Source organism: Quercus robur, chromosome 4, assembly GCF_932294415.1.
Source record: "Quercus robur chromosome 4, dhQueRobu3.1, whole genome shotgun sequence".
In the NCBI taxonomy this organism is placed as follows: domain Eukaryota; kingdom Viridiplantae; phylum Streptophyta; class Magnoliopsida; order Fagales; family Fagaceae; genus Quercus; species Quercus robur.
Window position 1 is genome coordinate 51,059,391 of NC_065537.1, and position 72,089 is coordinate 51,131,479.

Here is a 72,089-nt window from a genome sequence, read left to right on the forward strand (position 1 = left end):
TGATTTTGGCTGAAAGGAAGGCGAGACAAATCTTGAGTCTCCGCCATCCTTGCCCTGACCGAGCCATTTCGAGCCTCGTTAGAACATGGTGTTTCTGGGAGGGGAATGGCTTTTTCATTGTTTATCACTATGGTGAGTGTATTTCAGGTTAAGGTATAACCATAGAGTAAAAGTAAACTCCGGAAGGAATCTAAGGGTTTCAAATTTCGAGGGGATTAAAGGGATTCATCTGTGGGAGAAACAACTCTTGTTTCTTCTCTTTATATAGGGGACAAAGAGGAGGGTACATAATGTGTTCAGATCTCCAAGGAAATCTGCAAACAAGAATATGCCCGTTCCGCTCCCCCACACCATCAGTAACCGTTGAATCTGAGATGTCTCGTGAAGAGAAACTATTAAAGACACGCTTCGGATAACCAAACAGCATGAACGTATCGTGAACAGATCAAGAAGAACATCTCGTAGACCGGTACATCTCTTGGGCAGGTGGAGAATTGCCAACGTCAGTGAGAGGATGAATTAAATGAGCCATAATAAAGGTTCGGTGTTATCAAAACCCCCCTCTCCAACCAGGAAGTCGGACAGCAGGGTTTTGAGGGGCTATTGTGGAGCCCAATAATTTATGGGTCAGGTCCACTTACTCGTGGGGAGTCCAAAGGCCCAAGCCAAAGAAGGCTACGGCCCAAGCTCAATAACATAAAGCCCAAATGGCCCGGAGATGTTGCTGAGGACAGTTCAGTCCTCGGCAGACCCAAAATTCCACCGAGAAGAGGGGCAAAAACGGTATAGGACCAAACTTGAAAGAAGATTTAAAATATCTCTGGAAAGCTGCCCTTATTACCCTTTCCAGATAAGACTTTGCACCCAAGAGAGTCGGATTCTTCGGCTTTATCAACCACCCCCAACGATTCTGGGATTAGACTGACAGGACAAATATCAGTCTTGGAAAAGTTGACCCTACACGTGGACGAAGGACAGCGAGCGTCGGCTAGTATAAAAGAAAAAGTAAGTAATCTGGATAGAGGGGGGGGGGGAAAAGGGACAAAAACCAAGGCCTCCCATCCCACCTCCAGGGGAAAGACTCCATGGGTGAAAACACCTTAACAATGTATGCACACCACAGAAAAAAAACCCACCGCCAGGTAACCGGGGGAAGACCTTAATGCTCCTCGGACCAAGTCCGAGGAGTCCAACCCCTCAGAATGCGACGCTATAGGGCTTAAATGTTCAAACTCAACCCCTTTTTCTACATGAATTCATCTAAAAACAGGACCGGACCATCGCCCCATGATCAAAGGCAAGCCTTTTAAGCCCACTCTCTACAAATCATATTGTGAGGGATCTTTCATGTGCGAGCCCAACATCATTATTGGGCCGTTAAATAATCGCGTCCCTACACGAACCATCTGTACATCTAACGTACACAATTTTCCGTTGAATTTTCTTGATATCATACATTTAATGAATTCATATTTTTCAACGTATTCGGACTATCTATCCATCTAATGTACTCAATTTTCCTTTGAATTTTGACGATTTCAAACATTCAACGAATTTAGTTGTTCTCACGAATTTGAACTTTTTGCACATCTAATGTATAGAGTTTTCCATTGAATTTTCACGATATCGTACACTCAACGAATTCGGATTTTTCCTCAAATTTGGACTTTCTGTACATCTATATTTTCCATTGAATTTTCTCGAAGTTGTATGCCCAACAAATTCGAATTTTTCCACAATTCGGACTTTTTGTACACCGATTGTACATAAATTTCCATTGAATTTTGACGATATCGTACATTCATCGAATTCAAATTTTTCCATGTATTCAAACTATTTTTCCATTTGATGTACTCAATTTTCCATTGAATTTTGATGATTTCGTATATTCCAAGAATTCGATTTTTTTTCCCGAATTCAGACTTCCTGTACATCTAATGTACACATTTTTCCACTAAATTTTCACGATATAGTACATTTAATGAATTCAAATTTTTTCACTATTCGACCCATATGTACATCTAATGTACACAATTTTCCGTTAAATATTCATGATATCGTACATTTAATGAATTTGAATTTTTCCATGAAATCGAACTTTTTGTACATCTAATCTACACAATTTTCCATTGAATTTTCATGAAATAGTACATTTTGTAAATTTGAATTTTTCTACAAATCCAAACCATTTGTACATCTAACGTACACAATTTTCCATTAAATTTTGACGAATTTATACATTCAACAAATTCAAATTTTTCCACGAATCCTGACACTCTATGCATCTAATGTACACAATCTTCCATTGAATTTTAATGATATAGTACATTCAATGAATTCAATTTTTTCACTAATCCGGACTTTCCGTACATGTAATGTACAAAGTTTTCCATTTAATTTTCACAATATCATACATTCAACAAATTTGAATTTTTCTTTGAATTCGAACTTTTTGTACATCTAATGTACACATCTTTCCATTGATATTTTATGATACCATACATTCAACAAATTTGATTTTTTTTGCGGTTGATAGAATTAATAAGTTTTAAACCCAAGTTGTTAATTAGATATATTATAAATAAATCTTGTTAAAACAAACAAACATCAATATCATGTCAATATCATACACAACAGAAAAGTAAATAAGACAAAATATGATGACCTAGGAAAACCAATTAAACAAACTAGTTTCACAGTAAAAAACCTGGGGAGAAACCTTCCTGAAAAGCAATCTACTATAATAAAGAGAAGTTTCAGATCTTGTACAAAACATTTGTCCGTAGACTCTACAATTCCCGTAGATGAACTTACAGTATAAACCTTCTACCGCTTCAAAACCTCTAAACTTTTCAATATACGAACGCCACCCTTTTGCACGGATCCTAATACATGACTAACAAATGATGCACGACTTCCAATACGTGACTAACTCACCAACTTGAAGAAGATTGTTGGTTGCAAAGTTCTTTACTTCATCAACAATGAAGATCAAGAAGCACTTGGTTACAAAACTCTAAGGCGCAAAGACGCAGTAACTTCTTTTAGAGAGAATAAGGCACTCGGTCACCTTTTGTATGTGTTCTCCTTGTATTCTCCTATGTGGCAGTCTTTAAAATAAGTCTAATATATGTCTAGAGTTGTGAGAAAAGAAATCCTACACATATATGTCAGTATGGGCCAAAAATCAGGTCTGGAAATCTAATTTTATTAATTAATTAAATAATATTTTTTTTAAAAAAAATTATAAAAATACTCCATTTAGGTAAATTAATAAATTATAATAATAAAAAATATTCCATTTAAAGTTTTAGTTTGACAAATTTTAACTCTTGTAGAAGTTTAGAAGTTCTTCCACTTTTTTATTTTTTTTAAGTTCATCACTTTATCATTAGTAGGTCTCTTCTATGGTTTTTTCACTATCACTTTATCTCTTTCCATCTCATTGCTATCTCTTCAGTCTTCACTCTCAACTCTCATCAAATGGACTAATAACTCTTTTGCAATACAACTCTTACTTTATTTCTTTAGTCTTTATCACTTTATGTATTTATTAGTTTATTTTTTCAATCTTCAATAGTTCAGTTCAAACTTCAAAGTTCAGTGATTTTAGTTCAATTTTCTTTCACAATTTCACATGGTATTTTTTCTTTTATCCACAGGTCAAGAAGATTAACTCATGTAATTCGTCGATTTACATGGTTTGAGATTGGATCATTGCACATCCAGTATTTTACACTAAGCCATTTTGGATAATACTTTGGTTCATGGGTTTAACTATTTAACCAATGGTTTGGTATGAATTTAATAATACTTATTATAGTTTTCGAAGGGTACGAGGATCAATACCTTGCATTTCCATAATTTTTTTAAATATTAAATTGCTCAAATTATAAATTTTGATCGCTATGATATCAATTTATGTATGTAGGTTTTTATGCTTTTATTAGTAAAAGGAATGTAGCTCAAATGCTAGAGTAATCTTAAAGCTTTAGAAGGGCACGAGGATCGATATTTAGCATCTCTGTAATATTTTTAAATATTAAATTGCTCAAATTATTAATTTTATCACTATGATATCAATTTTTATATATAGGGTTTAATACTTTTACTACTAAAGGGGATGTAGCTCAAATGGTAAAGTGTTCTTATAGCTTTAGAAGGGTACGAGCATCGAGCATCTATACCTCGTATCTCCATAAATTTGTTATGAGTAATTATTAGTACTCCTAGAGTATTGATACCTTGCATCTCTATTTTTTTTTCACAAGCAATTATTAGGTATTCTCGGAGTACATTAACTTAGGGCATGTTTGGTAGACTGTAATAGACGCTGTAAGGTAATAGTTATTCCTATGGTTTAGTTATTCTTTAGTTTGGTTATGTTTTTATTACAAGGAATAATCATTCCTTATGAATAGCTATTCTTCAAAATGAGGAATAACTATTCCTCTTTAAAAGGTTGTATTAGCTATTCCTTGGTAAATGCAATAATTTCAAAACTTAATACATTTCCAAATAAAAAAATTTTCCAAATACATCTAACAATTATAAAAATAAAAAAATCATAAAAAATAACACATATCTCTCTTAAATTTAAAAATAACAATTTTTAAGGAGATATAATTGTATGAGTAAGAAATTTCCTAAAATAAATGTTAAGTTTCATTCTAATATTATAACTCACAACCAAACTCATGAATAGGTTTAGTTATTACATTACAATACATTTTATTCCTAGTAATAAAGATTACAATTCCTGTCGTAATCTCCATTCAGTGTACCAAACGTACCCTCCTCTACCATGAATGTGAGAGTATCTATTAATTTTCTTTTTCCATTTACTAAAAGAAAAAAAATTGTGCCTAGAATTCTCCCTAAAATTAGGGGTGTGCATGTTTTAGGTTAGATTTTTTCAACTCTTTAGCCCAAGTTCCAACACATGAGTAGAAACCAACCTAACACAATGTGGGTTGGGTCAGGATGTTGAATTGTTTTGTTTTATGCTTTTAAAAAAAAAAAAAAAAGATTTTCATTGATTATTCAAATAATTTTTGATAAATTATTACAATTTGAATAATTTACCAAAATTATATTCTAAATTTATAATGTAGGGACATGATTTTCAGCCCAGGCCCAAAATATATGGGATATTGGCCCAGTGAACCAGTACAATAAATTTGTAGAGAATGGGTAGAAGAACTAGACTTTAGTGAATGAGATAACAGTTATAATGAGTTTCCAAGACAATCAAACAAAAACGAACCAAGTTTGTACAAGAAAGTTTGTCCTCGGCACACTCTGAAGAGCTCTGTTCTAGTATATATTGGATGATAATGGTTACAGGAGTTGTTGAGATTGCTACAGTGCTTTCTCTTCTCTTTTTTTTCTTCTTGATCTCTGGGGTCTCTACGCTTATTTATACTACATATCTTCCTTTATCTCCACTCTACACGTGGATAGTTGATGATTTATGCTGATACTTGTCCCATCAGCCCCCTCTAGAAGTCTTCTGGGGTGGTTGTAAGGCTGCAATAATACTGTGCAGAGGTCACTTCCTCATTAATGTGGTGATAGCAGCTTTTCCCAAGATATTTTGGGATTCTTCTTTGTCTTTTGTTCCTGCAATGCTTATCCATATTTCCAGAACTTCATGGATCGCACCTCTAGATGGCAGACATCCTTTACGGACCTCGGCCTTGGCTAGCCGAGGACAAATTCATCCTCGGCACAAACTCCTAGGCCATTATGTTCAATATTGTCTTCCTTATCCACTAGCATGGGTTTCCTTGGCTATACTTACCCATCCTCGGACGGCCCTTTATCCTCAGCATGGGCCTTAAGCCCAAAACCCAATTGTACGATTTTCAGCCCATGACCCCACATATAAATTCATCAAAACAAATTCTAAATATACCAAAATAAATCAAACTAAAATAAGGTTAATAAAATAAACTTATATATCTGGACAGTTGGATGGGTTCAAAAAGCAATCAGTCCAATTGAAAACTCAAAACAAAATTATAACCCAACCTAACCCATCAATCCACGAAAACCAACCAGATGAGAGAAATTGCCATATCTTTTTATAAGTAATTAGGGTTTAGAATCATACTAAAATAATTAAAATAAGGTTAATAAAATAAACTTATATAATTGGACAGTTGGGTGAATTCAAAAAGCAATCAGTCCAATTGAAAACTCAAAATAAAATTATAACCCAACCTAACCCATCAATCCACAAAAACCAACCGAATGAGTTAGATTGCTATATCTTTTTATAAGTAATTATTAGCTACTTCTGAAATACGGTGACTTAGTGCACCCCACCTCTATCATGAATGTAAGAATATCTAATAATTTTTCTTTTTTCAAATACCAAGAAAAAAAAAAAAAGTTGTGATCTAAGGGTGTGCATGTGTAGGGTTGTTGGGTTTTTTCAACCCAACAAAAAATAACATTAGTATATTTGTTATATTGTATTTTTCTATTAGGGATTCATTTATACATGAATAATTTTTTAATTAAAAATTCTATTTACAATTCTCATAAAAGATGTAGTTGGAAAACTCAAGTACAACTCATATGAATATGATATTGTAATATTTTAAAAACGAAATTGTGAACTTACATACGCTTGAAAATTCAAAGTTTAACATGAAAACAATATTGAGCTTAAGAATTTATTATATAATTATCTTTACATTTTATTGATTACACAAATTTTATTAGTGAAGAATGAATTACTACATTAGAAATTTGTGATTCTTTTATCATTTTTATCAGGCAATAATAATATTATTTTCAATCTTTTCGATTAAAACTTGTGTTTCTTAATAGTTCTTTTATTTTATCTTTTTATATATATATATATATATATATTAAGCTTTACATTGATATATTATTAATGATTTTATTTTTATTCCATATTTAATGAAATATCCACAAAGAAAAAAAAAGCAATAGTCCAATGATTATTTTATAAATGAAAAAGAAATAGGTAAAGCAAATCCATGCATGAAACAGAACAAGAAAATAAATGGATATAAAAATTAAGATGGGCCAACCATATGGAGGGGAGGAAACAAATTGATAGAAGGACATGTAAAGTTGTTATTTACAACTATTTTGTGTTGGCTTTAATTTCGTGCCAAATTTGATTGTAATTATGTTCAATCATATTTACCTTGTATTTTATGTGGAATTTTATTGTAAGGGTTGTGTGTGAGAGAGTGTGAAGACTCAAGATCTCATTGAAGACTCAAGATCTCATTGAAGACCAAGTGGATTTCGCAAGAAGATTCGCAAGAAGCTATCCCGCAAAGTAAGCCACATGCAGAGCACATGATTAGAATGCAAAGAGTCATGACAGCTGGTTTTCATGAGTAATTCGCGGGTAAGGCCTTCCCGCGAAATACCCACAAAACATTCTATTTTGTTGTTTTGGTATATTTGCTCCACCATGTCTTTACCCACACTATTTATACCCTCATTACCCACATATTGTAAGAAGTGTTTTTCAGATAGAAAACCCTAGAAATTATCCTTGAGAGTTAGAGATTGTCACACCTACAATCATCTACACAATCCTTTGTGGTTTTCCTCTACTCCTACCTCTCCATATCTATATCCTTGAGAGGTTGATAGCCCAAACACTTACCACACCCAATCTCAGTGTAAAGTGAGGTTTTGGTGCTGCTTGGAAGCATTGGAAGAAGCCAATGTTTGGCGGATGCAACCGGGCTGAATTGCGTGATCCAGAAAGCTAGAGAAGACAAGGTTTTGTCAAGTCAGTTGGTAGCAGGAGCTTGGAGGGCTCAAGTACATGGGGTAGACTAGGCTTGGAGGGTCTTTTATTATTCGTGTACTCCAACTTATTCTCTAGTGGATCGATTTACCGCTTGGAGAGCGGCGGAGAGGTTTTTCGCTAAGTTCTTCGGTTTCCTCTTCAATAACACGTCTCGGTGTTATCTTGTGTTTGCATCTTTCTTCCCTACTCTTTTAGCTCTCATTTTATTGTTGTTATTTGATGAATATGGCTTAGAGTAGTTTTATCATTTGTTCACTCGCATTTACTTTTATTCCGCACTTAGTTTAAGTTAGAGTAAAAACAACCGAGCCGTAACTTTTAATTGGGGGTCTAAACAAACTCTTGTGTTTTCACACAAATTCGAGCTTCCAAGACAAAAACCTTGAAACTCACACAATAGTAATTATGCTTGAGCTCTATTTACTCATATTCCTGTTATTTAGTGTAGAGTGTAGACATATGATTGGAGGTAGCAAACTCATGACATATAAGTAAATCTCTTTAAAAATTTTGGGCGTGCTAGGGGGGGCAATTGCCCCCCTGGCTCCGTCCCTACTTAGTGCTCCCTCCTTTACCATGAATGTAAGAGTATCTAATCATTTTTGGTAGAAATACCTTTTTTGTCTGTACATTTTGACCATATTTCTATTTTGGTCCCTACTTTTTTATTTTACCACTTTTAGTCCCCAAAATGAAAAAGGCGTTCTATTTCGGTCCTTATCATCATCTCACTAATGAAATATCCTACGTGACAAACGGAATGCACTGTTAGTACACTAGATACTGACGTGACCGTAAAAAATTATTAAAAAATGACATATTAGCATTCACATTAGCATCTAACTTAAAAAAAAAAAATTATCAATTTTAAAAAGAATAAAACATAATTAAAAACAAAAAATGGTGGAATTTAGATCTGTGTGTGTTTATTTGTTTGTACTTGTTTCTTTTTCTTCCCCAGATCTCTCTCTCAGTTTCTCTGCCTTTCATTCTTTCTTTCTTTCTTCTTTCTTCTTTCTTCCGCTTTTTTTTTTTTCCTTCTTTTTCCTTCTTCTTTCTCTTCCCAAGTCTTTGTTTCTCCACCCTCCTCTTATTTCTTTTTCTTCTTTCTTTTATGCTATACTCTCTTTCTCTCTTGGTAGAACCCCATGGTTTCTTTCTTTCTTCCAAATCATCGATGTGGCATGGGTCTGTGGCTAGCGATGGAGCAATGTGGGATCGACGGTGTTTGTAGGTGGTGGGTCAGTTTTTTGGCTGTGTAAAGTTGTGTGAGTTTCTAGGTAGATCTGAAGCCCATCTAGGATTAAACGTGAATCCTCTCCTTCCTTACTTTCTCATCTCACTCTCTCTCTATCTTAGGCTTGAATCTACAGCCGCTCTTGGGTTTGCTGTATTTGTTTTTGATTTTTGACAAATTTGAGAAGGGATATTCTGGGTTTGTGAAAGGAAATTTTTTGGGGTTGTGATATAGAATTTGTTGGGTTTGTGAAAAATGTTTAGATCTTGGGATTGACATAAAAATTTTGGTTGGTTGTTGATTTGATTTTTTTTTTTTTTTTTTTGAAACTGAAAAATTTGTTTGGTTGCCAAGAAAATGGATAATAAAATGTTATTTCCTTTTAACTGTCAATGAGTTTTGATGTGTTTAGTTATAAAGAAAGTACAAGAAAGATAAAGAAAATAAAGAAAATAAGGATTAATTTACTAAGAATATGAAGAACATGAACATGATTAGTTATGTTCTAGGTAAGAACACAAAGTAGATGAACATGTTCTTCCAAAAAAAAAAAAAAAAAAAAAAAAAGAAAGGAATAAAAAAATTAATTTTATTTTAAAAAAATTGAAATTCACAATTTTATTTCAATTTTTTAATCTGATGTGGCTTTTTTTAAAATTAAATTGCTAACGTGGTATTTTAAAATGCTAATTAATTTTTTTAAATATTATTTGAATGATCATGTTAGCATTTACTGTACCAATAGTGTATTCCGTTTGTTATGTAGACAATTTCCTTTAGTAAGATGACAAGAAGGACCAAAACAAGATCATTTTTTGATTTTAGGGACTAAATATAGTAAAATTAAAAAGTAAGGACTAAAATAGGAATAGGGTGAAAATGTAGGGATGAAAAAGGTATTTTTGCCTAATTTTTCTTTTTTCAAATACCCAAAAAAAAGGTGTGACCTTGGGGTGCGCGTGTGAATGGTTGTTGGGTTGAAAAATCCTTTTTTTTTTCTTGTTCATGATTGATTTCGCTTGTGTATTCACCATGTTGTCAATTTTCATGAGTAATTCAGTGACACTTAATGTTATTATACAAGTGACATGTCTTAATCGATAACACTACTCACTTACAAGTTAGATTACTAATAAAAATGTTCGTATATAGGTGCCAAGTATATAGGTGACAAGTTGTAATGGATGATATTAAACGCTATTTAACATACTAGATTACTAACAGAAATAGACAATATGGTCAATATAAAAACGTAATCAAACATAAAATTTATAAATGAAAATTTTGTAACTTAACAGGTAAAAATGAGAACAACCCCTAAAATTAAAGTGTAAAACATATGCTCTCTTCTTCTTTTTTTCTTTTTTTTATGTATGAAAAAATTTGGAGATATGAGGTATTGATCCTCATTCCTTAACAATGCTTTGGTTATGCTCTACCATTTGAGATACCCAAAAAAAAAAAAAAAACCACTGATATTATCATGATTTTCGAGTAAATTACATATTTCTTTCTCATACTCATTATAATATCACTCAATGCATTATCCTCACTTCTATACAAAAAAGTAACACATATGATTATTCTGACACAAGTTCATAGTAATAGCGAAGGAACATCATCAAAGAAAGACATGTTCTTCTGCTGTAGCTCTTGATAATCCTCCTATCTAGCATTCTTTGGATCAAAAGGCTCACAATCAGGAAGAACTAAACCTTGTTTTATGCAAACCATTTTCCTAGCATGCAGAACTTGCTTTGAAACGACTGGAAGCTGAATGGATTGATACTCTCTTAGAGCTGATTGTATATTTTCTGCTCCACTCTTTCCAAGACATCTGCCTAAAACTACTGCATCCAAAACTGACATGTTTGTGCTTCATACAGCGTGAGGTGTTGTGGGGTGACCACATCTCCAATTAATACCACATTGTCCCAAAAGATTCGTTCCAAGGGATCACTAACATATATGAAATTTAAAAAGGGATCCTTTGTTTCTTTCATCACTCTCACCAACTCAAAAACACAAACCTTCTCTGCTTCTTGATGCATCTTCTAGACCATTTCACAACTTATTTTCATGGTTACTGAGTTTCTCTAGATTTATTAAGTTAAAGTATCAGCTCTAGTAGGCAGAACCAAAGCAAAAGCAATTTTCCATTGAGATTTCATAGATCTATGCTGGGTTATTTTTTGGATGGTTCAATTTTCCATTGATTTCGCTTGTGTATTCACCATGTTTTAATGGCAAAAGTTATCAAGCCACTATGTTACAGGGTGAATGCTATGTCAAGAAGTTTTTAAAACATGTGTCCTAAATGAATTCTTGCCCTTTTCCATTTGGGGAATAGTTAGGTACTCGAAGAGTTCTACACCCACATTATCAATATAAATAAATAGACTTTGCTTTAATTTTTGGATTAGATGCCTCTATTCTAATGAAGCCACAAAACCATTCAATGTATCTTCTATCACTATTCACCAAAGAAGATTTGCAATTGTCTAGAAGGGGATGAGAGCAGGCAATGGTCTCCATTTCTATTGTCAATCTTTCTTTGCAGCCTGCAGGCCTCTGTGAACCAGACTAGACTGGAGATCCAACTGATTGCCATCCCCCCACCAGCAACTATTTCTTCCTTGATACCTCACACATTTTTTGGTGTAGCAAAAAATATTTGTTGTAACCTATTCCAGTACTAGTGCCAAGACTAATGAGCCCTTGTGAGGCTATGTTTGAGCTTCTATGTATCGATGGCTCTTAGCAAATAAGAGTTCTCCCTAGATCAAAAGTACCACTATCCACTTTAACAATTGAGTGCTATCCATATTTCCTATAATGATATCCCCCATTAGCACACTAAGCACATTGAGATCAACTATCACTTAATCCGACATCATCTCCAAGACTCCAACAGGGTAGTATTCACTTGCACTCAGTTTCATCTAAAGACCAACTTGCTAATGTGTTCACTAAGTATCATCTGTCAGGTTGCCTCTGTTATTTCCTCTTCAAACTCAAGTTGGCTTCCTCCATGATGACTCAAGTTTGAGTAGAATGTTAGTATAACACATTTGGCACATGTCATATGTTGCATATCATGGTTAGTCCTTAATATTGAAGAGGACCTCATAACATAACCCTCGAATCTATCTATAGAGACCATCACAATAAAAACTAAAACCAATTTTTTTTTACTGGGCATTAACTTGGAGCCACGTGCATCTATAGCACTTTTTACTAAGATCAATGTAGTTATAAATCTAGAAAATACAAAGAATATAAAGAGATTCTACCACAAAATCATGTCATTACTAATGCATTATCAAGAAAGAAACCCTGTTTATTCCACCATAATCATATCAACTACTTAGGCCATTTCATACGGTTCACCACCATTATTCATTAATTTGCAGGATAACAATCAATTGGTGCCTAATCATGCAAACCATAAGATTTTGTTGACCAACAAGCCGATGAAGCATTAACATGGAGACTTTAGCGACTACTGATAGTAGTGGAGAAATTTATTCAATTGCAATGCAAAGCAGAAAAAACTGATTGTGTGTTCTTCAAAATCAGGGATTTTTTTTTTTCGCTCAATAGATAGTATCATACTATACAAACAAGGCAATTCTAGCCAAAACCTAGATCTGATGTAACTATAGCTACTGTGAAATGATGAGCAAAGAATTACAAGGATAGTAACCCTATGCCATTTTCAGTTGCAGAGATATGCTATTAATTCCAAGTAAATAAAGGACATCATATTAATAGTAAAGGAACATCATCAAAGAAAGGCATGTTCTTCTGCTGTACCTCTTGATAATCCTCTGATCTAGAATTCTTTGGATCAAAAGCCTCACGGTCAGGAAGAACTAAACCTTGTTTTATGCGACCCATTCTCCTAGCATGCAGAACTTGCTTGGAAACAACTGGAAGCCGAGTGGTCTGATATTCTCTTAGCGCTGCTTGTAAATTTTCTGCTCCATTCTTTGCAAGGCATTTACCTAAAACTGCTGCATCCAACACTGACATGTTTGTGCTTCTTAAACCGTGAGGAGTTGTGGGGTGAGCTGCATCTCCAACTAATACCACATTGTCCCAAAAGATTTGTTCTAAAGGATTGGTATCATATATGAAATTCAAAAAGGGATCCTTTGTTTCTTGAATGACTCTCACGAACTCAGGAACCCAAACCTTCTCTGCTTCTAGATGCATCTTCTGGATCATCTCACTGCTTACTTTCATGGTTACTGAGTTTCTCTAAATATATTTTAATTAATATATCAGCTCTAGTTGATAGCACCAAAAAGTCTCAAAGCCAAAGAAATTTAACATTGTGTTTTCATAGATCTATCTTGGTTTTTTCTTTTAATTTTTGAATGGTTTAAGACCAAAATTTATGAAGCTGCTATGTCATGGGATGAACAGCATGTTAACAACTATTTAACCATGTGTCCTATATGTGCCTAAATGAATGCCTGCCCTTACCCATAAATATTAGCCTTGCTTTTTCAGCTTCTATGCCTCTATTCTTATAAAGCCACTAAACCATACAATGAATATTCTATCACTAAACACCAAAGAAAATTTGCAGTTTATATAGAATTGGATGTAACAAATGGGATGAAACTGAGCAATCACCTTGAGTTCAGGCTCGGGTTGGTTGACATACCAAATCCAATTAAGCCTTTTGTTCGGAAGCTCATAAAACACACTGTGAGTCTCAGAACCTAAGTCGAAGTACAAACATTTTCCCAATTCAGGATATGAATTACGGATGCCCACAACAGTTTCTGAATTTTCATTTCCTGAAAAATCAAAAACCCCTCTCCATGCACAATAACCCGAATACCTTCAAAGAAAATTTCAATGACAAACTTCAAATTCATAAGCAAGATATAAGGAAAAAAAAGAAAGGAGCAAATTTTCATTTGTTTTTAATTAGAAACCTCAATTTAAGGCCAGGAAGAAAACTCTGACGGATAGAAGAGAGGCTCCCATCTGCTGCAACAAGTAAATTACCCACTATTTCGATTTCCTCATCAGTTTCTAGAACCTTAGCCTTAATCTTGACAGATGTCTTGTCCTCAGAAATGCAGAAAGAGAGAAAAAGGTAACCCCATAAAAGTATGTTTGGGGGCAATGCATTGTAAAGAAGGCCATGGAGATCAGCCCAATGAGCTGCTCTGAAATTGAAGTTGTCATCTCTTGTCAATGTCCAGCTGACCTCCTTCTCACCATCTCTTGCTTGGTTCTGTTTGCAAACAAATTCATAAGCAAGAGAAAGTTAGTTGTCTGTAATTTTTCAAGTGAGAACATTCTTATATCAAACCTTATTACATGGTATATTCTAAAGCGAAGCGAAAGAATCGAAAGGTGGCAGGAGAATTAACTGTTTGTGATCATGGTAGTTCAAAAAACAATAACGAAAGTAATAAGATTTTTTTTTTTTTTTGTTGACGGAAAAAATTATCAGAATATTGCCTCAAGTCAAAATGGATGCAACTGCAGAAATAAAAAAGAAAACCTGAGATTGCCTCAAAGTCAGAATCAAACTATTGTTCCAAGGGAAATTTTATTATTAATTAATCAAAGTTTGTACTTAGTAACGTTGATTCATATAAATGAAATTCTGCGAGTTATCTGAAACAAGAATAGGAATCATGTATTGATTTTTCTTTTCCTTTGTTTATAGCATGTCAAGTTAACTATAGTCTATAGATAGCAAAGTAGGAGGGGTAAAACGAAAATAGACTTGAGTACCATGTCAATAGTGAGTGGCAAAGTGGAAGAGTAGAGAAGCTCTGGATCATCAAGCCAAGACTGAATGAGCCTCTGGGACAGAGGGTCGAGCCCGAGTCCAGCTCCGGTGGGACTTCCCTTAATGGGTTCGCAAGTTTTCTCAAGCACAACAACATCCCACCCAGCTAAGATTAGTGTGTGTGCACATGACACTCCTGCTATGCTTCCTCCCACCACTACTGCTTTAGGCTTCATATCTCTCTCTCTCTCTTTCTTTCTCTCTACTCCTATAATTATTTGGAGGAAGTGAATATATGATTCTATGAATGGCTTGGTGAACTGGAAAGGGTATATGAATATATGAATAGCTAATTTGTGGACACAGAGAAGGGTCAGGGAGTTCAATTTCAATGTCAAAAGACAACAAGTTAAATGTTTGTTGTTACCTTTTTGGTGCTATCCTACATGTTTGGACTAGAGTAGGGGAACTAGATACTCAAACCATTCTTAAAATAAATAAATAAATACTCAGACCAAATTTTTTATTTTTTAAATTAAGAAAATTTGCAGGGGAAGGGTTTCCACTTTCCACAAATGTCAAAAATTTTGGAAATTGAAGTCCTGCTTCCTTTCAATCATTTGAACTATATCTCCTTTGGTTATATAATCATATTCATAAATTAAAAAAAAAAAAAAAGTAGGAGATTTAAGGTACCGATCCATCTTAGTTATATTTCCTTATTATTGTGGAATATAATATATTATTTTTATAATAATATATTATTTTCAATAATATGAATTTAAGAAAAACAAAAACAAAATTGTTTTATGGCATTTATTGTCACAACTAGAAATAATAAAATATTATTAAGATAAATTTAAAATAATAATAAAACTCTATTTTAGTTTCATTAGTTTTTTTATAATTGAGGTTTAATGGATCTAGTATTTTCAATGTTTAGAAACTTTGATAATTTAATTTTACTTCTTTTTTGTTATGTGTGTGGATAATTTGATATTTACAATAAAGGAGGGTAGATTTGAAATCTAAATGTTTCTGTTAAAATTAGGGATGGACCCAAGTGGTGGCTCAGGCTCTCCTGACCCTAATCGACTATAAAGCCTGGGCCTTGGGCCTTGGTGAAGTACACTATGGATTGGGCTTTGTATTCTTCCAAAGCCTGGTTTTTTTTTTTTTCATTTTCTCTTTATGTCAAGTTTTGAATTGTATTTCAAATTCAAAGCCAAACAAAAAAACACAAAGAAAAGAAAATTCTCCGAGAGCGAAAAACAGAAACCCAGCAAATGCTATTCAGGACCGTCAGTTTAGAGAGGAGGAGATCAAGACATTTGGGCTGGGCCAATCCCAGCCTGTCCTCTTTAGAAACTTTAGGCCCTGCCTCAAAATAAACATAAATTCTCTCAAGCTAAAGCCCAAAAAGCAATAAAATACCTAACCCAAAATAAAAAGAAACAAATTAATATGCTTAGCTTTTTTTCTTCTTTTTTTGAATAAATTGTTGACATGTTGATGCATTTTGCATATGCTTACATACTCATGTATTTGCCATGTCATTTGCTAGTATAGATTTATGTGTTTTATAATCACATGGTCATCCATTTTTCCATGTCATTCTCTAGGGTAGGTTGTACTAATGGTGAATGATATAAAATTTTAATAAAAAATAAAAGTGAATGATTAAATTAATAAACTTAATATAGACTTCTAATAAAAGATTAGCTTTATAATTAAAAAGTCTAGTTCGTTTGAAAATAAACAAGTATGCAGGGACATTTGCAAACTAAGAAGCTTATCAACTTTATTAAAATAATTTTTTTTTAAGATTAATAAAATTGTCAAATGACATTTTTTTTCACATTTTATAGAATTTAAACCCTTGAGTTTCTTTTTGTTTATGTGTCTTTTTGCATGAGAAAATTGCTTGGAGAGGGCTTACTATACTATGCAATGCTATGGAGTGAGGTAGGGTGCAATGCTATGGAGTAAGGTAAGCCTCATTAAATTTGTCATGCAATTTGCTTTCCTAGTAAATGCAATTCGATCATATGCTTAGCAGTGGTGGAGCCAGGAATTTATCTTTGGGGGGGCCATATGTAATTTTTTTTTTTTTTTTTTTGTGTAGATGAAATGTAAAATAGTAATATGCAATACTTCATAACTCAATTTTTTCCCTTTTATTTGTTGAGATAATTGTTAAAATACCTATATGTTCATTTTAAAGATAATGAATGTTTAATTATTGTAATTTGTTTACACATATATTTATAGATATTATTTTTTTAAATGAAAATTATATTTACTTTTAAACTTTCTTAAATATGTATGTATATTATTAGGTATAGGGGACAAAATAATAAGGTTATTTAAAAATTATCAAATTATTTAAGATATTTTCAAAAAAATTAATTAATTTTTTCAAAAATTTTGGGGGGCCTAGGCCCCCCTTGGTCATCAAGTGGCTCCGCCACTGATGCTTAGCTATACTTTTTAGTCTTGTTTTTTAGAATATATTGTTCACATGTCTATTCAATTTGCACATGCCTGCATGTTCATGCTTAGCTATGGAGTGAGGTAGGTTGCAATTGCCTCATTAAATTTGTCATGCAATTTGCTTTCCTAGTAAATGCAATGCGATCATATGCGTAGCTATGCTTTTTAGAATAAATTGTTCACATGTTTATTCATTTTGCACATGCATGCATGTTCATGCATTTGACTTATAAATCTTAGGATAGTTTTATGAGTTTATAAAATCACATGCTCATGCATTTTCCCAAGTCATTCACGTGGGTAGGTTGTACAAGTTCACATGCTCAGCAATGAACCAAATGCCAATATTTTTAGTTATCCTATAAATCTTGAACCTTGGAATTAATTTCAAAATAATGTGTTATCTCTTAAGATAGGTGTTGTAGGGTACCTAACTAAGATTTTGAATTAGTACGGTGAATGATTAAATTTTTAATAAAAAAAAAGTGAATGGTCAAAATTAATGAGTTTAATATAGACTTTTAATAAAATTCGAAATAAAATGACAAAACCTTATTATTTAAAAAATTAAAGTCTAGTTCTTTTGTAAATAAAATATGTAGTGACATTTGCAAATTAGGGAGCTTACTTTTTGACTCAATTTTCCATTGAATTTACACAATTCTGTACATTTAACGTATCCAATGTATTCAATTTTTCTACAAATTCAGAGAATTCATACATCTAATGTACACAATTTTCTTTTGAATTTTAAAATTTCTATACATTCAATGTATTCACTGTATTTAAAATTTTCTTCAAATCCAAACAATTTGTACATCTAATGTACACAATTTTTCCTTAAATTTTAAAAAATCATGTACATTCAACATATCCAAAGTATTTAACTCTTTTTTCAAATATAGACAATCTGTATATCTAATGTACACAATTGTCCTTCAAATTTAACAATTTTGTACAATCAACATATATAATGTATCTAAATTTTTCCTTATATCCAGACAATCTATAAGTCTAATGTATACAATTTCCGTTGAATTTTTATAGTTTTGTGCATTCAATGTATTAGACGTATCCAAATTTTTCTACAAATCCAGACAATTTGTAATCTAATATACACAATTTTTTGTTGAATTAGCAATTTTGTACATTCAATGTATCCAATGTATTTTTCTTCAAATCTAGACAATCTGTACATCTAATGTACACAATTTTCCATTGAATTTTCATGATTTAGTACATTCGATGTATTAAACGTATTCAAAATTTTCTACAAATTTAGGCAATTTGTACATCTAGTGAGTGTTTGCGCTCGGCGTCTGCGTCCACGTTTTGGTGAGTTTACGTTTTCTCTTTTTTTTTTTTTTTTTTTTGGCCCGCTTTTGTTGACTTTGGGGGGACAAATTTCACTATTATGAACAGTAAATGCACTGTTCATACACTGTGCTGACACTGTTCATATATTAAAAAATATTAAAAATGGGTCCCACGGTACTATTTACACATTTAAAAATTATTTTGCTACAGTGTTTTCAGTTTTCAGTTTCAGCAACAATAAGCTGTATCCAAACGGACCCCTAATGAACATAATTTTCCATTGAATTTAATAATTCTATACATTCAACATATCAAATGTATTTAAGTTTTTCTTCAAATCCAGACAATTTGTACATTTAATGTACACAATTTCCGTACACAATTTTTCGTTGAATTTAACAATTCTATATATTCAACGTATCCAATGTATTTAAATTTTTTTTTCAAAATCTAGACAATCTGTACATCTATTGTACACAATTTTCCGTTGAATTTAACAATTCTATACATTCAACTTGTCCAACGTATTTAAATATTTTTCAAAATTTAGACAATCTGTACCTTTAACGAATCCAACATATTTAATTTTTTTTTTCAAATCTAGACAATTTGTACATTTAATGTACAAATTTTTTTGTTGAATTTAACAATTCTGTACATTCAACCTATCCAATGTATTTTAAATATTTATCCAAATCCAAACAATTTTTACATCTAATGAACAAAATTTTCCATTGAATTTTCATGATTTTATACATTCAACGTATTAAACGTATCCAAAATTTTCTACAAATCTAGATAATCTATACATCTAATGTGCACAATTTTTCATTGAATTTAACAACTTTGTACATTCAACGTATCCAAAGCATTTAAATTTTTCTTCAAATCTAGATAATCTTTACATCTAATATACATAATTTTCTGTTGAATTTGAAAAATTCTTATAATTAATGTATCCAAAGTATTTAAATTTTTCTTCAAATCTAGACAATCTGTACATATAACGTACATAATTTTTCATTGAATTTAACAATTCTATACATTCAATGTATCTAATGTATTTAAAATTTTCTTCAAATCCAAACAATTTGTACATCTAATGTACAAACTTTTACATTGAATTAGATCAAAGTAAGTTTTTCATGCACTACAAATCATATAATCTGAGAAACAATTTTATTCAATGTACAACCTGCATCATGGTGATGAACTTAAAAAAGCCTAAAAGCCCTAGTCATTTTGAATTTGCAAGTGCCCAAACCTTTGGAAACGAAAAAAATAAAATAAAATAAAAAATAAAGTGAGTTTTCAACAATCATTTGACACTCAGAGGAAAAAAAAAAAAAAAGTAAAATAAACCCCATCCAAAAAGGTACTAGAATCTCATCCATTTTGCTATACAAATTTAGTTTTTCGTGAAGCAGACATAAAATGGTGTTATGTCCAGTAAAATCACACATCATTCTTTATCAAGTTTTTTTTTAAAAAAAAAAAAAAAAAAAAATAGAAGACACTATAGATTCATGAAAAATTAAATCTTCACTACAATGAATTGAAAACAAAGGACCAATTAAAAGCAAAATAACTCTCTTATAATACAACGGACCAAGTTTAGAAAAAAAAAAGGTCCTTTATCAATTTTTCCTTCAGTTCAAAACTCAATATGGCCAAATAGTTTATCTCTACTATAATGCCAACACCTGTTTAGGCTTGTAAACTAACATAGGTGCAAAAATGCCAAGTAACACAAGTTGCTCTAAGGCCTTTTGTCAAACACCTAGCAAATACAACCAAGAAAGAGAACTTGGTTACTCTATAGGTGCTATATTATAAGGACGCATAATTTCCAGTAACTAAAAAATATTTAGAATATTGGAATCTACAAATTAGAAACATATTGATTCCTCCTATTTGCTATTGGCCCTTCATGGTGCTACCTCAGTACACAAGAAAGATATGAAAATTCCATTGATCTGAATCAAAAAAGAAAAAGAAAAAAGAAAAAAAAGAAACAGAGATAGTTGAGGACCATTATTTCATTTAATTATGGCTTCAAAAAGACTTATATGGTTATATAACATTGGTTGTGAGCAACAGGAAAATCTAACTAATATAATACTGTCTTCTTATGCTTTGTTTCTGCTTCTCTATTTCATCAATAGACTTAATCTCTATTTCAAGTAATTCAACAAAATAGATAAGAGGGAAAACAAAACCTGAAAATTAAAGTGACATGATTAAGTTTAAAAGATCACGAACCATTAAAACTCAAGTAGAATTTCATCTTGTAGTGTTTTCCCTCATGTCAACAAATAGAGTGGAAAAAGGTTATGAACTGAAATTCCTAAAGTGACTGCAACCCATAATTGAAGAGAATGTTAGAAAAAGAAATTAATACCTTTGCTTTGATGAAATTAAAGTCTCTACATTGTGAAAAATTCTACTTCACCTCTTGCAGAGAAATTGAATGATTTAATCCAAAAGAGACGAATTCAAAAAAAAAAAAAAAATTTTGTTCTTTTGAATCAAAGTAGTGTAAGTCTCATTCAAAACTCTAATATGAGTCTAATTGATAACTATAATCAAATACATTCAAGGCAATTTATCAAATGACAAAACACCCAACTCTTAACTTTTTAATTAGCACACATTGTTGCTTTCAACAATATAAATACAAATCTTAATCAAGAGCCAAGCTAGTTAGTGAAATTAAATCCTCAAATTGCTTCAAAAACAAATCATGAACTTATGGAAATTATTCTATATAAAAAGAATGCAAATTAAAAATTTTCAAAACTGTGGTGCTTACTGGCTTCTCTTCAAACTTGTTTGGGCCAAAAATCTTCAGTTGGGCTTCAGCATTTTCTGATGAAAGTACACTTCGTTCTTCAAAAATTTCTTCTAATGAAATGTGCTCCTATCAAACCTAAGTATTTCAAAGATGTTAATAGTACTATAAGAAGTGAAATAGATTAAATACCCAAATCAATAATGCCCAAATTTTAAAAATTAAAAACAAAACTTTATAGGTAACAATTTCAACAATCTGACCATGTGTGAAGACTCTGATTTTTCTTTCTCTTCTTTATAGTCTCAAATCTCTATATTATTACTTTAAAAGCCCCAATTTTTTCTTGTTTGATACTGAAATGGTTTTTATCATCAACTGCAGTTCTACCTTTCAACAACATCTACCAACAAACAAAAAATTAAAAAAAAAAAAAAAGAAGGAAGAAAAGAAAAGCCAAATAGAATTCAGAGAATGAATATGAAATTAGAATAAGAAGAAAGAATAGAATAATAGCATTAGCCAAAAAAAAAAAAAAAAAGGAATATACAAATCTGAAAAATAAGAATAAGAACTGATTTTTTTTGTTAGAACTTTGTGAAAAATTCTAAGAGAACTTGTCACAAATGGTCAAAATTTAGTTACAAAATTAGTTGTTACCTAAAACTACAACCTTACTCAATATTTTCTTATTGTGGTGAATTTTGGAAAGTCCACCATTGGATTATATCTTCTTATTATATTTTTTATGCTTGTAAAATTTCTGGAAAATTAAAGATCAATAGTTATGTTATCAATAAATTGTTTAAATTGCAAGTTTTTGTAGTTGAAAATTATGCATAAAATATAAACTTATAGATCATATAGCAAATAATATCTGATTGACACAAAATTTTACGTGTGAATTAAGAGTGTAAAGAACATTCAATTCAACGATTAGATTTTCAAAATATGTAATAATGTCTATTTTATTGAGTAAGATTGTAGTCTTAGGTTATAACCAATTTTGTAACTAAATTTTGTCCTTTATGAACACTTTGCATACTCTTTTGACACTAAACCCATGTCAAACTACACACATAAACCACATAAGGGGTTCAAATACCCACATCCAAACTACACACACAATCCATATATAAGCATATTAAGCAACAAATACAAGAAATTTTCCAGTTTTAACCATGTGTGAAACCATGGCAATTCCTACCAAAAACAAAAACCGATAAGGGGGGGGGGGGGGGGGACAAAAAAAATCACATACTGGTAACTAATGCCAACGTCTAAGAGCATTTACATCAAAGATGTGAAAAGTGCTAAAATGCTATTTTATAGCTCAAAACACTAAAACATGCTCTACATCAAACGTGCCAAATCTAAGAAGTTTTAGCAACTTGCTATAGTAAGGTGCTACAATTACACTTACTGTAGCAAGTGGCTATATATATATATATATATATATATATTCTCTTTCTTTCTCACTCTCTCTCTCCAGGTCTCTTTTTCTTTTTCTCTTGCTTCCTCTCTGTCTCTCTCTGTCTCCCTCTTTCTCTGTACTCTTCGTCTCCCTCTTTCTCACTAAGGTTAGTGATGGTCTGCCTTGCCGGAGCCATCATGGTTGCAATTCCAATTCCTTCACAACCCCATTTCTCAAATCTCTTTCTTTTCTTCTTTTTTACGCTGCATTTTGTTGTTGTTCTTCCTCTCAACTTAGGCAATCCTCTCAAGTGAAACTACGGCTCACAAGACTTCACTAGAATGTGGTATGCGATTTTTAGTTTTTTTTTTTTTTTTTTTTTAAATTGAGATTATAAAGCAAATAGTTTTTATATTTTGCTTGCCCTTTCTACTTTTTGAACAAACTTTTGTTTTTATTTGAGATTTTTACTTTGTCAAATTTCCAATTTTGTTTAATCTATTTTCTGTCGGTGACCCTTGCAAGTTTTCCATTTCTAGATTATTCTGTTTCTGCTTCACACTCTCTTTTTCATTTTTGGTTTCTTTGTTGATTTATTCAATAGAGACTAAAAATTTTACTTACATTTTTATTTTAAAAAATTGGGTTCTAGGAAAATATCATTTTTTTGCTTTGCTCTTAGTCTATCAGTCTTGCTTATGGTGTGTGTTTGATTAATTTGGATCTAAAATTAGTTCAAAAAGATGATTCTTCTTCTAAAATATAATAACAAAACCAATATATGTTTTTTTTAATCGTGGGTTCACTTTTAGCGTTTTCATTTTAAGGGTGGTGAGGGTGGTGACATTGAGTGGGTGGTGGTTGGCGGTGGCCATGAGGGAGGTTGTTTGTTTTTGCTTGGAGAAGGGAGACACACAGAGAAAGAGGTGTCTCATGGAGAATAAAAAGGAATTATAAATAATAAATAAATAATATTTTAACAAAGTGGTAAAAAAAAAAAAATTAATGTTAGGTGTATCATAAAGTGGAGTATTAAAATAGATAAAATAGTGTTTTGAGATGTTAAATGCTATATTTTTTAACATGTTTGATATGAATGCCCTAAGTTGAATACATTTATAAGGGGTGTAGAGAGAAAGAGACAGAGGGAGAGAGAGAGGTTTTTGGGAAAATAGCCGTTGGAAATTGGAATGGTGGGTCACAATCTTTGTATTTTTTTTTGAAAATATACCCCAGAGTTTTCATCTTTTTGAAAATGGCCATCAACTTTCGACTACTATCTTTGTTTTGGCTTCTTCATTCTTTTAGCAGCCGGACCAAACTTTAGCAGGTTAATTCTTATAAACTCTTATTCAATGTATGTATTTTAGTTGCATATACTCATAACCTTCTCAATACTATTTTATCAAAAAAAAAAAATAATAATAATAATAATAGGGTTGTGTTCAAGTTACACCTGGTTTAATTTTAAGTAATGTTACACCACCCAATAACTTATTATTGAATTAATATTTTGAAAATCCAACCGTTAAATTACATGTTCTATATGTTTTTAAGATGCATGCCAATTTTCATATCAATCAGATGTTATTTACCATTTGATCCATAAACTCATATTTTATGCATTATTTTAAACTACAAAAACTTGAATTTTAACAATTAATTGATGACATGACTATTAATCTTTAATCACCTTGAAATTTTGCAAGCATGAAGAATATATGAAGATAATGTAATCTGACGGTAGATTTGTCAATATTCGTATCCAATTAAAAAATATTAAATGGTGTAACATTGTTTAGAGTTACATCAGGTATAACTTGAACCTAACCCATAATAATAATAACACATTCTAAATACTAGTATATTTAAAAATTTTGAATTTTGAAATTTGAAACTTATCATTATTCAAAAAAAAAAAAGAAAAAAAAAAAAGAAAGAAAGAAAGAAGAGTACATTAGTTCTATTCCCACACTTTATTTTTGAAACTTATCATTGTCCAAAGTAGTAGTAGTAGTAATAATAATAATAATCTACACGTTACTTCTAAGAAATAATAATCTACACGTTACTTCTGAGAATTTTTTTTTTTAATCTTAAATTTGAAACAGTCTCCTAAACATTTTTTTTTTTAAATATTTCAAAAATTGTTCTTAAAAGTGAGGTATAATGTAAAAATTATTATCTGAAAACTAGTTTCACATTCAATTTTTTGAAAATTATTTTCATGTTGTTTTGAAAACAAAAACAAAAATCATCTTATAAAATAAGCCATTAAACGTGCATATCACATTTTCTTGTTTAATATATATCATAGTTATTAATTTTCAAATCAATTAATATAGATAAACATGGTAAGGCTAGATATATAGTAGGGATGACAATAGGGTAGGGTGGAGTTGAAGGATGGGGTCTTCGTCCCCGCCCCGCATGATTTTGTCTTTTGTCTTGCCCCATCCCCATCAACGCCTCGCCCTGCCCAGCGTGATAGGGAAAACTCTCTCACCCCATTCCCACCCCTTGGGGCTTCACGAAGCCCCGCCCCAACCCGTAAAACTCCACTTTTGTTAATTTGCCTTACAACTAGTACAATTTTTTTTTAATGAAACCTATTTAATTAATAAAAAAATATTTGAAATTACAACTAAATTTATCCCATCAAATCAAATAAATTTTTAGAAAAAATTGAATAATATATCTAAGTGTTTAACAAGACAATCACAAAAAAAAAAAAAAAAAAAAAAAAAAAAAAAAAAACTCATAGTATAACACATAACAAAATAAAAGTAGAGAATCACATTAGGTAGAATAAAATAAGGTAATATTAATATGTTTGTTTAAATAGTAGGGTTTAAAGGTATGAAAATTTTATAATTATAACCTTTAGCAATCAATGCGGGGCGGGGTGGAGATGGGAAGAGACGGGGCGGGGTGGGTCTAAAAAGTCTAAACTCATCCCTACCCTGCCCCATGGTGCGGGGCTAAAATCATGCCCCATCCCCACCCCACCACCTTTACTGGCCGGGGTGAAGCGAAGAGGGGCGGGTTAAGCGAGGCGGGGTAAAATTGTCATCCCCACCAGATAGTCTGCAATATAAATTAATTTGCAACATAAGATGTTGGTAAAATACTAAAATTAGTTAATGCATTATTTACAACATAGTGGACGATAGATCCATTTTCTTTTGAAACCCAAATGAAATAATATATGGGTTAAAATGGGAGACATAGACTTGATTTTATAACAATTCATAGGTGTTTTCTTTTTCCTGTTCATTTCTTATCTAAATCAAGAATTGTATTAAATTATTGAAAGGTACAACTCAACCTTTAGCTATTGTGGCTGACTGCATACACAACATACAGTGAATTTGTATCATTTTTTATAGGGACACATGTATGTTATCTAATTTGATTTAATATATATTGGAGAATCATATAGTTTTCGGTAATTTATTTTCATAGTATTTATCAAAAATCTTAAAGTTGAAATAGTATTCCAAACTTGTTCTTAAAAGTGGGAGTGAAACACATATAATGTAAAAATTATTTTCATGTTGTTTCAAAAACAAAAACAAAAATCCTACCCCCTCAAAACAAAAAACAAAAAAACAAAAATCCTACTACCAAAGAGGCTCTTATATCTACCATAAGTTGATAATATTTTATTTCCTTGTCTAATTATCCAACTCCTAATAACAAAATAAAATCTTGAGAAATTAAATAAGATAGTGTGTAGTCTAAAGAAAAATAAAACAGAGATTATGCGTAACATATATCCATAGAGAGATAGAGAGAGGGGGATTGAGATAATCACATAACCGAATAATCAAATAAAAAATCAAAAGTGTACAAAATTGCTTCCTTCATTATGTATGGATGTAGTCCAAAGCCAAGCATGACCTCTTCAAGATAGCATCTTCAACACTAATTTAAAATTAACTAGGAAGCTGATACGCATTTTTAATTATATATTACTAGCAAATAATTTTTGATGAACTATTAGCAAATAATTAATACTACATTCAAAGCCTATTCAAACCACTTTTTTATTACAGAATATAATATATATATATATATATATATATTTTAAAGTCCTAATGTACTAAGTTGAGCCAGCTTTTTAATAGTGGGTCCATTGAAACCCAAATGATAACAAAATACACTTTTTTTTTTTTTTTGGATAAGCTGCAATTGCATTAAATTAAGAAGGAAGAACAGAAGGACAATCTGCATTACAAGCTAACCTTAAGGGAGGGAGCAGATTGTCATAACTGAAACAAGAAGAAGATAAAGCTAGCTTAGCAGCATTATGTGCTGGAACATTACAAAGTCTATTAACCCAGACAAAGGAACAACTAGCAAAGGATGGTGTGAGGTTCTGGAAATTTAACTGCGCGGACATTGTTTGTGTGCTGCGACTTCCTACCATTGCTTATTCTTTTAATTTGCTGCAAAGTCGTAGCAGCTCCTGCACCACTCCATCAATCTCTTCATCTCCCTTATTTTCGATGTTCTCCTTCAATTCTTTTGCCTTCCTCTTTGTAGTTTTCTCCACAAGCACCTTCCTAATCACCTTTGCCACCTCTTCTCTTTCAAGCCTCCCTTTCGTGTCTCTCTTCACTTCTACACCTGCACCTATTGCCTCCACCAGCCTAGCATTCACTGGCTGATCAAGATGCATTGGCATGGCTATAATTGGAACCCCAAACGTCATGCTCTCCATCACAGAACTCCATCCACAATGACTCACAAACCCACCAATGCTAGAGTGCTTTAAAATCGTTTTTTGTGGTGCCCATCCCTCTACAACAATTCCCCTATCTCCAATCCTATCAAGAAAACCTTTTGGAAGTGCCATTTGAAGATTGACTTTCTCACCTCGAGGAAATCTCACTACCCATATGAAGTTTGCCGTGCTGAGCTCTAGCCCATAAGCTATCTCTTGCATTTCCTCCTTTGACAAAAAAAACTCGCTGCCAAACGAAACAAACACAGCCGATGATGGTTCCTTGTCATTAAGCCACTCTATGATTTCCTTTTTCTCATCTTCTTCAACGGGGTCTTGAACAAGTGGACCGACTGGTACAATCTTCTTCTTCGCTAAAACAGAGAGATAATCAATATGCTTTGCCTCGATTTCTCGAAAAGTTTTGATCAAAACGATTTCAGAAGATTGTTGGAAGCATTCTAGTATTCGATCCCCATCGTCAGTATCATTTGCGAACTTACCAACCTCATAATCCTGAAGATAAATTTCTGGAGAAGGATATTCAACACCAGGGTTGTTGGCAAGGTGCATATAAAAAGATGTTATCGTAGCACTCATGACCACGAAATCGATGGCTGGAATATTTTGTGACTGAGCTAGTGATGGTGCCAATATCTGAAGAAAATCATAAATAACCAAATCAGGCTTTAGTTGCTTTAAAATGGTGGTGATGTTTGGGCTAGCCATGTCCATGGCCTTTTTGAGTGTGGGCATGAGATGGGGTGGCAAGCCATTGGTTGTGTGGTAGTGTGGTGGAAGCTCAGGTAAGGATGGAAGATGGAGTTCCACAAGTTCTATTGAAAGTGAATCCTTTTCAACTAGTTGTTGTTTGATGGGGCCAAGGTTTATAGCTGTAGAACAAAAATAAATATGAATGTCTCTAGTTGTGAGCTTCTTGGCTAGCTCTAGGAAGGGTGATATATGGCCATGAGCTAACCATGGGAGCATTAAGACGCTAATAGTATTGTGTGTAGCTTTCATTCTCAATTTCCTGCTCTTTGGGGGGCTATTGTTTTTGGTTTTGTATATATACTATATATAATATTTATTATTTATCAAAGGAGAGGAGTGATAGGCCAAAATTGTATTGACCCCTTTGGTAAATTAACCAATTAATTAATTAGCCAAGTGAATTAATTAGGTTCAATTTCATGCAACAGCGCAAACAAATCACTAAATAATTAAATGCAGCAGAAATTAAATTTGACATGGGTGATTTGTTTAGGAATAGGGAAAACCACTGAGGCAAAATCCCACCGGGTGAATTTAAGGTCATCACTTCCAAGAATTCACTATTATCAAAACAAGCGGTTACAAGCAAAGGAGTTCCAGTACCTTATACCAACCTACAGTTGAACTCTTACCCCAATACACAATTGGATTTGTAATGTAGTGACAATCTTTCCTTCCAATGCACAGCTTCAAGTACATGACTAACCAATCGATGCATAGATCCTAGTACGTGACTAACATACCAACTTGAGAAGGATGTTGGCTGCAAAGTTCTTTAGTTCATCCACACGATGAAGATCAAGAAACTCTTTATTTACAAAACCATATTGCGTACAAGCGCAGAAGCTTCTTCAAGAGAAAGATGAGCTAAGACAGATTGTCTTCGGTCACAATATGCATGTAACAACAAGTGCAACAACCTTTGCATCATTGAGATGACCCTTAAAATTGTCCTTATATACGTATAGGGTTGTGAGAAAAGAAACCCTACACAAATAGCTTGGATATGCGTGAAAAACAGATCTGAAAATCTGAATTTCATAATTCTCGATAGATACAACTATCGAGCTTCAAATATTAAATCTTGATAGATATATCTGTCAAGCTTTAATGAACAGTACTTCTTCACTTGATTCTTGGATAGATTTGCATGGCTTCAATACTTGGACTTGAACTCTCATTCCTTGAAGTATTAAATGCATTCTAGATCAACCCAATTACAAATAAAATGTGTTATGTCCTAACAAGGAGGAAAAGCGTAAGAAGAGATGTAAACGTATGTATGTAAAATTTGTGTGAATTTCTATGAACTCAATTCGTAAAATTTTTGGTAATTAAATCAAAGATCTGGATTTTAAACTTAGTTTATATCACAAACTAATTAATATTTTAACTTGATAATAAGATCCAAAACAAAGAAGAAGAAGAAAAAAGTAGGTATGACTGGTAATATAAAAGTTAGAAACCTTAACTCTGGTCTAAACTAAACTAAAATAAGGGTGTAGAAAGGTAATTAAGGGTTTTTTTTTTTTTTAGTCTAAACGTCGCCCGAGAAACCTCACCGGTGATAAGAAACAAAAAACTTTGCGTAAGTGCTTGCGAAAGTGACAAGTAATTAAACAAAGAAAAGTATAAAATGAACATTTGACCTTTATTTTACAATTTATAATATTGTCGTCATTTGACCTTTATTATATATGATTTATACAAAGTAACTATGTCTAATTAGAATATAAAAAAGCTACGTAAATACAATAGATCTTACAAGATCCAAATTATTAATATTTTTTTGAACAAAAGATCCAAATTTAACTTCTTCTTTTTTTGAGAGATTAGTTAGTTAAGTTAGAACATGAAAAATCTAATGTACTAACAGGTCTAATATCACTAACGGTATACTAACAAAACGGCCAAATTTAACTTGGATATATATATTATCAAAAAATTTTAATCCAAATTATAGAATTTCACAAAAGGACACGGAAAGCATCACCTTGTATCTTTTCCTAGTATTCATATAAATAGTCTTTCTCGGAGTAAGAAGTTCAATGCAGCGTTTTGTTCTGAAGCTCAAAAAACACACAGTGAGCGCCAGAACCTAAGTCAAAGTACAGGCTCCCCAGTTCAGGAATGCCCTCCGGATGGCAATAACAGATTCTGAAATCTTATTCCCAAAAAAATCTAAAACCCTTCTCCATGCACACTAACCCGAATATCTTCAAAGGAATATTTTAATGGCAAACTTCAAATTCATAAGCAGGATATCAAAAAAAAAAAAAAAAAAAAGTAAATAAACAAATTTTCATTCGTTTTTAGTTAGAAACCTCAATTTAAGGCCAGTAAGAAATTTCTGGCAAATAAAAGAGAAGCTCCCATCTGCTGCAACAAGTAAATTACTCACAATTTCAATTTCTTCTTCAATTTGTAGAACCTTAGCCTTAATCCTAACAGATTTCTTGTCATCAGAAATGCAGAAAGAGTGGAAAAGGTGACCCCCTAAAAGTATGTTTGGGGACAACGCATTGTAAAGAAGACCATGGAGATCACCCCAATGTGCTGCTCTGAAATTGAAGTATGGAAACAAACTGCAGTATGATTTTGATGTCCCTTATTTGTTTGTAATTTTTCAGGTGAGAAAATTCTTATATAAAAAATTGCATGGTTTAAGCTAAAACTAAAGCATCAAAAGGCGACATGAGAATTAATTGTAACTATTTGTGATTGGCATTTCAGATTTTATTTTACTTGCTTTTTAAATTTTTAACTAATGACAGCCTAACTAGAGTTACTGTTCATTATTGTGTTGATCAGAAGTATTAGCACTTGAATGAACACTGGCAATCAAAATGTACAAAATTTACCTTGTGGCAATTTATGGCAATGTCACTCTTATCATAGTATTGTTGGTAATAATAAATTCAATTTTCAAGTTTCTAGCAAAAATCAAATACCTTTATTTATCAGTAAACCTGATGTAGAGCAATGAAACAAGAGGGTCGAGCCCAAGTCCAGCACCAGTCGGGCTTCCTGTTATATACATATATATATATATATATATAGCTTTTATAACTATAGGGGATGTAGCTTAAATAGTATATCTATTAATTTTTCTTTTTCCATACACTAAAAAGAAAAAAAAAATTGTGCCCTAGAATTGTCCCTAATACTCAGGGTGTGCATGTGTTAGGTTGGGTTTTTTCAACTCAATAGCCCAAGTTCCAACACATGAGTAGAAACCAACATAATGCCATGTGCATTGAGTTAGGTTGTCGAATTGTGTTGTTTTGTGCTTTATAAAAATAAAAATAAAATGTTTTCATTGATTATTCAATTATTTTTTTAATAATTGATTATAATTTAAATCATTTAAGAAAACTATATTCTAAATTTCTAAATTCATAAAAAAAAATTCCAAAAATGCCAAAATAAATCAAACTAAAATAATTAAAATAAAATTAATAAAAAAAACATATATATATATATATATATATAGGGATAGGTTTAAGCAATATCACACCACTTGATATTTTTTAATTGAATGTGAATTTTGATAAACCCACCGGTTAGATTACATTATCTTCGTATATTCTCCATGCTTACAAATTTTCATGGTGATCAAAGATTAATAGTCATGTCATCAATCAATTGTTTAAATTTAAATTTTTGTAGTTTAAAATAATGCATAAAATATGAGTTTATGGATCGAATAGCAAATAATATGAAAATTGGTAAGAATGTTAAAAACATATAAAACATGTAATTCAACGGTGGGAGTTTCAAAGTATGAATTCTATAACAAGTTATTGGGTGGTGTAACATTGCTTAGAGTTACACAAGGTGTAACTTGAACTCAACCCATATGTATATATGGAGGGGTGGATGGGTTCAAAAAAGTATCAATCCAATTCAAAACACAAAATAAATTTAGAATCCAACCTAACCCATCAACCCATGAAAAACAACCATAAGAGTTAGGTTGGGTTGGGTTGACTTTGTTGGGATGTAAGTCAAATGGTAAAGCTTTTCTTACACTTTGGAAAGGAACAAGGATCAATACATCATATCACCATATCTTTTTATAATTAATTATTAGCTACTCCTGGAATACAATGACTTAGTGCTCCCTCCTCTACCATGAATGTAAAAGGGTTTGTTGTCAAAGATGGAAGTTGAGTATTCTAACCCCCCTCGTTCAAGGGAAGAAGAAGATGAGTTAGCGCACAGTGTCAAAAAGTTCAAAGAGAACGCAGGTGTAAGGCAAGCTTTTCAGCCTCGTGTGCCTATTAGTTACAAAGATACATTAGTGGGGGAGATCCCACGTGCATATGAACATGCTTTCAAGTTCGAAATAGCGAGAGTAGATAAGGAGGAAGCAAAGACTGATTTGGAGCCCCTTATTGAAGGTATGGTTGATGTTACTCAGTCTAGAGAGACTATGATGCACATCAAGGAGCCTTGGTCTAAGGCGTTGATAGTAAAAGTATTTGGTAGGATTGTAGGTTACAGCTATCTTACTTTTAAAATCAACGCATTGTGGAAACCAGTGGCAAAAATGGACTGTGTGGATTTGGGAAGGGATTTTTTCTTGATAAGGTACAGTTGTGTTGATGATTTTGATAAGGTGTTGAAAGGGGGTCCTTGGTTTATTGGGGGACACTTTCTTGCCATTAGACCATAAGAGCCTTATTTCAAAGCTTCTAAAGCTAAGCTAACCTCTGTTGCAGTTTGGATTAGGTTCCCAGAACTCCCTATAGAATTCTATGACAGGTCGGTCCTTAAAGAAATTGGCAGCGCCATTGGACCAGTATTGCGCATAGATGCTTACATGGCCTCTGGTTCAAGGGGTAGTTACGCAAGGCTGTGTATTTAGGTGGACTTAGAAAAACCTCTCATCAACATGGTAAGAATAGGGAAGTGTAGGCAATCCGTATTGTATGAGGGTATTTCTACTTTATGCTTCAACTGTGGTCGCCTTGGTCATACCCGGGATAAATGTTGCTACAATATCAAACAAGGTGAGAAGAATGGTGAGAACGGTGAAGCTCCCAGAGCCTAGGAAGCTAGTCAAGAATCCCAACCAAGCTCTAACTATAGGCCGTGGATGTTGGTCACGAGGAAACGTAATCCTGTCCGTAATGGACGAGGGCCCACACAAGTCAAGGGCAACTTGGGTTTAGAAGGGCAGAAGGGGAAGACCAAATATCAAGTAGTGGATGAAGATCTGACATCCAAATCTTCCTTTGAGGTCCTAGAAGCAACCTTGCCTAACCCGGCATGTGAGCATGGGACTTTTCAAGCTCAGGGTGAAGGTGTGGCTACTATGGAACATGACATGCTGACCATCCAAGAGTGCCATACAGATCCTATGGTTGATATTCAAAATAAGCAAATGGAGGCACCTCCAAAGAAAGTGTTTCAGAGCTCTAAATCACAACCATCTAAAAGCCTTGGGATTAAAAATCCCAAAACACTAAAGCACCAGGTTGCATCACCAGGAAACAAAAATTCATACAATCAAGCTTCGTCTCCCTCAGCAAGTGCTCAAGTCGAATCTAATGGAAACAAGTTTCCTACGATTGATGCCTCTTCCTCGGTTAGGATAGGCAATTTGGCACAGGAACAGGGTGGTGGTAATCTCCGACGAGATGATTGCTCAGATAAGAGCTGCTCTGACAGATACACTGGGTTGGTTTAACCCAACATTGTGCAATGCTTGGAAGCACCTATTCCCCATAACTCCCACCAGTATCAAAATAGGGGATCTTGCTCTGGAGCACCCAGCGTGGGCAAAAAACGCCCAATCCTTGGTAGAGATTCAACACCGACACTCCATTGTTGTTTTCGGAGGAGGCAACGACTTTAAGCAGGCAGAGGAGGCCATCAGTCTTTCCCCACTTCGACGAATCAGGGTGGATCATTCAAGAGAGGAGGATTGTGGATTTCTGAGGTTCGACTTCAGCTCACATGGGGAATCATCCTATGTTGAAGCTGATTTAGATTCTAGCCCCAGTCAAGAGATGTGATCTGTTGATCTATTGCAAAAAGGATACAATGGGGATTCTCAAGTACATGATGATATGGAAACCGGAGTGGAACTCTTCCAACGATCTTCTGAGGAGGCTAGGCTGGACTATGGTGGATGCTGCAATGATGAATCCTAATCCTGTGAAAGTGTCATTGGGTCAGTTTGTTCAAATGAATATCTTAATATGGAATTGCAGAGGCGCTTTAAACCCCGATTTTAAAAGATGAATCTATGAAATGGTTGTCAATCACAATCCAGCAATCATGGTGATCACGGAAACTAGAGTGGGTGGAGATAGGGCTGAGAGGATCATTGCCGATCTCCCTTTTGATGGTTTTATCACAATGGAGACAATTGGGTATGTTGGGAGTCTCTGGGTGCTTTGGAAAAAGGATGAAGTGGATATTGATCTTCTTGCAGCTAATCCATGTCATGGTTAAGGTATGTCATTCTAACTTGACTTGGTTTATTTTGGCTATTTATGCTAGTCCTAGTCTGGCTGAGAGAAGGCTAGTCTAGTCTAATCTTTCGGAAATAGCTAAACTCCACAATCACCCTTAGTTGATGCTTGGTGACTTTAATGAAGTTTTGAGTAGTGAGGAGAAATATGGAGGGAACCAGATAAATCTAAACAGGGTCTTGGAATTTAAAGAATGCTTAGATAATTGTAACTTTTTGGATTTGGGCTTTGTTGGCCCAAAGTTTATGTGGACCAATAAGAGGCCTGTCACAAGCCTTATTCTTGAAAGGCTTGATAGATGTTTTGCTAATCCCAGCTGGAGAATGTTATATCCTGAAGCTATTGTAACCTACCTACCTAGGACTTTTTCAGACCACTGCCTAGTTTTAATTAAGCTTTTGGGTAGTAGAACAAATACCACTAATAAACCCTTTCGTTTCCACACCATGTGGTTACTGCACCCCCAATTCCCAAAGGTGGTTGAGGAAGCTTGGTCTGGAGATAGGTCTCTTCCTTCAGCCATTTTTGAATTTACCACTAGAGTGAAGAAATGGAATTTTGAAGTTTTTGGTAATTTGTTTGCAAGGAAAAAAAAGGTGTTAGATATATTGGGTGGAGTTCAAAAAGCTATAGCTTGCAACCCGAGTGAAGCCTTTCTTAGATTGGAGAAACTTTTGATTGAGGAGTGATAAGCCACAAATCAAATGACCCCTTGTGATAGAAATTAATTAATTACTTAGCCAAGTTATTAATTAATCAATTCATCATGCAAACGAGTGGTAGCACAAACAAATCACCAATAAACTAATTATGCAGCGGAAAATAAATGACACGGTGATTTGTTTACGAATGGGGAAAACCTAACGGCAAAAACCCCACTGGGTGATTTTCAGGTCACCACTCCCAAAACTCTACTATTATTACAACAAGCGGTTACAAGTAAAAGAATCCCAAGTACCTTACCAACCTACAGTTGAACCCTTACCCCAATACCCAATTGAACTTATTCTGTAGTGACAGTTCCCCTTTTCAATGCACGGCTCCCAAGTACATGACTAACCAATTGCGCGGATCCCAGTATGCGACTTTAATCACCAACTAAGAAGGTTGTTGGCTGCAAAGTTCTTCAGTTCATCCACACGATGAATATCAAGAAGATGCTTGGTTACAAAACCCTACGGTGCATATACACAGCAACTTCTTCAAGAGAAAGAGATAAACTAGGGCAAGAACTTCGTATCCCGTCACAATTTGCTTTAACAGAGTTTTCTCAATGCTTGTACAACTTATGAACTATTTAACGGCCCTTAAAACAGTACTTTTATATGTCTAGGGTTAGGAGAAAAGAAAGCCCAAAGACATATTCACGAATCCTAAGAAAATCATATCAGAATTCTGAAATTCTTAAACCTCGACAGATAGGAAGTATCGAGTAACTGTCGAGTAGGTGTCGAGCACACGGGGCTTGAACAACTTTCTTAAGTTCGATAGATGCAACTGTCGAGAAAGCTGTCGAGCTTTAATGGATTTGCACTATTAGCTTGTTTTCTTGGATAGACTTGAAGGCTTCAACACTTGATCTTAAAACATGGTTTCTTGAAGTATTTAAACACATCCTAAATCTACCCAAATACAAGTAAAGTACGTTTTGTCAAAAGATTAGCCAATTACATAAAATCATGACATATGTTCTTAACATGTGAACCACATATGTCCTAACAATCTCCCCCTTTGTCAATCCGTGACAAAACCACAACAAACAAATGAACATATGAGAGAAGTCATAAATCACTCAACTCATATTCACTTGTTGAATACAATAAAATCTATCCTAGCACAAACTCTTGAAAAAATTTGCAAGAAGAGAGTTTATGGCAAGTAGACTTTGACAACCTGTATTTCTGAAACACTTTAAACAAAACTCATCAAGGCATCTTTGTATGAAACAGAAATAATAGATTGCATACAAGTAATAAGAAGCATGCGTATAAAGGGAGAAAAGAAACAACACATGAAAGGGTAGGTGAAAGAAAAACATACATCAATATAAAGAAAGAGATAAGTACAATGTATGTCTATAAATGGTCACAAGACCTAATGTACAAGAACAATGTATCTATAAAAGAAAGAAAAGAAAAGATACATAATATCTTCACTACATCCCTCAAAACATATCAACACTCCCCCTATCAAAATGGTCCTATACTAACTCTCCCCCTAAGAATGACTACTCTCATATCCAAAACTATTTCCCCTTTTTGTCATGAGTGACAAAAGGTAAAAGTGTCAAGTAGACATCTCATCGGTAGAGCTAGCATCTCCATCAGCATCATCCGAAGCATCATCGTCATAACCATCATTATCATCCTCATCCTTAGAATTAGAAGCCACGGGAGGAGGTGGTGGAGGAGAAGCCTCAGAAGCAAAACCACCCATGGATGCCTGTCACCGTGCAATTTGACCGACACGAACGTTCACCTGATACAACTCTATAGAGAGTGTATCTAGGCGAGCATCCATACGTTGCAGCCATGATGTGTCATAAAGTCACATCGCTCGAAGAAGAGGAAGGAGCAGATGTGGATGGAACAGAACGGGATGAAGCTGAATGGGAGGGAGGAGCTGCTAAATCCGACTGCCTCGACTGAAACTGGGCCTCACTACGTTTAACGGTAGCGTAATCTATGGCACACATGAAGGTGAAATGGTCAGAAGAGGGAAAAGGAACAGAAAAGTGGCGTAAGATCTTCGTGATAGCGGAAGGAAAGATGAGCTTATCACGGGATGCCGAATCTAGATGAACATCTATAATAGAAAGAATGAAATGAGAAGGGAAGTATATAGTAAGATGCTCAAGAAGAGATAACAAAAATTGAGCACGAGGCTCTGTGATGGAGTTGTAGTGAAAGAGTGGATGGAAAACAAAGGTCATCACCATGTTCATGAATCTAGGACCTTTAGCAAATGGTCTACATGGTGTAAACTGACACTTACCCCAATCAGAAGGGCGCTCACAGAAAGTAGACATGAGCTCATCCTTGGACACAGTCCTCAGACACTCATAACTAGGATAGTCAGGAAACTCTATCCTAGGGACTCGAAGCACATCCGCAACAAGTTGCGATGTGATAGGAATGTGCTTACCTCGAACGCGAGTGAAGAAAAGAGGTACTGAACGATCAATCCCGTGCATGTTGGAGTAAAACTCCTGGATAAGCATGAGAGGACAGGTGACCGAGACGTCACACAGTGACTCCCATTCCTGACTGTGAATGACAGTGAGAAGGTCAGTGTCAGCGAAGTCCGCCAAAATGACTTGGCATTCCGAATGAACACCTCGTCTAGAAAAGTTCTCCGAGAATGCCTTGTAGGCATCATCATCACGGAACTTAAGAGAGAGAGAAGTAGAATCAGAAGATGAAGAAGCTCCAGAACGAAGAGGGTTCCAAGTAGGAGTAGATTTACGTTTAGGTGCCATAGACACTACTAACATAAACAAAAAGAGAGAGAGAGAAAGAAAAAACAATCAGAAAAGTCCCAAGCAAATCAAATATAACCAGTATATTGAAAAGAGAATACGTATGCATGGAAAATGCATGAACATGTGACATGCAAAAGAAATTTCATCATGGGCTCAGCCCAATCCAAACCTATCAACACACAAACAGATAGCACACATCTAAATGCATGACAATACTATTATAATGCTAATGTGATGCAATGTATGAGATTTTAAACTCATTTAAGTGAAAAGCCGTCCCAAAATTTCAATAATAACTCATCAATTTTGAAAAACCCCAAAATTTTTCAAAAACCCCAAAACCTAGGTTTCAAAACATGAAATGCATCAATATGAAAATATTAGAAGCTTACCAAGAGAAGAAAAACTTGAAAAAGCTTGAAGAAACCTTCAGGAACAAAGATTGGAGTGAGATGAGATAGTCTGGGAGAGAAAACAGAGATCTATCAAGAGAGAGATCGAATGAAATGAGGCTCGGATCACACGAGGAAGAATAAATAATGCCTCAGTAAATCTCAACAGATGAAGGTGTCGAGACATCTATCGAGGAAGGTATCGAGAAAATGGTCTTCGACAGATACAGGTATCGAGGAGGTGTCGAGGAACAAATCATCAGATATAAAAACAGAAGCTCGATCGATCCACCAGGTGTCAAGAAGCTATCGTGGAGGTAGAAACTTTCTCAATCGATCCACTAGGTGTCGAGAAGCTGTCGGGATTGCGATAAGAAAAAGCTAAAGAAGCTCGACAGACAACAAGGTATCGAGGAGGTGTCGAGCTAGCTTTTAAAAGCAGTTTTTCAAGATGTGAAAAACACAGACATGAATGCAATCCAACATGCAACTCAACTAACGATCCAATCAACATATTAAACTCTCAAAATCATCTCTCAATAATAATTTTAAGCACATGGATCTTCAAAAACACACACACACACACTAAACAAATCTAACTAATTTTATATTTCAAAAACAAGTCAAGACAGTTTAGTAAGCATACATTAACACATGTAAAACCTTGTGATGGCCGAATCACATTGTACCTGCACATGTATCAAGAGTAGCAAAGAATATTGCATGTTGTGTGTGAAAAACATCGCAAGATTGCATAAGTGTATACATGTTATGACAATTTGAGATATGAAAAAATCACTTTAACTCACACACAATCATAACTGCTTGATGGGGACTATCACCTTCGAGGTACATCCTATAACTCCCACATCTCCTAGAATACACGCTTGCAATCATTTTTTTTTTTAAATCATTTTTGATCTTTTTGCTTTTGATTTTTCTTTGCATATTTTTCTTTTAAGCATATCATGCATGGGCATATAAGAGAGAGAAAAGAAATATCCAATGATATTTGACATTCCAATTTTACTATGCCGAAGCACACAAATGTCATTGACACTGCACTTTTGCTATGCCGAAGCATACATGTGTCATATTATGGTTGGCGGGCAATAGTGGTGAGATGGTTATTAATGCCTTTCTCTTAGGATTTTTTAGTCATTCCCGTAAAAAAGAGTGATACGAGTGTTAATTATAAGAGATAACTTAATCTTACTCATCACTAACAAGAGCCATAAAGCTCACTTGCTTGATTGTGTATAGAGATGCTCATCTAAGCTACAAAAGATACAAAGTTTAGAAAATTTTGTTTCAATGGCCATCCAAGATACACAAGTATCAATGTACACAAAACACATACTGTTTTTTGTATTTTTATGATTTTTCAATTTTTTTTTATTTTTTTATATGAAAAACAAAACAAAGCAAAACTGAAAAATAACCAAACAAAAACATGTTAAATAACCAAAGCATAAAAACTAGACTAACTCAAAACATGAAAGCAAAACACACAAAAAATGCACACACAAAAACAAGAAGAGAGAAAGAGAAAAGTGATAGAATCACTTGGAGCCCTTTTCCTTCCACACCCTGGAAGAACCTTTTCTTTTATTAAACCCTTGAATCGGTGGTGAGGGGGAGGAATTAAAACCGTTCAAGTTCAAAAGTAACATAAGGGCTTTGAGAAGATCTCCAAGGGGAACAAGAGAGGATTGAAGCTGATTCTGGTTCCCAGATGCTATCATGCCGTTACTCTGTTGAGTGGCAAGCCACTTGTAGCAATTTGGTCGAGTATGACCGGCAGCTCCACAATGATGATAGAGATGTTGCTTCTTTTGTTTAGGCTTTTGAGAGTTAGCCTTCTTAGCCCTAGGGTTTTTAACATCTTTCTTCTCAAGCTTAGGAGTTGCTCCTAAGATAGATTTAACCTTGTCTAAGTTCTTACTAACTAATTCAGTTTTAATCTTATTGTTCTCAATTTTAACATTATTAGCAAGAGGAACAAAAACAGTAGTACTAGTAGAAACAATATTAGAGGAAGAAAGACCATACCCTAAACCTGTTCGATCTGAAGCAGATTTTTGAATGCTGAGCATCTCATCAAGCTTTGCACTTGAAGTCCTCTCCAATTGAGCTCTGACTTGAAACAGCTCCGCTTCAAGCTTCTTGGTCTTCTCAGCCAAGAAATTGTTCTCGAACCTCAGTGCTCCAATTGTCTAATTAGCCTCATCAAACTTTGTGGAAAGCTCCTCACGGTCAAGTTCCACATCATTGAGCTTCTTGGTGGTTAGCCTATACAGTTTCTCATGCTTCTCAGAAAGCTTGTACAGTTTCTCATAGGCTGTATGAATGTCATCTTGATCATCCATCTTCTCAAATCTGGATTCCACCAATTCTTCTTCTTCAACCACATCTTCAACAATCCCATCAGTAGGATTAACAATGGCAGTGAATGCATTCAAGATTCCGTCATCCTCATTGTCGGAATCATCCTCAGGTTCGGTGTCACTCAAGGTAGCAGCAAGTGCCTTGCTCTTCCCAATGCTCTTGAGATAAGTAGGACACTCATGTTTCATGTGACCGAAGCCTTGACACCCAAAGCACTTAGGTCCTACGGAAACAGTGTACTGACCACCTTCCTTAGTATCCTTCTTCCCTTTATCTTGGCCTTTAAACTGAGAAGAGCTGGATTGCCTGCGGTCCTTGTTGAAGCCCTTTCCATTTGTGTTCTTCATAAACTTTTTGAACTGCTTGGTGATGTAGGACTTCATTTTGGAATCTTCATCATCTGAAGACTCATCTGTCTCACTACTCTTGGCCTTCAAAGCCATGCTCTTGCTTTTACCCGACTTGCCTATTCTTGTTAACCCTAGCTCGTAGGTCTGCAAGTTTCCAACCAGCTCAGTCAGAGGAATCTTGTCAATATCCTTTGATTCCTCTATTGCCGTGATCTTGGCATGAAATCTCTCGGGTAGAGATCTGAGCACTTTCCTTACAATCTTGGGTTCAGGAATGGTTTCCCCAAGATTGAAGACTAAGTTCACTATGTCCTTTAGCTTGGCATAGAACTCATCGAATGACTCATCCTCCTCCATCTTTATCTCTTCAAAGCTTGTAGTGAGCCTCTGAAACTTTGAGTCCTTGACAGCCTTAGTACCCTCATAGGTTGTCTGGATGATGGTCCATGCTTCCTTAGCAGTTTCAGTAGAGGATATTTTCTTAAACTCCTCATTGGTGATTGCACTGAATAAAGCATTCAATGCCCTGCTGTTGAAGTTTGCTGCCTTGATCTTGGCTTCATCCCAATCAGCTGGTGCTTCCTTTGGCTTAGTCCAGCCAATCTTGACAGCTTGCCACACATTTTTATCTAAAGACTGTAAGAAAGCTCTCATGCATACTTTCCAGTATGCATAGTTAGTGCCATCAAATAAAGGAGGTATGATTAATGACTGTCCTTTATCCATGACAAACAGGGGTCAATGGATCAACACAGCAAAGATAAAACCCTAATCAGAGTGTGCCTGCTCTGATACCACTTGATAGGCCACAAACTGAATGACCCCTTGTGATAGAAATTAATTAATTAATTAGCCAAGTTATTAATTAATCAATTTATCATGCAAACGCGTGGTAACACAAACAAATCACCAATAAACTAATTATACAGCGGAAAATTAGTAACACGGTAATTTGTTTACGAATGGGGAAAACCTAACGGCAAAAACCCCACCGGGTGATTTTTAGGTCACCACTCCCGAAACTCCACTATTATCACAACAAGCAGTTACAAGTAAAGGAATCCCAAGTACCTTACCAACCTACAGTTGAACCCTTACCCCAATACCCAATTGGACTTATTCTGTAGTGATAGTTCCCTTTTTCAATGCATGGCTCCCAAGTACATGACTAACCAATTGCGCGGATCCCAGTACGCGACTTCAATCACCAACTAAGAAGGTTGTTGGCTGTAAAGTTCTTCAGTTCATCCACACAATGAATATCAAGAAGATGCTTGGTTACAAAACCCTACGGTGCACATACACAGTAACTTCTTTAAGAGAAAGAGATGAACTAGGGCAAGAACTTTGTCTCCAGTCACAATTTGCTTTAACAGAGTTTTCTCAATGCTTGTGCAACTTGTGAACTGTTTGACGGCCCTTAAAACAATCCTTTTATATGTCTAAGGTTAGGAGAAAAGAAAGCCCAAAGACATATTCACGGATCCCAAGAAAATCATATCAGAATTCTGAAATTCTTAAACCTTGACAGATAGGAGGTGTCGAGCAGCTGTCAAGCAGGTGTCGAGCACACGGGGCTTGAACAACTTTCTTAAGCTCGATAGATGTAGTTGTTGAGAAAGCTGCCGAGCTTTAATGAATTTACACTATCAGCTTGTTTTCTTGGATAGACTTGAAGGCTTCAACACTTGATCTTGAAACATGGTTTCTTGAAGTATTTAAACACATCCTAAATCTACCCAAATTCAAGTAAAGTGCGTTTTGTCAAAGGATTAGCCAATTACATAAAATCATTACATATGTTCTTAACATGTGAACCACATATGTCCTAAGAAGGAGCATGCCTTGATCATGCTTCAAGAGGAGGAGTATTGGGCATTGAAATCCAGGCTGAACGCTGCCACGTTTAGGGATAAAACGCCTCGTATTTTCATATTAAAACTGTGGTTAAGAGACAAAGAAACAAAATCAGATGCGTAATGGATGGGTCTGGTGAATGGATTTATGATGAGGCTAAGATTAGAGAACATATTCAATATGAGTTTTTTAAATTGTATACATCATAAATGTGCATGGTTTGCATACATTCTCCTGTTGTAAATTTCTCTTGGTGTAGGCTTTCTAAGGAGGAGAGGAGTAGGATGGGCAGAGAGGTGGATGATGAGGAGATTAGGGTTGATTTATGGTCCCTCAAAGCTTTTAACCTGATGGATTGCATGCTGGATTTTTCCAATATTTTTGGCATGATGTGCAAGCCTCTGTCAGCCATGAAGTTAACAAGGCTTTCACACTTGGAACTATTCTGGATTACTTAAACACTACCTTGATTACACTCATTCCTAAGTGTAATAATCCCAAATCTTTGGCCAATTATAGGCCTATCAGCTTATGCAATTCAGTGGATAAAGTCATCTCAAAGGTGCTAGTTGCAAGGATCAGGCCATTGCTCAATAATCCTATATCCCCAATTCAAACTGCCTTCATACTGGGGAGAAGAGGAGTTGATAATGTGTTAATTGCTCAAGAACTAATCTATACGATGGATAAAATGAAAGGAAGAGAGGTTTATATGGCAGTGAAGGTTGACCTTGAAAAAGCTTATGATAGATTGGAGTGGAGCTTCATACACAAAGTGCTTCAAGCTTTTTGGTTTCCACACATCCTCATTAAGTTAATCATGAGTTGTATCTCGACCTCATCCTTATCTATGTTGGTGAATGGTTGTGCTTTTGAATCCTTTGACCCTTCAAAGGGCATAAGGCAAGGAGACCTTTTGTCTCTGTACCTGTTTATCATGCGCATGGAGTACTTAGGATATCTTATTGAAGAGAAGTGCTCCAAAGGATTGTGGTGTCCCCTTAAAGCCTCACATGGGAATGTTAAAATTTCCCACCTTTTTTTCACGGATGATCTCATCCTTTTTGCTAAGGTTACTAATGTAATTTGCAAAGCTATTCCGGAGGTGTTATGGACTTTTTGCATGGAGTCTAGCCAAAAAATTAGTTGTGCTAAATCTAGAATATACTTCTGCCCAAATGTTGGAGCTGAGTTGAAGGAGAAAATCCGTGATAAGTTGGGCATATTTGAAACGAATAATTTCGTGAAGTACTTGGGGTTTCCTCCTAAACATAAAGGAGCATTGAGAAGGTAGTATAACTTTGTGCCTGATTGGGTTATGAAGAAGCTTGCTGGATGGAAGACTAAATTTATGTCTTTTGCTGGAAGGGTGGTATTGGTGAAGTCTGTGATGTCAACTATCCCAAATTATGTCATGCAAGGAGTTGCCTTCCAATTCATTTGTGCGACAAATTGGATAAAATAAATAGATATTTCTTGTGGGGGTCAACCAATGAGAAGCGAAGAATGCATCTAGTTGGGTGGGAAAAAGCTATAAGACCTAAGGAAAAAGGTGGTTTGGGGATTCAGTCAGCAAGAGCTAAGAATATAGCTCTATTGACAAAGCTAAATTGGCGGATGTACCATGAGAAGGAGGCCCTATGGGCAAGGGTGCTCTTGAATAAATATTGTTCCAATGCTAGAAATAGTTCTAATAATCCAGATGGCCTTCCTTCCTCCTTTAATTGGAATGCTATCAAGGTCGGCTTCCCTATTTTCTCCAAAGGAATTTGGTGAAAGGTTGGGAATAGCTCTAGAAAGAGTGTATGGATGGACAATTGGATCAGAGGGCAGTCCTTAAGGGAGCTTATTGAGGGGCCTTTAACAAGGGAGGAAATGCAGCTTACCATAGCTGATTTTTGGGATAATACTGATTGGAAGTGAGAGAATATATCTTTTGCCTTGCCTTCCTCGATTAAAGAGAAAATCCGAGCAATCCCAGTCCAAGAATTTGGCATTAGAGAGGATGTATTAATGTGGAAATTCACGAAGGATGGAGATTTTTCAACTAACTCGGCCTATCTTAGTATTAAGGTTGACACTAGGGAAGAGAACACTTTTAAGGGTGCTTGGATATGGAAGTTAGAAACTCTTCCAAAGAATCATTAGTTATTTCTAGCTGTGTATGCACAATAGTGTACCTGTGAGGGAGGTTCTTGCGGTTAGGGGCATTAACTGCAACCCTCTCTGCCTTATTTGTAGGAATTAGGGTGAGTCCATAGATCATTTGTTGAGGGAGTGCTTGTTTGCTCGTCAGTTTTGGTCAAAGATTCGGGCTCCCCATATCATCTCGCCTTTGCATGATCAAAGTTTGGGTGACTAACTATATGAAAATTGTCACAACAAATGGATTCATCACAGCAAGATTCCTTGGAGTGCTATTTTCCCTTTTGCTATTTGGAACCTTTGGAAGCACCGTAACAGAGTTGTATTTGACAATGCTCCTTTGAACCATAATCTTCATGGGCACTGCCTAAGTCAAGCCGTGGAGTTTTTCTTTTGTATTGGAAATATGAGGAAAGTTAATTAGAGCTATAGTTCAAGTGAAGGGGTCCAAACCCCCTAAAAGGTGGTATAAGCTTAATTCGAATGGAGCTTCTTATGGGAACCTAGGCAAAGTGGGGGGTGGTGGTTTGATCAGGGACTGCAGTGGGAATTGGTTCAAATGATTTGCGAGATCCATTGGATTTGCTACCAATATTACAGCCAAGTTCTAGGCTTTAAGGGATGGTTTGAAGCTAGCTTTGAGTGAAGGAATCCAGAGATTGATTGTGGAATTAGATGTGAAAGTGGTGGTTGATCTTGTTAATTCCAACGTGGACACTAACAAACCATACTCTCCTCTCTTATGCGATTGCAGGTGCTTGCTGAGAAGATTTCTCCGACTCCAAGTGGTGCATGTGTATAGGGAAGGCAACCGGTGCATGGATGCACTTGCAAGATAAAGGAGTACCATGAATGAAGATTTTGTTGTGTTTGGTTCCCTGCCAAGTCCTGATGTTTTGTACTTAGCTAATATGGATATAGCTGGCATGTATGTTAATAGAATTACTGAAACTGGTCTCACCTCTAGCGTGAGATAGTTCTCTGTATTTGCTTTCCCCTTAAACCAAAAAAGAGAAAAAAAAGAAAAAAAAGAAGAAGAAAAGAATGTAAGAGTATCTAATAATTTTTCGGTAGAAATACCATTTTTGTCTATTCATTTTGACCATATTCCCATTTTTGTTCTTACTTTTTTATTTTACCGTTTATAGTCCCCAAAATGAAAAACGCGTTCCGTTTCGATCTCTACCGTCATCTCACTAACGGAAATATCCTACATGGTAGACAAAATGCACTATTGGTACACTAGATGCTGATGTGGCTATTAAAATATTATTAAAAAATGACACATCAGCATCCACATTAGCATCTAACTTAAAAAAAATTAAAAAAAAATCAATTTTAAAAAGAATAAGACATAATTAAAAACAAAAAATGGTGGAATTTAGATCTATATGTGTTTTTTTTGTTTGTGCTTGTTTCTCTTTCTTTTTCTTCCCTAGATCTCTCTCTCAGTTTCTCTACCTCTCATTCTTTCTTTTTCTTCTTTCTTCTTCTCGGATCAATGTTTCTCTGCCCTCCTCTTATTTCTTTTTCTTCTTTCTTTTATACTATACTCTCTTTCTCTCTTGGTAGAACCCCATGGTTTCTTCCTTTCTTCCAAATCATTGATGTGACGTGGGTCCGTGGCTAGCGATGGAGTGATGTGGGATCGATAGTGTTTGTAGGTGGTGGGTTAGTTTTTTGGCTGTGTAGTGTGGTTTGAGTTTCCAGGTAGATCTGAAGCCCATTTGTGATTGAATGTGACTCCTCTCCTTCCTTACTTAATTTCTCATCTCACTTTCTCTCTATCTTAGGGTTGAATCTAAAGCCGATCTTGGGTTTGCTGTATTTGTTTTCGATTTTTAACAAACTTGAGAAGGGATATTCTGGGTTTGTGAAAGGAAATTTTTTGGGTTTGTGATATAGAATTTGTTGGGTTTGTGAAAAATGTTTAGATCTTGGGATTGACATAAAAATTTTGGTTGGTTGTCGATCTGAATTTCTTTTTTCTTTTTTTGTTGAAACTGAAAAATTTTTTTGGTTGCCAAGAAAATGGATAATAAAATGTTATTTCCTTTTAACTGTAAATGAGTTTTAATTTGTTTAGTTATAAAGAAAGTACAAGAAAGATAAAGAAAATAAGGATTAATTTACTAAGAATATGAAGAATATGAACGTGATTAGTTATGTTCTAGGGAAGAACACAAAGTAGATGAACATGTTCTTCCAAAAAATAATGAAAGGAATAAAAAAAATTAATTTAATTTAAAAAAATTGAAATTCAGAATTTTATTTTAATTTTTTTATCTAATGTGGCATTTTAAAAATTAAATTGCTGACATGGCATTTTTTAAATGCCCAATAAAATTTTTAAAATATTATTTTAATGGTCACATCAGCATTTACTGTATCGTGTATTCTGTTTGCCATGTAGACAATTTCCTTTAGTGAGATAACGGTAGGGACCAAAACAGGATCATTTTTTTATTTTTATTTTTATTTTAGGGACTAAATGCTGTAAAATTAAAAAGTAGAGACTAAAATAGGAATAGGGTGAAAATGTAGGGACGAAACATGTACTTTCGCCTAATTTTTCTTTTTTCAAATACCAAAAGAAAAAAAAGGTGTGACCTAGGGGTGCGCATGTGAATGGTCGTTGGGTTTTCTTCAACCCAACACGAGCTTGTTGGGTTGAGAAAATCCTCTTCTTCTTCTTTTTTTCTTTGTTTCTTGTTCATGATTGATTTCGCTTTTGTATTCACCATGTTGTCAATTTTCAAGAGTAATTCAGTGACACTTAATGTTATTATACAAGTGAAATATCTTAATGGATAACACTACTCACTTACAAGTTAGATTACTGACAAAAATGTATGTATACAGGTGACAAGTTGTAATGGATGATATTAAAATGCTATTTAACATACTAGATTACTAATAGAAATAGATATTATGGTCAATATAAAAACGTAATCGAACATAAAATTTATAAATGAAAATTTTGTAACATAATAGGTAAAAATGAGAACAACCCCCAAAATTAAAGTGTAAAATATATGCTCTCTTCTTTTTCTTTTTCTTTTTTATGTATGAAAAAATTTGGAGATGCAAGGTATCGATCCTTATTCCTTAACAATGCTTTGGTTATGCTCTATCATTTGAGATACCAAAAAAAAAACATTAATATTATCGTGATTTTCGAGTACATTACATATTTCTTTCTCATACTCATTATAATATCGCTCAATGCAGTATCCTCACTTCTATACAAAAAGTAACACATGATTATACTGACACAAGTTCATAGTAATAGTGAAGGAACATCATCAAAGAAAGACATGTTCTTCTGCTGTAGCTCTTGATAATCCTCCTATTCCTATCTAGCATTCTTTGGATCAAAAGGCTCACAATCAGGAAGAACTAAACCTTGTTTTATGCAACCCATTTTCCTAGCATGCAGAACTTGGTTTGAAACGACTGGAAGCTGAATGGATTGATACTCTCTTAGAGCTGATTGTAAATTTTCAGCTCCACTCTTTGCAAGACATCTGCCTAAAACTACCGCATCCAAAACTGACATGTTTGTGCTTCATACAGCGTGAGGTGTTGTGGGGTGAGCCACATCTCCAATTAATACCACATTGTTCCAAAAGATTTGTTCCAAGGGATCACTGTCATATATGAAATTTAAAAAAGGATCCTTTGTTTCTTTCATCACTCTCACCAACTCAAGAACACAAACCTTCTCTGCTTCTTGATGCATCTTCTAGACCATTTCACAACTTATTTTCATGGTTACTGAGTTTCTCTAGATTTATTAAGTTAAAGTATCAGCTCTAGTAGGCAGAACCAAAGCAAAAGTAATTTTCCATTGAGATTTCATAGATCTATGCTGGGTTATTTTTTGGATGGTTCAATTATGTTATGTTTTATGGGTAAAAGTTATCAAGCCACTATGTTACAGGATGAATGCTATGTCAAGAAGTTTTTAAACCTTGTGTCCTAAATGAATGCTTGCCCTTTTCCATTTGGGGAATAGTTAGGTACTCGAAGAGTTCTGCACCCACATTATCTATATAAACAAATGGACCTTGCTTTATTTTTTGGATTAGATGCCTCCATTCTAATGAAGCCACAAAACCTTCAATGTATCTTCTTTCTCTATTCACCAAAGAAGATTTGAAATTGTCTAGAAGGGGATGAGAGCAGGCAATGGTCTCCATTTCTACTGTCAATCTTTCTTTAAGCTGCAGCCTGCAGGCCTACTGTGAACCAGACTAGACTGGAGATCCAACTGATAGTCATCCCACCACCAGCAACTATTTCTTCCTTGATACCTCACACATTTTTTGGTGTAGCAAAAAATATGTGAGGCTATGTTTGAGCTTCTATGTGTCGATGGCTCTTAGCAAATACGAGTTCTCCCTGGATCACAACTACCACTATCCACTTTAACAATTGAATGCTATCCATATTGCCTATAATGATGTCGCCCATTAGCACACTAAGCACATTGAGATCAACTATCACTTAATTCGACATCATCTCCAGGACTCCAACAGGGTAGTATTCACTTGCACTCAGTTTTGTCTAAAGACCAACTTGCTAACGTGTTCACTAAGTATCATCTGTCAGGTTGCCTCTGTTATTTCCTCTTCAAACTCAAGTTTGGCTTCCTCCATGACGACTCAAGTTTGAGTAGAATGTTAGTATGACACATTTGGCACATGTCATATGTTGCATATCATGGTTAGTCCTTGATATTGAAGAGGCCCTCATAACATAACCCTCAAATCTATCTATAGAGACCATCACAATAAAAACTAAAACCAATTCTTTTTTATTGGGCACTAACTTGGAGCCATGTGCATCTATAGCACTTTTTACTAAGATCAATGTAGTTGTTAATCAAGAAAATACAAAGAATATAAAGAGATTCTACCACAAAATCATGTCATTACTAATGCATTATCAAGAAAGAAACCCTGTTTATTCCACCATTTTATAAAACACCATAATCATATCAACTACTTTGGCCATTTCATACTGTTCACCACCATTATTCATTAATTGCAGGATAACAATCAAATTGGTGCCTAATCATGCAAACCATAAGATTTTGTTGACCAACAAGCTGATGAAGCATTAACGTGGAGACTTTAGCGACTACTGATAGTAATGGAGAAATTTATTTCAATTGCAATGCAAAGCAGAAAAAACTGATTGTGTGTTCTTCAAAATCAGGGATTCTTTTTGGGTCAATAGATAGCATCATACTATACAAACAAGGCAATTCCAGCCAAAAGCTAGATCTGATGTATAGCTACTGTGAAATGATGAGCAAAGAATTACAAGAACAGTAACCCTATGCCATTTTCAGTTGCAGAGATATGCTGTTAATTCCAAGTAAATAGAGAAGGACATCATATTAACAGTAAAGGAACATCATCAAAGAAAGGCATGTTCTTCTGCTGTACCTCTTGATAATCCTCTGATCTAGAATTCTTTGGATCAAAAGCCTCATGGTCAGGAAGAACTAAACCTTGTTTTATGCGACCCATTCTCCTAGCATGCAGAACTTGCTTGGAAACAACTGGAAGCCGAGTGGTCTGATATTCTCTTAGCGCTGCTTGTAAATTTTCTACTCCATTCTTTTCAAGGCATTTACCTAAAACTGCTGCATCCAACACTGACATGTTTGTGCTTCTTGCACCGTGAGGAGTTGTGGGGTGAGCTGCATCTCCAACTAACACCACATTGTCCCAAAAGATTTGTTCCAAGGGATCGGTATCATATATCAAATTCAAAAAGGGATCCTTTGTTTCTCGAATGACTCTCACGAATTCAGGAATCCAAACCTTCTCTGCTTCTCGATGCATCTTCTGGATCATCTCACTTCTTACTTTCATGGTTACTGAGTTTCTCTAAATATATTTTAATTAATATATCAGCTCTAGTTGATAGCACCAAAAAGTCTCAAAGCCAAAGAAATTTAACATTGTGTTTTCATATATCTATCTTCTTTTTTTTTTTTTTTTTTGGGTTTGAATGGTTTATGACTAAAATTTATCAAGCTGCTATGTCATGGGATGAACAGCATCTTAACAACTATGTAACCATGCGTCCTATATGTGCCAAAATGAATGCCTGCCCTTACCCATGAATATTAGCCTTGCTTTTTCAGCTTCTATGCCTCTATTCTTATAAAGCCACTAAACCATACAATGAATCTTCTATCACTAAACACGAAAGAAAATTTGCAGTTTATATAGAATTGGATGTAACAAATGGGATGAAACTGAGCAATCACCTTGAGTTCAGGCTCGGGTTGGTTGACATACCAAATCCAATTAAGCCTTTTGTTCGGAAGCTCATAAAACACACTGTGAGTCTCAGAACCTAAGTCGAAGTAGAAACACTTTCCCAGTTCAGGATATGAACTACGGATGTCCACAACAGTTTCTGAATTTTCATTTCCTGAAAAATCAAAAACCCCTCTCCATGCACAATAACCCGAATACCTTCAAAGGAATATTTTAATGACAAACTTCAAATTCATAAGCAAGATATAAGGAAAAAAATAAAGAAGCAAATTTTCATTTGTTTTTAGTTAGAAACCTCAATTTAAGGCCAGGAAGAAAACTCTGGCGGATAGAAGAGAGGCTCCCATCTGCTGCAACAAGTAAATTACCCACTATTTCGATTTCCTCGTCAGTTTCTAGAACCTTAGCCTTAATCTTGACAGATGTCTTGTCCTCAGAAATGCAGAAACAGAGAAAAAGGTGACCCCATAAAAGTATGTTTGGGGGCAATGCATTGTAAAGAAGGCCATGGAGATCAGCCCAATGAGCTGCTCTGAAATTGAAGTTGTCATCTCTTGTCAATGTCCAGCTGACCTTCTTCTCACTATCTGTTGCTTGGTTCTGTTTGCAAACAAAAATCCGTAAGGTTATGTTGGCACGGGAACTAACTGCATTTTGATTTTGAAGCCCTTTAGTTGTCTGTAATTTTTCAAGTGAGAACATTCTTATATCAAAACTCATTAAACGTGATAAGTTTATTCTAAAGCGAAGCTAAAGAATCAAAAGATGGCAGGAGAATTAAGTAACTGTTTGTGATCATGGCCGTTCAAAAAATAATAATAAAAGTAATAAGAAAATTATCAGAATATTGCCTCAAGTCAAAATGGATTGCCTCAAAGTCAGAATCAAACTATTGTTCTTAGGGAAATTTTATTATTAATTAATCAAAGTTTGTACTTAGTAACGTTGATTCATATAAATGAAATTCTGCAAGTTATCTGAAACAAGAATGGGAATCATGTATTGATTTTTCTTTCTTTGTTTATAGCATGTCAAGTTAACTATAGATAGCAAAGTAGCAGGGGTAAAACAAAAATAGACTTGAGTACCATGTCAATAGTGAGTGGCAAAGTGGAAGAGTAGAGAAGCTCTGGATCATCAAGCCACGACTGAATGAGTCTCTGGGCCAGAGGGTCGAGCCCGAGTCCAGCTCCGGTGGGACTTCCCTTAATGGGTTCGCAAGTTTTCTCAAGCACAACAACATCCCACCCAGCTAAGATTAGTGTGTGTGCACATGACACTCCTGCTATGCTTCCTCCCACAACTACAGCTTTAGGCTTCATATCTCTCTCTCTCTCTCTCTACTCTTATAATTATTTAGAGGAAATGAATATATGAATGGCTTGGTGAACTGGAAAGGGTATATGAATAGCTAATTTGTGGAGAGAGAAAGGTCGGGGAGTTAATTTCAATGTCAAAAGACAACAAGCTAGTGTTTGTTGTTACCTCTTTGGTGCTATCCTACATGTTTGGACTAGAGTAGAGGAACTATATACTCAAACCATTCTTAAAAATTAAAAAAATAAATAAATACTCAAACCAACTTTTTTATTTTTTATTTTTTAAATTAAGAAAATTTGGAGGGGAAGGGTTTCCACTTTTCACAAATGTAAAAATTTTTGGAAATTGAAATCCTGCTTCCTTTCTATCATTTGAACTACATCTCCTTTGGTTATATAATCATATTCATATTCATATAAAAAAATAAAAAATAAAAGTAGGGATGTTGGGCCCAGAGCTTCTTTATCTGTTTATATATTGGGCCTGTGACTCAATCCGAGGAAGGGGGTTTATCCGAAGATGAGATATCTTTGTTAGAAGAGACTGCGATAGTAAGTAGAGAGATCAGTCTTGATCATTACAGTTCAAGGGGTGGGCCGAGGATAAGCACATCCTCGACTAACTAATGCTGAGGACCGAAGGGGTTATCAGTCGTCCTGGGTAACGTTCCAGGAGGTCCCGTAGGTGCAGATATGTATTGCAGTGAGATCAGATTAGGAGAAGTCCTAAAAATATCTTAGGAGAAAGCTGCTGCCTCCACATTAAATGCACTACAGCTAACTCTTTGGCCACATTAATGTGGAGGTGATGCCTGAACAGTCGATTTTGGCCTTACAGCTACTACATGAGGACTTATGAGGAGTGTTGATGGGACAAGTATCCACACTGACCGTCTAGCATGCACGTGAAAGGTGGAGATGAAAAGGAAAAATAGTATAAAAGAAGAAGGAGTGAGTGAGACAGGGAGAGGAGAAAGGAGAGGGAAAATTACTGTAGCATCTAGAACTGACTGTGTAATTAAACTTCAAAGAAATACATAAGAATAGATCTCCTCGAACTTTGCCGTGGACGATTTTCTTCATTACAAACCTGCTCATTCACATCTTCTTCTCCTTTAAACCTATTTTCTAGTTAGTTTAATTCATTAGAGCCCAGTTTTCCAATCCATTTCTCTACAAATTCATAATTTTGGGCTTTTTGGGCCTAAGTCCATTCATAGCTTGGGCTAGGATCACAAATCAGGTCCATACAATTGGCGCCATTTGTGGGGAATATTGGTGTGATAGTAAGTTTGACGTTCAATTATGGTAGGTTCAGGTTCAAACCAAGCAGAATCCATGGGGTCTCAACGTCAAGATCATTTCCGTGAACTTGAGTGAAGGAGAGACCAAAAGGGAAGTGTACATACTAACCACACCAATAAGAGTCAATCTCGGGGTAAAAGCCACATCTCTTATGAGGAGAATGCTAGAAACATGCAGAAGGAGATTAATCACCTAAAGAGGAGCTTGCGCCATGAACGGCGAAAGCGAGCTCCATCTCATTCTGACTTCTCTTCTGATGGTGAAGAGGATTGTAGCTATAGGCACAGATCAAGGACTCTTCCTAGCGAGTCTTTCTCATTTGATAAGGACTATCATCATAAACGCTCCTCAGTAGGCCTGGGAAATGACGCTATGAGTAAAGCACTTAACCAAATTTCCAGGTCACCTTTCATGTGTTGGATCGAGGGAGGGAGACTTCCTCGGCGGTTCACTCAGCTTACATTTACTATGTATAATGGTAGAACAAACCATGTGGAGCATGCCAGCCACTTCAATCAAAGAAAGGTTGTGCACTCCAAGAACGAGGCCTTGATGTGCAAAGTATTCCCATCCAATTTGGGTCCTATGGCGATGAGGTGGTTTGATGGTTTGAGGGCAGGTCCCATTGATTCCTTCAAGGAACTCACTCAGGTATTTGGATCCCACTTTATTATGTGCAGCAGGGTTCCTCGGCCCTTAGCTTCCTTGTTTTCTTTGTCCATGGGAGAAGGAGAAACCCTGAAAACATATTCAGACAGATATTGGGAGATGTTCAACGAGATAGATGGTGATTTTAACGATGTAGCCATCAGCATATTCAAGCTCAGCCTACTTGCCAAGCATGGGTTAAGGAAATCTTTGACTGGGAAACCTGTTACAATTGTACGCCAGCTCATGGATCGAATTGACAAGTACAAGAGGGTTGAAGAGGACTAGCAGCAAGGCAAGGGAAAGGGAAGATTATCCCTCAGGAAGGGAGGGATTTCAGGTCAAATCACTACCACAATAATAGAACCCGAAAGGATTTTGCTGGGCAGTCTAAGCTGGCAGCTCCTCAAGTGGTGAACACTGTATTCAGAGAACCGGTGTATCAAGTTTTGGAGAAGATCAAGAATGAACCATACTTTAGATGGCTGAACAAGATGAGTGGAAACCCATTGAGGCGCAACCAAAGCCTTCATTGACTGTACCACCAAGAGCGGGGACATACCACCGAGGACTGTTGAATGTTGTGGAACCATCTGGAGCAAGTGGTCAAAGAGGGGAGGTTGCAACATTTTCTATATCGACCCAACGGTAAGGAGACCAGTTAAGGATACGGGCTTAGGGGAATGCTCCTCCAAGGCCCCCGTTAGGTACAATCAATGTCATTTTTACTGTACTTGGGAGAATTGGTTCTCGCCCTTCCAGGATGATGTTTATAGCTAGATCACCAGCCGAGGACTTCAACTCTGAGCCGAAGAGAGCTAGATTGGAAATTTGACCTTCGTTGAGTTTCTCGGGCGAAGACAAGATTGGAACCATCCAACTACATGATGACGCTTTGGTGGTCACCCTCAGAATAGGGAGTATGATGTGAAGAGGGTAATGGTGGACCAGGAAAGTTGTGCAGAGATCATGTACCCTAACTTGTATAGAAGACTGAACTTAAAACCTGAAGACCTGACAGCCTACGATTCACCTTTGGTAAGTTTTGATGGGAAGCTTGTTACCCCAAAGGGCCAGATTAGGTTGCCCGTACAGGCCGGCTCAAAGGTAGTGAAAGTGGACTTCATAGTGGTGGATGCATACTCCCCCTACATGGCCATTGTGGCCAGACCTTGGCTTTATACCCTGAGTGCTATTTCTTTAACTCTGCATCAGAAGGTGAAGTATCTATCAGGAGACCGGATTGAGGAGCTAGTAGGGAACCAATCCATGGCTAGGCAGTGCCTCGTGTCTGCGATTTTGCATCAGCCAACGGCTGAGTCCTCAGCCTCAGTTATGGAAGGCTTATAGCAGCCAAAGTCTTCGGAATTACCTGCAAAGGGGTCAATTGTGGAGGCAAAATGTGAGGATTTAGAGAAATTTGCTGTAGGTGATGATCCGGAAAAGTTTTTTCAAGTCGGAGCTTAGCTACCACCTCAGGAGAAAGAGGAGTTGGTGGTACTTCTCAAAAGGAACGTTGATATATTCGCTTGGAATGCTTATAAAGCTCCGGGGGTGGATCCGAGCTTCATTTGCCATCATCTAAATGTTAGTCCATCTGTTATCCCTAGGAAGCAACCACCTCGGCGTTCGTCCAAGGAACACTCTGATGCTGTCAAGGACGAGGTGATGAAACTTAAGTAGGCTGGGGCTATTAAAGAGGTTTTTTACCCTGAATAGCTGGCTAACACCGTAGTGGTAAAGAAGAAGACTGGGAAATGGTGCGTATGTGTAGATTTCACAGACTTGAACAAAGCCTGCCCAAAAGACCCTTTCCGTATGCCTTGAATTGATCAGTTGGTGGACGCAACGGTAGGCTATCCTCGGATGAGTTTTCTGGATACCTTTCAAGGGTACTATCAGATACCTTTAGCTTTGGACGACCAAGAGAGGACAGCTTTTGTTACTCTTATTGGAAATTACCATTATAAGGTGATGGCCTTTGGTTTGAAGAATGCAAGGGCTACTTACCAGAGGATGATGACCGGGATGTTTGAGCCATAGTTAGGAAAAAATATTGAAATTTATATCGATGATATGGTGGTAAAGAGCAAGGCAGAGTCTGAGTATGTTAATGAACTCGGAAGTATCTTTGCTATCTTGAGGAAACATAAGCTATGACTTAATGCTTTCAAGTGTTCTTTTGGCGTTGGATCCGAGAAGTTCTTAGGCTACATGGTCACACACCACGGAATAGAAGTCAATCCCGATCAGATTAAGGCGATCAACAATCTGCAACCACCTCAGAATCCCAAAGAGGTCTAGAAGCTTACAGGTATGACCGCTGCTCTAAATCGATTCATCTCTCGGTTAGCAGACAGGTGTAGACCTTTCTTTCAATTGTTGAACAAGTGGAATGGGTTTGAGTGAACCGAGGAGTGTGTTCTGGCTTTCCAACAATTGAAAGAATATCTGTCTCGACCACCCATCATGTTCAGACCCGAGGTGGATGAGGTTTTGTTTGCCTACATCACGGTGGCCTCCCATGCGGTGAGTTTGGTGCTAATACAGGTTGATAGTGGTGTACAGAGGCCAATTTATTATGTGAGCAAGTCACTACATGAAGCTGAGGTCCAATACTTACCACTTGAGAAGACCATTCTGGCAGTGATGCATGGTACACGTAAGCTCCCCCATTATTTCCAATCATACATGGTCGTTGTTTTGACCCAGCTTCCACTTAGATCTCTACTTCGGAGTGCTGACTACACTAGGAGAATTGCAAAATGGGATACGATCGGCTTTTGATATCAAATATATGCCTCATACCTCTGTCAAGGGTCAGGTCCTCACCGATCTGGTGGCTGAGTTTGTCGAGATCCCATCAGAAGATAGATTAAGAAAGCAAAACATGGATGAAAAATTGGTTGGTGTAATCTCCTTGCAAGAGCCCTTGTCCTGGAAGGTCTACGTTGATGGTGCGGCTAATCACAAAGGATCTGGGGTGGGGCTAGTTCTGGTATCCCCAAAGAAAATCACAATTGAGAAATCCTTGAGATTGGGATTCTCGACTACAAATAATGAGGCCGAGTGCGAAGCTCTGTTGCTAAGGATGACCATGGTTCAAAAAATGGCTGGAAAAGCAATGGAGAAATTCTCTAACTCAAGGCTGGTTGTAGGCCAAGTCTAGGGAGAGCTGGAAGTAAGAGATCCTAGAATGCAGGAATATTTGAACCAGGTTAGACACTTACAGTCTAAATTTGAGTCTTTTATTTTATCACAAGTTCCTAGAAGTAGAAATGCACATGCGGACTCTCTCACCATACTAGCAACCTCCTCGGCACAGAGCTTACCTCAGGTAATCCTTGTGGAGGACATGTGCAAACCCTCCGACGTGGGAATGAATGTGGTTCATGTTCACCAAATAAGGGTAGGGCCTAGTTAGATGGACCCTATTATGCTATTCCTTAAAGAAGATGTCTTGCCTGAAAGAAAGTCTAAGGTCGACAAGATACGAAGAAAAGCTCCTCAGTTTTGGCTGTCTGTAGACCAAAAGTTGTATAAAAGATCCTTCTCTGGCCCATACTTATTATGCGTACACCCTGAAGCAGTTGAGCTGCTCCTAGAAGAATTACATGAAGAGATTTGTGGAAGCCACACGGGGGGCAGATCTTTATCTTACAGGGCCTTCACACAAGGTTATTGGTGGCCGAATATGAAGAAAGAAGCACAGGAATATATGAAGAAGTGCGACCAATGCCAAATATTTGCGCCAAATATCCATCAACTAGGAGGAGTATTCAATCCTCTATCCAGCCCTTGGCCTTTTGCTCAATGAGGGTTGGATATTATAGGCCTTTTCCCAAAGGCAGCAGGGAATAAGAGGTATTTGTTGGTCAGCATAGACTACTTCAAGCTAAACCACTAGCAAATATCAAGGACATGGATGCCAAAAGGTTTGTCTGGAAAAATATTGTCACACGATTTGGAATCCCCCACACCCTCATCTTGAACAATGGACTTCAATTTGATAGTAAAGCCTTCAGAAGATACTATTGTGATCTGGGAATAAAGAACATGTATTCCACTCCGGCCTATCCACAAGGGAAAGGACAAGCCGAGGCTGTCAATAAGGTCATAGTAAGTGGACTTAAAAAGAGATTGGACGACACAAAGGGAAAGTGGGTGGAAGAGTTGCCACACGTCCTTTGGACATACCAGACTACCCCTAGTAGGTCCACTAGGGAAACGCCATTTTCAATGACTTATGGGGCCAAGGTTGTTATTCCTTTGGAAATTAGATTTCCTACACTAAGAACAAGTTCTTTTACTCTGAGCAGCAACGATGAGCTATTGGAGAAAAGCTTAGACTTAATTGAAGAGCGTAGAGAAAATGCTTGGTCCAATTGGTCTACTACCAACACAAGCTCAAGCAGGGGTATGATGCCAACGTGAAGCTAAAACTACTAATAGTTGGAGACTTGGTTTTAAGAAAGGTTATAGGAACTGCAAAGAACCCAGCATGGGAAAATTGGGTCCCAACTGGGAAGGGTCATATCGTATCACCTTGGTGGCCGAAATAGGTGCGTATTATCTTAAGGATCTAAAGGAAAAAGCTGTACCACGTCCCTGGAATGTACATAATCTTAGAAGATATTATTATTAATGAAGGTTTTCTTCACCCTATTTGGGTTTATTATGTTACATGTCATGCATTTTTGCAATCTATCTAAGTATCAAATAGAACCTTGGTCATGTCTGGCTCCTTGAACCACATACCTTAGGTAAATTGATATCCTTTAATCACTGTCCTAGGTATTAGATAGAACCTTAGCTATACCTGGCTCCTCGGACCAAATGCTTTGGGAAAATTAATACTCCCTAGCATCTATCTAAGTATTAAACAAAATCTTAGCTATGCTTGGCTCCTCGAACCACATGCTTTGGGAAAATTAATACTCCCTGACATCTATCTAAGTATTAAATAGAACCTTAGCTATGTCTGGCTCCTCGGACCACATGTTTTGAGAAAATTAGTACTCCTTGACATCTGTCTAAGTATCAAACAGAACATTGGTCATGCTTGGCTCCTCGGACCACATATCTTGGGTAAATTGATATCTTTTAATCACTGTTCTAGGTATTAAACAAAACCTTAGCTATGTTTGGATCCTTGGACCACATGCTTTGGGAAAATTAATACTCCTTGACATCTATTTAATTATCAAACGGAACCTTGGTCATGCCTGGCTCCTCGAACCACATACCTTGGGTAAATTGATACCTTTTAATCACTGTTCTAGGTATTAAACAGAACCTTAGCTATGCTTGGATCCTCAGACCACATGCTTTGGGAAAATTAATACTCCTTGACATCTATCTAAGTATCAAACAGAACCTTAACTATTCCTGGCTCCTCGGACTACGTGCTTTGGATAAATCATTGTCTCTTAATCACCAATACTTCCTATCATTTTTGATAAATGTCCAGGCAAAGCCTCAGTTCATCCCACATACTTAAGGTAAAACAAGTATCTCTTATTAATTACCAGAATGTTAAATGTGACCAGTTTCTCTAAACAACAAAGATCTTCATGGTCGTAACAAACTCAAGTGGATGCTCATAAGCATCTCTTAAAACATTTACAGGCTTACTTGTATTTGTTCAAGAGTTGATTAACCTTTTGCTCCTTTAAAATCACCAATAAGCAAGGAGCAGAGTAAATTTAAACCTGTATACAAGTTATATTACAGTATATGTTCTTGAAGTTGAAATTATACCTTGCCAAGATGGTGGACTTAGTAAAGTTCACTTATTTTTGCTGCTAATTGTATGAAGTGGGATAAAATTTTTATTACTTAAATAGATTAATGGGAGAAGTTTTACCTCATTACTATGTTCATTAAGTGTTAGATAAGAAGGAAATCATATCAACTTCAATGTGTGAATCACAAGAAGAGAGAAAATACCCATAACATTCATTAATAAAAGCCTTAAAATGAGGTAGACCAAATACAAAGAGGCAAGTTGATTACAAATAGTAAAAAAAAAAAAAAAAAAAAAAAGGTGCAACCTATTGCTTCATTTTTATTACAAGTTTTTCTTTCGGATTCTTGGGAGGTTGGGTATCTGCTGCCGTGGTGGACACCTGGGCCTTGTCCTTGGGATCCTCTTTTGGGGGTATGGCGAGAGTTGCCAACACCAACTCCATGTTTTAAGAAGTTTCTTTTTCCTTAGAGAGATATTTTGGAGCGATTGGAGGTAGGTCAGCACCTTGGACTACTTCTTTATTGACATCCCCTGCTTTAGTAGTGTCTTTGGCCTGCTTTACCACCTTTGAAGAAGTGTTGGTTGCAGGAGGAGCTTTGGGTGGGTTGCCTCATATTTCACCTGCCTTCGAGGATGCTGGGTCGACCTTAGAGTGCAAACGGCTTGAAGGGCGTATGGCTGGGGGGTAATAGACACTTTTTGCTTTCCTGAGCACAGAAGAAGCCTCAACCCTGGCTTGGTTGAGGGATTCATCCTATACCGGAGCATAGTAAGTCCTACATACAGCAAGTACCTGGGCCCTAAGGGCGTCCTCGGTCTCGGCCACCCCAACATCGTAGCCATGCTGCTCTGTTTCCTCCTTGGTTTTCTCTGTCCCCTCTTTGGCCTTCTCAGCTACAGCTTTGGCATTCTCGACCTCCTCCAATTTCTTCTTCAGTGCAACAATTTGAGTTTTGGAGGCAGCTAGCTGATCCTCAGCATTGCGGAGCAGCAGCCTTTAGCTCTCAACTTACTTCTCAATATTCTCAAGAGCAGCTACTGCATATTTTCTCTCATTCTCCTCCTCCTGCAACCTCTTTTTGAGCTCTTGGATGCTCCTCTCGGCCACGTTAAAGGCCTCCACGGTGGCATTACGCCTCCCTTCCTCCTACTTCATTTGCTAATGGCAATAATTGGTCATCTCTTCTGCCCGGAAGGAGGCTTGAACAGCCTGCCAAGGAAAGAAAGAAAGATTAGAAAAATAAAATGAGGAAAGTGATTAGAGAGAAGAAAAAATGGCTAAGTCATACCATGGCTAGATATCTCTTGAGGCTAAGGAAAACCTCATGCCTCCTTATGGACCACAGCTCGACCATGTCCCCGAGGAGCATAGAGCCTGTTCCACCGCATTGGCCACATAGTCGGTTTTTCCTCCTTGGAAGTCCTTAATAGAGGTATTGGCTAGTAGAGGGGTCCTATCCAGCATTGGCGTGGGAAGCCAGGCTGAAGGCTCGACCTGAATGTCGCCTCTTCTCTCGACACCCTTCCGCCCTACCTTGGCCAGCTTAGCCGCCCTCTGAGCCTCGTCCTCTTAGAGGGGTGGGATTTACTTGTGCTCATCACTTCCTTGCCTTTGCTCTCCGTCTTCCTTTTCAGGTCGGCAAGTCCAAGCTAGAGGGGCAAAGCAAGAGGGAGAGTGAAAGGCTTAGTCTAGGCTGCCTTCCCAAGTGTGTCCCTTCCCGGTTAGGACTTAATCAAGTCCAACAGACTAGACTTTGGTTTGTGTTGAATCCCCATCTTGTCAAGTGTTGGTGAGGATGGTGGGTGGAGATCAGGAATTGTAGTTTTCGGGGACAAAGCTTGGTTGAAAACTTCAAATTCGTCCTCAAAATCAAGTACTTCAACCACTTCTTCTTCTTTTGTGTTGGTGGGATGAGAAGAGGTGGCTGCTCCGATTGGCTGTTGTGGTGGCAAAGATACCTTTGGTATACCCTCAAAAATGGGCTCTGTAGCGAGCATGTCTGCACGTACGGGCTCTGTGATAAGCGTGCCTCCTAGAGCGGGAACACCTTCCGGGGGGAGAAAGTCGAGGATAGCTACGCTTATTCGATGAAGGCAGGGGTTGTTGGACTTTATGACACATTTAGGCACCTGAAAGCTAGACGAGATTGGCTTGTATCCCAGGATCATATGAGCCGCTCGTAATTGACCGTCTGTGTTCACAAACACCTCAGCCCTAAGGATTTTGTCTAGGCTATCCTCGTTAACCAAATTTAAGTTCAGCTCGGCAGTGTGTTTATCTGTAAAACCATCAAAGAAACAAAGTGCTGTTAAAATTAGGAACCGAATGGGTAAAAGAGAACTAGTTAATTAAAATAATCTTCCTAAGCCTAAGACCCCACCTAGTTGCCCCTCTCTCGTCGGGCAAGGAAGGCCATCATGCCACTCCCCTGACACGATCAAAAAATCTTTGTTCAGCCCTTTGTTAGATTCAGGGAGGCATTGGATGAGCCTAACCTCAGGATACCTTGATTTCAAGTAGTACTCCTGCCTCTTTAGATGGTGAAGGTTATAAACCTAGTTGACATCATGGTGGGTCAAACCTAAACCCATCTTTTCGTTAAGGGCATCTATGGAGCCTAGGATCCTAAACATATTAGGGGCACACTGAGTGGGAGCCAACCTATGAGCTCTAAGGTAGTCTTTAGTAACTCCACCCATAAGGATTTTCATCCCTCATTCTATGAAGGCAATCATCGGGATCACTACCTTTCCCTCTTGCCTATCTTCATGCCACTGTCCCTCCTTACAGTATCTAATACCTACCCCTGAAGGGATCCTATACAAAGCTCTAAAGCTCTCTATCCCCTCCTCTGAGTCTACCAGGCTTTTGAATCTATCCATTTCTAAAGATGTTTAAGAGAATTAAAAGATTGAGAAAAGAGAGTGGAGCTGAGGATAAGGAAATTATAGAGAAAAGAAAAGTATATTGAAAAACGAAAGGTAAAAGTTTGTGAAGACTTATAGAAAGAGAAGGAATATCCTCGAACTGGCCTTTTGTATTTGTGAAGGCATGAAAGAGTTAAGAGAGTTGACAGGTTCAGTGTATGTGCGCTAGAACGAAATGAATGTTAAGATGGGATGAGTGATTAATTTAAGGAGTATTTATACCAAGGAAAGAAAGCTGGGAGCAGGAAAATTCCCGCCCAATTCCAACGAAGTCCTCAATCGTTGGATTTGCATCACACCGTAGAACGTGGGGGACAATGAGCCGTAAGAATTTAATGAGGACATGTCTCAAATGCCGCAGCACTAGGAGCGTGCCTCGGGCAATTAAAAAGGCGTCTTCATAAACAAAGGTAGGATAAATTAAGCACAAAGCAAATATAGTGACATTGAAACCCTCCTTTCTTCCCGAGGAGCCAAAAAGAAGAATCACGAGAGGCTATTGTAGGGATGTTAGGCCCAGAGCTTCTTTATCCGTTTATATATTAGGCCCATGGCCCAATCCGAGGAAGAAGGTTTATCCGAAGATGAGATATCTTTGTTAGAAGAGACTGCGATAGTAAGTAGAGAGATCAGTCTTGGTCATAACAGTTCAAGGGGTGGGCCGAGGATAAACACATCCTTGGCTAACCAATGCCGAGGATCGAAGGGGTTATCAGTCGTCCCAGGTAACATCCAGGAGGTCCCATAGGTGCAGATATGTATTGCAGTGAGATTAGATTGGGAGAAGTCCTAAAAATATCTTAGGAGAAAGCTGCTGCATCCGTATTAAATGCACTACAGCTAACTCTCTAGCCACATTAATGTGGAGGTGATGCTTGAACAGTGGATTTCATCCTTACAGCTACTACATAAGGACTTATGGGGACTGCTGATGGGACAAGTATCCGCACTAACTATCTGGCATGCACGTGGAAGGTGGAGATGAAAAGGAAAGACAATATAAAAGAAGAAGGAGTGAGTGAGACAGGGAGAGGAGAAAGGAGAGCGAAAATTATTGTAGCATCTAGAACTGACTTTGTAATCAAACTTGAAAGAAATACGTAAGAACAGATCTCCTCGGACTTTGCCGAGGACGATTTTCTTCATTACAAACCTGCTCATTCACATCTTCTTCTCCTTTAAACCTATTTTCTAGTTAGTTTAATTCATTAGAGCTCAGTTTTCCAACCCATTTCTCTACAAATTCATTGTTTTGGGCTTTTTGGACCTAAGTCTATTCATAGCTTGGGCTAGGATCACAAATCAGGTTCATACAAAAAATAAAATGTAGATTTAAGGTACCGATCCATATTGCCTTTCAAAGGGTAAAGAATGCTCTACCATCTTAGTTATATTTCCTTATTATTGTGGAATATAATATTTTTTTAATAATAATATATTATTTTCAATAATATGAATTTAAGAAAAAAAAAATTATTTTATGGCATTTATTGTCACAACTAGAAATAATAAAATATTATTAAGATAAATTTAAAATAATAATAAAACTCTATTTTTAGTTTCATTAGTTTTTTGATAATTGAGGTTTAATTTGTTTATTTTTTTCATTTTTATACCATTGAAAAATTCATTATTTATTTATTTATTTTTATCTCTAAACTGTTGAACTTATTTTATTTTTTGTTCTTGAACTTCATCAAAAGTTTATTTTTCGTCCATAAATTATTTTAAAAAATTGATTTTTCATTCCTAATTTAAGGATGAAAAAGATTTCAAAATTTTTTTTTTTAAGACTAAAACAAATTTTTAATAAAATTTAAGGATTAAAATAATATTGAAATATAACTTTATCTTATTTTATTTATATTATATAATATAAACTATTCATCAAAAGTAAAATAAGCTAACTAACCCATTAAGCATCTGCACAATTACTATTTTTATTTTTCTTTCTGGATTTTTTGTACCACATGACCAATTTGCATACAGCACCCAAGAACGCTACCACTGTCCCTGCCGAGATCCCCGTCGTTGCTGTCATCGACAAACCCCCATTTGACGGTGGTGTTGGAGGTTGAGGTGGAGGTGGAGGTGGCGGTGGCAGAGTCGAATGCTGTGTCGCATAATTCCCATTTGAGCATGGTGTCGAAGGCGGCTAGTATTTTCAATGTTTAGAAACTTTGATAATTTAATTTTACTTCTTTTTTGTTATGTGCATAGATAATTTGATAGTTACAATAAAGGAGAGCAGATTTGAAACCTAAATGTTTCCATTAAAACTAGGGACGGACCCAAGTAGGGGCTCATGCCCCCTTGGCCTAATTTTTTTTTTTTTTTTACTTACTATATTTTTCATCTATATATATATAGTCAAAGTTAAAAGAAAATTTAATTGGATTCTCAATTTTGTGCCAAGTGAATTATTGAATATAAAAATCGAAGAATTCAAATTCAATTAAATTCTAAATTAGATTTTAATTAGAGTCTAATTTTCCACCACTTGCCTATCTAAGTTTTTAATATTTGTGACAAATGAATTATTGGGTGCATAATTTGAAAAATCTAAAACCAATTAAATTTTATATATATATATATAAGCTAATACTATACATAATTTGAACCTCTTCTAAAAAATGTGTAATTTGAACTGTATAATTGTGATTGGTTTTTATTGAATTACATCTTTTTCTTATATCCTCCATACTTGCAAAATTTCTAAAAAATTAAAGATCAATAGCTATGTCATCAATATATTATTTAAATTGTAACTTTTTTGTAGTGTAAAATTATGCATAAAATATAAACTTATAGATCATATAGTAAATAATATTTGATTGACATAAAATTTGATGTGTATTAAGAACATAAACAACATGCAATTAATGGTTGGATTTTTAAAATATGTAGTAATATTAATGATATCAAGTAAGGTTGTAATCTTAAGTTACAATTAATTTTATAACTAAACTTGGTCCTTATATAAACCACAAAAAAGTATGGAGAATATGATGTCCATTAGATATGCTTTCCCCCGACCTTCGCAATGTACCAATTTTTGAGCCAACTACTAGTGGTTTCTTATTAAGCCCAATTAACTAAGCATATATATTTATATTGAATCACTGAGATTAATTAAAATTAATTTTTTTGGCTACAGGTGGCGAGGTCAATGAATTGGAGACACTACTAATTTCTGAATTAATAGCCAATCCGAACGACCCAAGGAGAAGATAATTGGAGCAAAAGGCCCTAATCGACTATAAAGCCCGGGCCTTGGGCCTTGAGCCTTGGGCCTTGGTGAAGTACACTATGGATTAGGCTTTGTATTCATCCAAAGCCTGGGCTTTTTTTTTTTTCGTTTTCTCTTTAAGTCGAGTTTTGAATTGTATTTCAAATGCAAAGTCGAACAAAAAACACAAAGAAAAGAAAATTCTCCGAGAGCGGAAAACAGAAACCCAGAAAATGCTTTTCAGGACCGAGAGAGGAGGAGATCGAGACATTTGGGCTGGGCCAATCCCAGCCTGTCCCATTTCTTTTCTTTAGAAACTTTAGGCCCTGCCTCATAACAAACATAAATTCTCTCAAACTAAAGCGCAAAAAGCAATAGAATGCCTAACCCAAATTAAAAAGAAACAAATTAACATGCTTAGCTTTTTTTTATTTTTTTTTAACATGGACTCTTCATTCATTTAATCAATAAAGTTTGCATCTTGATACAAAGCTTCCATAGCTAATGGAGGTAAATCCTCCATCCAATACATGTCATCTATAATAGTTCTTGCATGTTGAGCTAATACAGGGGGCCACTTTGTTAACATGTTAATGCATTTTGCATATGTTTACATACTCATGTATTTGCCATGTCATTTGCTAGTATAGATTTATGTGTTTATATAATCACGTGGTCATGCAGTTTTTCATGTCATTCTCTAGGGTAGGTTGTACTAATGGTGAATGATATAAAAAATTTATAAAATAAAATAAAAAGTGAATGATTAAATTAACAAACTTAATATAGACTTCTAATAAAATGATTAGCTTTATAATTAAAAAGTCTAGTTCGTTTGAAAATAAACTAGAATGCAGGGACATTTGCAAACTAAGAAGCCTATCAACTTTATTAAAATAAAAATATTTTTTTTAAGATTAATAAAATTGTCAAATGACATTGTTTTCACATTTTATAGAATTTAAACCCTTGAGTTTCTTTTTGTTTATGTGTCTTTTGGCATGAGAAAATTGCTTGGAGAGGGTTCACTATACTAAGCACTATACTAAGCAATGCTATGGAGTGAGGTAGGGTGCAATGCTATGGAGTAAGGTAAGCCTCATCAAATTTGTCATGCAATTTGCTTTCCTAGTAAATGCAATGCGGTCATATGCTTAGTTATGCTTTTTAGTCTTGTTTTTTAGAATAAATTGTTCACATGTTTATTCATTTTGCACATGCCTGCATGTTCATGCGTTTGCCTTGTCAAATCTTAGGATAGTTTTATGAGTTTATAAAATCACATGCTTATGCATTTTCCCAAGTCATTCACATGGGTAGGTTGTACAAGTTCACATGCTTAATAATGAAACAAATGCCAAAATTTTTAGTTATCCTATAAATCTTGAACCTTGGAATTAATTTCAAAATTCAAAATAAAATGACAAAGCCTTATTATTTAAAAAACTAAAGTCCAGTTCTTTTGTAAACAAACATGTAGTGACATTTGCAAATTAGGAAGCTTACTTTTTGACTCAATTTTCAGTTGAATTTACACAATTTTGTACATTCAAAGTATCCAATGTATTCAATTTTTTTACAAATTCAGAGAATCTGTACATCTTATGTACACAATTTTCCTTTGAATTTTAAAAATTCTATACATTCAACGTATCTACTATATTTAAAATTTTCTTCAAATTTAAACAATCTATAAATTTAATGTACACAATTTTTCGTTGAATTTAAAAAAAAAAAAATTAAATACATTCAACATATCCATAGTATTTAACTCTTTTTTTCAAATCTAGACAATCTGTACATCTAATGTACACAACTTTCCTGCAAATTTAACAATTTTGTACAATCAACGTATATAACATATCTAAATTTCCCCTCAAATCCAAACAATCTATAAATCTAATGTATACAATTTCTATTGATTTTTCACAATTTTTTACATTAAACATATCTAAATTTTTCTACAAATCCAGACAATCTGTACATCTAATGTACACAATTTTCCATTGAATTTTCATGATTTTGTACATTCGACATATTAAACGTATTCAATTTTTTCTACAAATCTAGGTAATCTGTACGTCTAATGTACACAATTTTCCATTGAATTTAATAATTCTGTACATTCAACATATCAAATGTATTTAAGTTTTTCTTTAAATCCAGACAATCTGTACATTTAATGTACACAATTTTCAATACACAATTTTTTGTTGAATTTAACAATATGTACATCTAATCTACACAATATTCAACATATCCAACATATTTAAATTTTTTTTTTCAAAATCTAGACTTTCTGTACATCTAATATACACAATTTTCTGTTGAATTTAACAATTCTATACATTCAACTTGTCCAACGTATTTAAATCTTTTCAAAATTCAGTCAATTTGTACATTTAATGTACACAATTTTTCGTTGAATTCAAAAATTTATGTACGTTTCACGAATCCAACATATTAATTTTTTTTTTTCAAATCCAGACAATTTGTACATCTAATATAAAAATTTTTTGTTGAATTTAACAATTCTGTACATTCAACCTATCCAATGTATTTAAATATTTCTCCAAATCCAAACAATTTGTACATCAAATGAACAAAATTTTTCATTGAATTTTCACGATTTTATACATTCAATGTATTAAACGTATCCAAATTTTTCTACAAATTCAGATAATATGTACATCTAATGTACACAATTTTTCATTGAATTTAACAATTTTGTTCATTCAACGCATCCAACGCATTTAAATTTTTCTTCAAATCCAGATAATCTGTACATCTAATATACATAATTTTCTATTGAATTTTAAAAATTCTTATAATTAACATATCCAACGTATTTAAATTTTTCTTCAGTTCTAGACAATCTATACATATAATGTACACAATTTTCCATTGAATTTAACAATTCTGTACATTCAATGTATCCAATGTATTTAAAATTTTCTTCAAATCCAGACAATTTGTACATCTAATGTACAAACTTTTACATTGAATTAGTTCAAAATAAGTTTTTCATGCACTACAAATCATATAATCCGAGAAACAATTTTATTCAATGTACAACTTGCATCATGGTGATGAACTTAGAAGAGCCTAAAAGCCCCAGTCATTTTGAATCTGCAAGTGCCCAAACCTTTGGAAATTAAAAAAATAGAAAAAGAAAAAAAAGGTGTGTTTTCAACCATCATTTGACTCTTAGAGAAAAAAACAAAAATAGTAAAATAAACCCCATCCAAAAAGGTACTAGAATCTCGTCCATTTTGCAATACAAATTTAGTTTTTCATGAAGCAGATATAAAATGGTGTTATGTCCAGTAAAATCACACGTCATTCTTTATCAAGTTATTTTTTTTTTTTTTTTTTAATTTAGAAGACACTGTAGATTCATGAAAAATTAAATCTTCACTACAATGAATTGAAAATAAAGGACCAATTAAAAGAAAAATAACTTTCTTATAATAAAATGGACCAAGTTTAGAAAAAAATAAATAAAAAAGGAAAAAGAAAAAAAAAAAGAAAAAAGAAGAAGGCCTTTATTAGTTTTTCCTTCAATTCAAAACTCAATATGGCCAAACAGTTTATCTATACTATAATCCCAACACCTACTTAGGCTTGTAAACTAACATAGGTGCAAAAATGCCTAGTAACACAAGTTGCTCTAAGGCCTTTTGTCAAACACCTAGCAAATACAACCAAGAAAGAGAACTTGGTTACTCTATAGGTGCTGTAATAAAAGGACGCATAATTTCTAGTAACTAAAAAATATTTAGAATATTGGAATCTACAAATTAGAAACATATTGATTCCTCCTATTTGCTATTAGCCCTTCATGGTGCTACCTCAATACACAAAAAAGATACGGAAATTCCATTGATCTGAATCAAAAAAAGAAAAAAAAAAAAACAGAGATAGTTAAGGACCATTATTTCATTTAATTATGGCTTCAAAAAGACTTACATGGTTATATAACATTGGTTGTGAACAAGAGGAAAATCTAACCAATATAATACTGTCTTCTTATGCTTTGTTTCTGCTTCTCTATTTCATCAGTAGACTTAATCTCTATTTCAAGTAATTCAATAGAATAGATAAGAGGGAAAACAAAACCTGAAAATTAAAGTGACATGATTAAGTTTAAAAGATCACGAACCATTAGAACTCAGGTAGAATTTCATCTTGTAGTGTTTGCCCTCATGTCAACAAATAGAGTGGAAAAGGGTTATGAATTGAAATTCCTAAAGTGACTACAACCCATAATTGAAGAGGAATTAATACCTTTGCTTTGATGAAATTTAAGTCTCTACATTGTGAAAAATTCTACTTCACCTCTGCAGAGAAATTGAATGATTTAATCCAAAAGAGATGAATTCAAAAAAAAAAAAAAAATTGTTCTTTTGAATCAAAGTAGTGTAAGTCTCATTTACAACTCTAATATGAGCCTAATTGACAACTATAATCAAATACATTCAAGGCAATTTATCAAATGACAAAACACCCAACTATTAACTTTTTAATTAGCACACATTGTTGCTTTCAACAATATAAATATAAATTTTAATCAGGAGCCAAGCTAGTTAGTGAAATTAAATCTTCAAATTGCTTCAAAAACAAATCATGAACTTATGGAAATTATTCTATATAAAAAGAATGCAAATTAAAAATTTTCAAAACTATGGTGCTTAGTAGCTTCTCTTCAAACTTGTTTGGGCCAAAAATCTTCAGTTGGGCTTCAGCATTTTCTGATGAAAATCTATTTCGTTCATCAAAAATTTCTCCTAATGAAATGTGCTGGTATCAAACCAAAGTATTTCAAAGATGTTAATAGTATCATAAGAAGTGAAATAGATTAAATACCCAAATCAATAATGCCCAAATTTTAAAAATTAAAAACAGAACGTTATAGGTAACAATTTCGACAATCTGACCATGTGTGAAGACTCTGATTTTTCTTTCTCTTCTTTATAGTCTCAAATCTCTACATCGTTACTCTAAAAGTCAAAATTTTTTCCTATTTGATACTAAAACGATTTTTATCATCAACTGTGGTTCTACCTTTCAACAGCAACTGCCAAAAAAAAAAAAAAAAGGGAAGAAAAGAAAAACCAAATAGAATTCAGAGAATGAATATGATATTGATATAAGAAGAAAGAATAGAACAATGGTGTAAGGG

The 72,089-nt window shown here is 35.2% G+C and overlaps 5 protein-coding genes across 6 annotated transcripts; 2 read left to right on the forward strand and 3 right to left on the reverse strand.

Annotated features, from left to right (window-relative positions):
- Positions 1-12,562: 12,562 nt before the first annotated feature.
- LOC126722130 (uncharacterized) lies at positions 12,563-27,258 on the reverse strand. The gene is made up of 5 exons (XM_050425284.1): positions 27,046-27,258; positions 14,814-15,248; positions 14,000-14,304; positions 13,692-13,902; positions 12,563-13,310 (listed from the first exon to the last, which is right to left on the reverse strand). Exons 1-5 carry the CDS (start codon positions 27,256-27,258, stop codon positions 12,810-12,812), a joined length of 1,665 nt encoding a protein of 554 aa, XP_050281241.1. The 3' UTR covers positions 12,563-12,809.
- LOC126722887 (beta-D-glucosyl crocetin beta-1,6-glucosyltransferase-like) lies at positions 26,946-28,615 on the reverse strand. The gene has a single exon (XM_050426028.1). The coding sequence runs from the start codon at positions 28,576-28,578 to the stop codon at positions 27,262-27,264; it is 1,317 nt and encodes a 438-aa protein (XP_050281985.1). The 5' UTR covers positions 28,579-28,615; the 3' UTR covers positions 26,946-27,261.
- A 6,303-nt stretch (positions 28,616-34,918) lies between these two features.
- Positions 34,919-35,503, forward strand: LOC126722131 (uncharacterized). The gene has a single exon (XM_050425285.1). The coding sequence runs from the start codon at positions 34,919-34,921 to the stop codon at positions 35,501-35,503; it is 585 nt and encodes a 194-aa protein (XP_050281242.1).
- A 15,067-nt stretch (positions 35,504-50,570) lies between these two features.
- Positions 50,571-53,219, reverse strand: LOC126722886 (uncharacterized). 2 transcript variants are annotated; one of them, XM_050426027.1, is made up of 4 exons: positions 52,818-53,219; positions 52,025-52,329; positions 51,717-51,927; positions 50,571-51,330 (listed from the first exon to the last, which is right to left on the reverse strand). In XM_050426027.1, exons 1-4 carry the CDS (start codon positions 53,049-53,051, stop codon positions 50,830-50,832), a joined length of 1,251 nt encoding a protein of 416 aa, XP_050281984.1. In that variant the 5' UTR covers positions 53,052-53,219; the 3' UTR covers positions 50,571-50,829. The 2 variants fall into 2 exon arrangements, with proteins under 2 accessions (XP_050281984.1, XP_050281983.1); XM_050426026.1 differs by having other exon boundaries at positions 52,025-52,407.
- Positions 53,220-54,524: 1,305 nt separating this feature from the next.
- LOC126722133 (uncharacterized) lies at positions 54,525-55,289 on the forward strand. Its single transcript, XM_050425286.1, has one exon. It carries the CDS (start codon positions 54,525-54,527, stop codon positions 55,287-55,289), a length of 765 nt encoding a protein of 254 aa, XP_050281243.1.
- The last annotated feature ends 16,800 nt before the right edge of the window (positions 55,290-72,089 follow it).

Coding starts and splice junctions, on each gene's coding strand:
- LOC126722133 (XM_050425286.1), top strand. CDS start 54,525: ATGCAGAAGGAGATTAATCACCTAAAGAGGAGCTTGCGCCATGAACGG.
- LOC126722130 (XM_050425284.1), bottom strand. CDS start 27,258: ATGGTAGGAAGTCGCAGCACACAAACAATGTCCGCGCAGTTAAATTTC. Junction 13,903..13,999: donor CTTCCTGGCCTTAAATTGAG/GTTTCTAATTAA, acceptor TTTTCTTTGAAG/GTATTCGGGTTATTGTGCAT. Junction 13,311..13,691: donor AACCCGAGCCTGAACTCAAG/GTGATTGCTCAG, acceptor AAATATATTTAG/AGAAACTCAGTAACCATGAA.
- LOC126722887 (XM_050426028.1), bottom strand. CDS start 28,578: ATGAAAGCTACACACAATACTATTAGCGTCTTAATGCTCCCATGGTTA.
- LOC126722886 (XM_050426026.1), bottom strand. CDS start 53,051: ATGAAGCCTAAAGCTGTAGTTGTGGGAGGAAGCATAGCAGGAGTGTCA. Junction 52,408..52,817: donor TGCCACTCACTATTGACATG/GTACTCAAGTCT, acceptor GAAAAATTACAG/ACAACTAAAGGGCTTCAAAA. Junction 51,331..51,716: donor AACCCGAGCCTGAACTCAAG/GTGATTGCTCAG, acceptor AAATATATTTAG/AGAAACTCAGTAACCATGAA.
- LOC126722131 (XM_050425285.1), top strand. CDS start 34,919: ATGCTTGGTGACTTTAATGAAGTTTTGAGTAGTGAGGAGAAATATGGA.